The sequence below is a fragment of the Melopsittacus undulatus genome, chromosome 7 (assembly GCF_012275295.1).
Source record: "Melopsittacus undulatus isolate bMelUnd1 chromosome 7, bMelUnd1.mat.Z, whole genome shotgun sequence".
Lineage (NCBI taxonomy): Eukaryota > Metazoa > Chordata > Aves > Psittaciformes > Psittaculidae > Melopsittacus > Melopsittacus undulatus.
Window position 1 is genome coordinate 71,228,325 of NC_047533.1, and position 72,089 is coordinate 71,300,413.

General features: G+C 40.0%; 2 protein-coding genes across 3 annotated transcripts; one reads left to right on the forward strand and one right to left on the reverse strand.

Moving 5' to 3' along the window:
- Window positions 1-673: 673 nt before the first annotated feature.
- PRSS12 (serine protease 12) lies at window positions 674-36,476 on the reverse strand. Its single transcript, XM_034064694.1, is given in 15 exon segments — window positions 674-3,948; window positions 7,001-7,281; window positions 10,935-11,057; window positions 14,204-14,282; window positions 14,922-15,127; window positions 16,504-16,645; window positions 19,343-19,539; window positions 20,416-20,557; window positions 21,195-21,373; window positions 25,031-25,181; window positions 26,896-26,932; window positions 26,934-27,011; window positions 27,013-27,076; window positions 29,318-29,456; window positions 35,981-36,476. Coding segments are annotated over 15 exon segments (2,286 nt in total). The 5' UTR covers window positions 36,141-36,476; the 3' UTR covers window positions 674-3,640.
- Window positions 36,477-46,653: 10,177 nt separating this feature from the next.
- On the forward strand, window positions 46,654-67,756 carry METTL14 (methyltransferase 14, N6-adenosine-methyltransferase non-catalytic subunit). Of its 2 annotated transcripts, XM_031047958.2 has the most exons (12): window positions 46,654-46,786; window positions 47,110-47,198; window positions 47,907-47,994; window positions 51,454-51,534; window positions 52,875-52,962; window positions 56,077-56,167; window positions 57,731-57,872; window positions 59,973-60,065; window positions 61,526-61,642; window positions 63,776-63,986; window positions 65,564-65,812; window positions 67,555-67,756. In XM_031047958.2, exons 1-12 carry the CDS (start codon window positions 46,721-46,723, stop codon window positions 67,590-67,592), a joined length of 1,353 nt encoding a protein of 450 aa, XP_030903818.1. In that variant the 5' UTR covers window positions 46,654-46,720; the 3' UTR covers window positions 67,593-67,756. The 2 variants fall into 2 exon arrangements, with proteins under 2 accessions (XP_030903818.1, XP_005147996.1); XM_005147939.4 differs by lacking the exon at window positions 67,555-67,756 and having other exon boundaries at window positions 65,564-67,105.
- Window positions 67,757-72,089: the final 4,333 nt, after the last annotated feature.

The window sequence follows — 72,089 nt, forward strand, 5'->3', positions numbered from 1 at the left end:
CAGTTACATCCAGTGTCCCTCACCTCTCACAAGTTTTCACCGAGTGCAGTCTTTTACATTGCTACAAATGTAATTACTTCTTTCCAGACCCTAAGCCAACTTTTCCCTGTTTGTGGTTGCTTGATGTTGCATTTGCAGGAAGCTGCATGATCAGTTTCTGTATTCTGTGCTAAATCAATGGAATAGGAACTATGTCATGTGAGCAGGTGTCTAATGTGTATGAGGTAGGTCTGGTCTCCACTAGCTCGGCTAACTCAAACTACCCAGCACCCTGGACCACAAACAAAAGCCTTTTTTCTCATGCGACAGATGTTTTCTGGGAAGATCTACTGGGATCTACTGCTTGAATCTGATTGTTTCAGCTTTGTATGTGCTCTGCAACTACCGCTCTAAAACTGAACATGAAAATCTTACTGAGTATAAATATTCTAGCACTTGGAAGTGTGAAGTAGTTGCAGTAACATTAGAAATTGTGGAGAACATTGATTCGGGGTTGACCTTTTGTTGAGTATAAGCTATTATACTGCTGTGATTTTTTTGTTTTCTGGAAATCAGACAGCTGAGGTAGATATTCTGCATATACTGATCATAAAATGGGGTCTTGGTTCTGTGGCTTACAGGTCAGGTGCATCTTTGGGAAGTTGTTCATGGTAGAAGTGAATGCATTTGTGTGTCAGCTGCAGTAATGCTTCTTTATTTAATCTGTTTCTCTGGAAGATGGAACTGGGAAGTTCAGGGGGACTGCATCTAACTAAATCCTGACAGTGGTGGAGAACCTGGATAGATAACACATTTGTGTTTAAGATGGCAATAGAAGTGCTGAATCTTTTCTTAGTTTATGCAGCCGTTAACACTGTGGCCCACCTGTTTAATACAGAACTCTCAGTATTTGGGCAGGTTTTTCTACAACCTTATGTGTATTGAATATGTTGGCTAAAGGGGAGATCAGCAGAGGTAAAAAGCCATTTTAAGAGTATAGAATAATGTTACTTATGACAACCTAACTGGTCTCAGTTAAAGCCCACAAAGCAGTTGGAATTCCATCATACAGAATAAACTTCCATCTCTGAAGAAAAAACAAAAAAGCCCCAAGTGTAGATGCATTAAAGAAAGTATTTTCAAGAGCACCTTCTTTCAGTTAAGAGAGTTCACACATGAAGCTTACCTAGGTGATGTTCCTGGAGCATCTGCATGTTCATTATCCACCAGGTGAATGTATAGAAGCTGTAGTCAGTGTGGCAGTTTTTATGGTATGCATTTATGTCATCAGTCTCAGAATGGCATAATGCAGACAATTTCATTTTATGCTGGAAACCAAAAAGGCATGTTCTCTGCATGAAAATGGTAGTGCAACATTTAAAAATCTACTAAAGTATTCTGTTAAAGACCAAAACTAATAAACCACCATACTAAATCTTACCACACTTAGTTTGCAGGCTTGTCCCTGTTCCCCACCCCTTTGCTGTGGTTCAGCTTCTAAAAAACACTATTTTCCCTGGACACAACACATGTATTGCACTATACAGCCTACTTGACCATATATAGCCTACTTCACCACATCTCACAATAACGACTCTCGTATAGCAAAGCTGTGATGGTACAAATAGATATGTTTTGACAGATTTACTTCCCCTTTAATAAAAAGGGCTATAAGTAAAATGGTTTTGAGGTTCACAAGCACAGTGTTTCACACATTTCTGTTACGTGTCTGACATAGATGGTCACAGTACTATGATCTCTGGCATGTTTTTAAATGAAATACTTCATGCAATTTTGATTCATGTGGAATTACAGGAAAGTTAAATATATTAAAGCACCTTGAGTACTAGGTTAGCACCAGTTCCAACAAGATATTTAAACTATTCATGACCCTTGAAAACTAAATTTGGGGTGAGAGCCCAGCAAAATTAAAGGCCATGTTTTCAACCACTTCTGCTTCTGCAATACCATCATCGCTTTTGTATGTTAAATGAGGTGATTCAGGTATTTGTTACAACACCAGAGAGCAGAAATGGGTGATTGCCCACTTATAACATGAATGCAAACGTCCCACTTTGTTCATGAAAGGTAGAGTTTGGAGATAAAAAACACAGAGAAACAGCCGCTGGTAGTCACAGTTTGCACAGTCACTGTGTGGTGTTGCATGTCTGGCACACTTGTCACACCATAGCATTTCATGGGCCACAGAGGTTTTGTTTCATCTTTTTAGGAAGCCTGTTCATGTAATGCGCAGAGCATGCTTACATATAGAATGGTCTTTGACAGGGGTTGTAGAAGTAGCACTGAACTTTCCTGTCTCCTTCACTAGTTAAGTCACAGGTATTTTCAAGACTAAAACCCATTAGTGTTGCACTAAGATGGAGGTTACATCTAGTGGTCTGTGTGCAAAGTTCAGCCAGGTGGCCCTTTTTAAAAGGATAGCAAGTTCATTTATATTTGTCTTGTACATCAAGAGTAACTCTTTATCCCTGCAATGTTATAATAACCAATTACAGTCTTCATAGCGTGAGGAACAGTATTTGTAAAAGGAATTAAATGGAAGCAAGGTATGTCAATACTTCAGAAGTCACTATCTAGCTCTGACCTTTCCTGTAAGATCAGGCTGAACGAGTGTTATAGCTAAGCCAGAGAGAGTTGTCTAAGTGTTATCTTGTAGAATATAGTAGTTTAAGACTTTATAGACCTTTTCAGACGGGTTTTGGCTTGACTTCTCTGGTATTTGTATTGCACATACTTACAACTTGTAGGATTGACAGAGGTCCTTAGTGTTACTTGAGTGAAGCCTCTCCAAAACCAGTGATGAGAGGATTGGGATGTCTGTCTGTTAGTCTGATACTGTACTGACAGCTCATGGTAAATAGGAAAATCTGAAAAGCTGTATGTACTAAAAATGACAGATTTCAGAAAGAAGACAAATGACATTTATCTAGAGGAAAGAAAATAAGAGGTCATTTGTCAAATCTAGATTTTCCAGCAGTGCAGAATGTTTGTGGGGAAACTAACTTCCTATGTGTACTACGTGTTTTATATGGGCATGTACCTTATGTGCAGCAAGATGTGAGAGCATTTATCAGAATGGCTGGGGATCTGGTTATCAACCATTATTTTCCTTCTAACCTCTAATATATACGCAGAATTGCTTACCAAGAATCAACCTGCTAATGGTCTCATTAGTTAATGAAACATGATTCAAAATTAGAGGGCTGATTATAGGAATAATAAGAGAACAACCAGGAACTGATTAAATAGATGGACAATTGATTTTGAGATCTGTAATTAGTTCTAGGCTTGAACCATAAATAGCTTGGAGCTACTGCAGTCTTCCTGCAGGCAGTGAATCTCATAGTGAACTCTAGCTGTCCTGCTCCAATTTCCTGTTACTTTAAGCTGGCTCACTTTTCCCTTTATCTTAGATATATGGCAACTTATTCGTGCAATATGTGAACTACCTTAACACAGGGATTTTGTTTGGGTAGTAATCCCTAACTGGAAAGGTGGCGTGTATACAGTTTGGATTTAACAAAAGCACACAAATGAGGACAATTTCCACTCACTCTGGACCCCAGCTGTGCATGTACCACCTGTGCTGTTCAAGTTCTGCCTCAGACTGTTAACAAAGCTTGGTTTTCATTATGGACATTCATAGTTTGATCACACTTTTTATCCAGGGTACAAAATATGATACTTTTGTGTAGACACCTGGAGAATCTCTCACTCCACAGCCGTAGCCCCAGGAGGTCACACCATACACAACCCAGCTTCCCCCTGGACGTTCACACATCAGTGGACCCCCACTGTCTCCTTGACAGCTATCAACACGTTTCTGTTCCTGGATGCTTCCAGCACAGAGCATTCTTCCTGTGAATCTTCTTTTGTAACGTTCTTCACATACCCTCTTGGGGAGCAAGGGGATGGGAGCCTGTTGTAATGTTCTTGAATAAGAACTTCCTGGAAAGAGAATTGGAATTACTCTCTTGTGATGGTTGCTCTTGGAAACATGAATGTGGTTCAATCCAATTTTTGCTGTCAGTCCTTCACACTGTTTTGTTATTAAGTAAAATGACTGTAAACAAGAACAAATACTGGAAAATATCTACTATGCATTGAATATAATACCAAAATACTATATAAATAGTGTAAATATGGCATATAGATGATTTAAAAAGAAGGGATAAAATTTAAAGGTAGTTTTACTCCTTGTGTCCACTGGATCTTTCTAAGGCTGGGGTCTTTTTTGTTCCAAACACGCTTTTGTCTTCTATAGAAATACATGCCTTAATACCTAAATGGAGAATTTACTTTGGGGAAACTTGAGCAGTAGAGATGAGGCTGTAGAAATACTTCATTTTTAGGTCACCAATTCAAGTCTAATCTAGCGCAGTTTGGCAGGTGCTGCATCCTCTGTTGGCTTCCAAGTACAGCATCCAGGTAAGCATCATGCTTACGCCCTGTAAGTACACACAGTTTTGCTTGTCACCTCAACTGAGGAGCTAACATAGAATCAACTCTTTGCATGCAGCCATCCAGCCAGTTCTTTATCCACCGAGTGCTCCACCTATCAAATTGATGTCTCTCCAATTTAGAGACAAGGATGTCATGTGGGACAGTGTCAAACACTTTGCACAAGTCCAGGTAGATGACGTCAACTGCTCTACCCCTGTCCATCAGTTCCATAGCCCCATCATAGAAGGCCATCAGATTGGTCAGGCAGGATTTCCCCTTAGTGAAGCCATGCTGGCTGTCACCAAGCACCTTGTTGTTTTTCATGTGCCCTAGCATGCCTTCCAGGAGAATCTGCTCCCAGATTTTGCCAGGCACAGAGGTGACACTGACTGGTCTGTAATTCCCTGGGTCATCCATTTTCCCCTTCTTGACAATGGGGGTTATATTTCCCTTTTTCCAGTCGTCAGGAACTTCACCTGACTGCCATGATTTTTCAGATATGATGGCCAGTGGCTTAGCAACTTCATTTGCCAGCTACTTCAGGACCTGTGGATGGATTTCATCAGGTCCCATGGACTTGTGTACATTCAGGTTCTTAAGATGGTCTCAAACCAGATCCTCTCCTACAGTGGGCCCAAGGTCTTCATGCTCACAGTCCCTGCATCTGCCTTCCAAGGCTTGGGTGCTGCGGTCAGAGCCTTTGCCAGTGAAGACCGAGGCAAAGAAGTCATTAAAAACCTCATCCTTCTCCAAATCCTGTGTGGCCCATTCTCCCGATAGCTTCCAGAGGGGGGCCTACATTGTCCCTAATCTGTCTTTTATTTGCAATGTACCTATAGAATCCCTTCCTGTTATCTTTCACATCCCTAGCCAAGCTTAATTCTAACTGGGACTTAGTTTTCCTAACCTGGTCCATAGCTTCCTGGACAACATCCCTGTATTCATCCCAGGCCACCTGTCCTTGCTTCCACCTTGTAATAGCCTCTTTTTTCCCTTGAAGTTTCCTCACCAGCTCCTTATCCATCCAAGGAGGTCTCTGCACTTCCTTCTAGTTGAGACAGAACACTCCTGAGCTTGCAGTAGGTGATCCTTGAATACCAACCAACAGTCTTATTTGGCTCTTATTGAGCCAAAGTGTGCTCTGATAGAAATCTGTAGTATTAGTTGAATCTTTTACAATCCGAGTAACTTATAAGTACTTCTAAGTACCAGAGTACTAATGGGACTCCTGACCAAAAGGAGTCTTCAGTTTGTGGGGGTGACCAGAACCTGTCCTTTTGTTTTCTTTATCTGTAGTGATTTCTGCATTTTACAAGCAGTGCTTTGCTTATAATAGGTCAAGATTTACATAATTTGGCTTTTTTTCTATAACTCGTGCCTCTTTTTCAGTTGGAAACATGGGAAATTGAAGTCAGTGTTGGTTTTTTTCAATTTCCAAGTAAAATCTTAATAATTGTAATTATGATTCATATAGTAAGTGCGAAATTTCAGCTGAGGTGCTGTGATGATGTAATTTCTTACCAAATTCTTGTAGTGATTAATGTTTCCTTAAATAGATGTCCTAAGTTAAAAGTATTGCAGAGCTTTCAGTGAGTTGTGTACAAAGCTAGGCAGAGCCAGGCAATGAATTAGCAATTGTTGTTAGCAAAAACACCCACCGTACAAGTCATATCTTCCATAGCATAGAGCAGTGCCCCAGACATCTGTGCCCACAGAGTAATGCGTGTAAAGAGGGAGAACTGATACTTGGCCTTGCTGCCTTGTCTCCTTGCCAGTTTGAATGAGCCTGTGGAACAAAGGCTCAAGCGTGGCTCCTGCTTTGTGCTGTATTCAGCACCATAAAAACATGAAAATAAACCAGGGTTATTAATTTGTAAAACAATTAATGGACAAAGACCTTCCAAGAGGAAGAATCTTGTACTGACCTACAGAGTGCCTGGTTTATTCCAGAAGCCTGGATTGCAGAGCGCATTGTGGCTCTCATAAATGTCAGCAAGATGTTCTCTTCATTTCAATCAAAACTGCTGATTGAAAATGTCAGTGGTAACAAGGGAGACTAAAAATGTGATTTGAACTTCTATGATTTAAATGTTTTCTATCCATTTTCTATTGAAGTATGGTAATTTAAATAACCTTTCTAAAGTATTCATTGTACTTAACCTTAAAACTCTTAACTATATTAGAGCTGTTATTTCCTGAGGCAGGGGGTGATAGGCTGCAGTGCGTGGTGTGCTTGGCAACAAATCAGCTTTTCATTGCTCTTTGTCAGTCTTAATGAGGCTATTTTACTGACTGGTTCTGTGCTTTAGAGTGACATGGTTAACTGCTACTTTTCAAACACAAACTGAATTCAGTAAATGAAGTGCTGTCATTTCTGGTTAAGGATGAGGAGAAAAAATATCCCCTATATAAAGAGGATAAAATTGTTCCATTTGGAGCATTTTCTTATTTTAAGTATTTGAGTTTGAGGTTTTGTTTGTTTACATTTTCTTTAGTTTTAAATAAGCAGCCTCAGGTAATACGGTTGGTGCATAGAAATAATGAAAACCTTTTTTACCTGTGTCACCCCATCCAGTGATATAACAGTTGGGAGCAGTTTTCTGGGGTCTCTCTCTTCTTAATGGCAAACAAGCAGGTAAGACATGGGTACTGAATCTGGCACACCGCTCCTCTGGCCCCTGTAGCCTCACCAATGCAATGTCATAGTCACTGCTGTCAGGCCTGTACTCTTTATGCATCACAATCTGTTGGACTCCAGTTTCTTCCTCGTACTCTTCTGGTACCAGTGTGTGATAGTCTCCAACTCGCACAGCATAGTTCTGAGTGATGTTGCCATACCTATGATTGAGGTGAAAACAAATAAGGCTGGCCTATGCAAAGCTAGACCCAAAGCATGCAAACAGGTTTGATCAGAGTCTTTACTGCTCATATAAATAATGATACAAAAAGGGGGTTTTAAAGAGTGGAAATGCTTTCTCGGGTGTTTAGATTGACATTCATAATATGTCAATGTAAGTATATAAATAATATAAAATAACCCTTTTCCTAAAGTTTATTCCTAAAGTATATTCCTTTGTGTGTATTTTCACAGGTGAGGTTTCTTATGGCTGCCTGCCATGACTGGCATTTATTTCAAAGGTACAAGCAAGGTGTTCATTATAAATGTACTTAGCAAGGGTAACGTAAACTGCCAGTAACTATAATGAAAGCGTGAGTACTAACATCATTGTGACGCTCTAAATAATTACTGAAATGAAAACCGTGTTCAGGCTTGCTTTGCTTTACATTTACTGAAGTAAGGAATTGGTTGTAGACTACATCTGTGGCATTTAAGGAACACTAAGGAGTTGCAGACATCATTTGTTGAGGAAAACAAAGCCTATGTGCATCACAAGCACCAACTGTCAAAGTGACAGAACACCTGTAAATCTTATGGTTTATTCTGCACCTAATATGACTCCAGTTTCTTTCACATCATAGACTAAATGGTAAATACCTTAGAGATTATTACTGTGGCTGAAATAGTTTTCTGTGTGTGGCTTTGGAGATTTCTGGAGCCTTTCTCAGGAAAATACAAACAAGACGGTACTGTTTGTCTTAGATAAACTTATCATGTTTATCATAGATAGACTTGAAAGCAGATTTTCCTGGCCACGTGCAAAGTCTTCCAGTAATGCTTTAGCAAAACCATAGCATTTAGAGTTAGAAACATGTTTTTATATAAATATGCAAAGCAAGGGGTGAAAGTATTTTTTGTTCCTCTAGTTATGGAAAATTTCAGTAGAGAAATTAATCTGATTCCTTAGTTTATTCTTGTGTTCTGCAGAACTGCATCTGCAGTTCAGTATTTATATGTATTAAATGGTCATTTGTCTCTTCACATGGAGGCTATGTAACCTCATAGATGGTGTATTTACCAGAACTAGGACATAAAGGTTTCTGAATTGGTTGCAGCAAGAGAAACTGACAAATGAGCTCTGTGTTTTATAGGTCTTACTCATAACATCAGCATCAAGGATTTACCATATTGTGTATCCATTATCTTTAATGCAGTTCGAAGGGGAGAAGGGACTGGGGGAGTCGCAGGGGGAAGGGTTGGGGTTTTGTTGTTGTTATGGGGTTTTGTTTTCTCTTTTTAAACCATGGAAGTCAAGAGTACAACAGAGTCACAAAACTGTTAAGTGTTTGCAGTTTAGATGAGAAATGAACATGCTTCCTTCCTAAACTAATGTAAGAATCACAGGAAATAGACTTGTATTTGTTATTTTGATTCGTAGCCCTAAGCATGAAGAAGTTGTTTCTGGCTATTGATAATGAGGGCTCTCTTGTCAGCCATATATCAAGCAGTCTAGTAGAAGACTTGCTGCTTCTATTTAATATTGCATCCTTAATTTTACCAAAAGGAATAGTGTTCCATTTAATAGGTACCTGCTGGTTTTCTGTGTTATGGATGATGGTCATTTAGAGCAGAATAATAAAGAAAGGAGATTGAGGAAAGCTTATCTTAACTAAACATACTGATTTAAAACATTTAATGGAATGAGAAGTGCTGCTTCTCATGCAGATGGATAAAACTTTAACAGCTACAAGGCTTCTTGTGAGCGGTCCTTGCACAGATTCGCCATATTTCTGTGCACATTCATACACATCAGGCTTTCTTAAACTGATTTTTTCATCTGTAGATAATTGTATTTCTTCCCCTGTAGTAGCTGGTGTTAGCCAAATGCAGAAGTACTCTATTAGAGCATCAGTACAAAGGCAGAGTGTCTCAGGGCTCTCCAGTCTTTCTTACATAGAAGTCACCTTCGAAATGGCAGAGAACCATCACACACACATCACATTTGAAGAGTGGAAGCAGAGGAAGAGTCTGGCAGTGCTTCGTGGATGGAAAATGATACAGCTTTCAGGGTATTACCCCTTTGTTGGATGGCTGGGCATGCCTTGAAGCTCTAGTACAGCCTGGCAATGTTGACCTTAGCACCTCCTAGAAGGTTTATTTCCCAGCCAACTGGAAGGTGGATTAGTAATCATCCACCATGCTAATATCATCCTGCTGTCCGTCAAGAAATGTACTGCTACTGAAGGCACATCTGAATGCATCTCACCATTCATGCTAAATTTGAGTAAACTGAACTTTAATTCTGGTATCTACTTTGGTTTCTGGTGTGTTACTAGGAATTTGTTTCCTCTGTGCCTCAGGGTCCCTAATTCTCAATTACCAGGACCATGTTGAAGTATACATGAGCATTCAGGAATGTATAAAGAAGCACTTAAATAAGAGTTACATTATTAGAACAGTACGATATTCATGTAACACTGTATTTCCTCAATGGATATCATGGTCATTATTATTACAGTAATGCTTCTATACTACTGGCAAGCAATTCTAATTATCATGCATAAAATTGTATTTAATTTTTATCCATGGTGCAGATAAGCTCACTTTTGTTATTTAAGCAGTTTTGCAGTTTCCAGGATATGAGAAATGGTATACTGTCCTTCGTCTGTCTCTAACAAATACGTGAAGAAAGTGCCTGATCTATAGATAGCCCTTGGAAACCTAGCCCCTTTAAAATCACCCTGGCATCATTAGGAAGCTCAGCCCAGTCTGTCCAATGTCAGCTTCAGCAGCACAGTAGATACTAAGTTGTTTCACCAAACTTTGCAAACTGCAGAGTTGCATAAGTAAGATCTTGATTTGCACATGGAAAACATAACTGGCTTCCTGTGACCTCCTTTTCCTGAGGAGGATCTTTGAGTTAAAATCAGAAACGACTGCCTTGTTTTCAGGCCTTATTCAAAGGCTTTCTCAAGAGCTTAAGGTGTATCCTTTGATGCAGTCATCCACTATGGAGATGATGAGCAGGGCAACAGGGCACTGTCTATACATTTCATTGGTAACAATGGAAGTGCTTTCGTAGTTCTACAGAAACAACAGGAAAATCATCTGAAGTAGGCAGAAATTTTACCAACTTTGACCATTTTCGCTTGAAATATGACCAAGAAAAGCCCTTTGTGATTGTCATGAAACAGAAAATGAAAAGATGTACATCTGGCTGTGAGCAAAGATAACACTATCCATTCAAACAAAAGTACATCTGACTTTCTTTTCAGTTATTAGTGTGGAAAAGGAAAGTCTCAAAGTTAAAACATTTGCATCCCACTTAAGCAAATTTTAGCCAATATCCTCAAAACTGCAGTGCCATTCTATGCTTTTATTCGAGCCTGCACTGCAGCCTTTTGTAAGGGTTCAAATGAAGTAATTGCTGTTGAAAGCTTAAAATACTAGATGACACCCAAAAGAATTCCACTGTATTAGGGCCCTATTTGTTTATATTTGGAGGGAAAAGAGATTGCTTGGTACTTCTTGTTTACACCAAGGGCCAGCTCTATGGAACAGTTTCCAGTGGGCTTGAACTGGAATGGGTTTGCCTATACCCAGAACAATGAAAGAGGTTGAAAATACACTTCAATATTGAAGAGAAAGCTACCTTTTAAAGCAATGTGCAGCAGTGAGGACCCAGCAGCTGCTGATAAGAGTAGCACCACACAGGAGTCTTCCATCACCATGAGAAGATTTCAGTCGGAGTGCAACCTGCCACGGCCATCCACCCCTGCAGAGGACATAAGACATTGCATTCAGGGTACAGCAATGGAAAAAGGTAAGGTAGCTTGTCAGTCACCTTGAATGTAAATCCTATTTAGTTTCTTTGACCACAACAACTTGCAGACTGTGTTGCTTACGGAGTAACAGTTGAGAATACTTCTATATTCCTGCAGTATTTAGCATTCCAGTCAACAATGGGCATGATTACAGATTCTTTGGGTATCCAGCACTCTGAGTGCTTCATCCCACTGTCAAATACTTTATTTTTCCCTTCTCAGATTGCATTCTTCATGCCAAAAATACATGCTGTGCATTCATCACCAAATACCATCCAAGTCAACACACCAGAAATTTCCTGTCAGCTCTTAAGAAGGAAATTTCTTGACAAGCATCCTTCCCTGTTTGTGTTAGTATCTTTGTTGCTTCTGAGCTGTTTGAAAAGTGAAGCTGGCAAACAGAAGGTCTAAAGCAACTGTAGAAACCACAAGTGGTAGAGTAGCACGTCTTTTCAGCCTGGTTTCAGGTTTGTATAGTAAATCTGGGATACATATTTGGAGGCCTGTGAAGATAGGATGTATTATTTTTCACCATTTTAATTGATTAGCAAAATATAGAATTGGAGAGAAGAGAGAAGGAGAAAGATGCACCTGTAAGCAACAGCAACAACCAAAAATAAGGTAGGCTTAGGTGTTTCTTGACTACTGTCAACCTGAATAGGTATACTGGAGGGCAAGAACTGCTCCTGTCCAACGTCCTGTCCAAGGTTGCCAGTGCCATATGTTTTAAAGGAAGTGAAGGAACTTACTTTCCATAAAGCATATCACAATTTAGACACCTTTAGTTTTGGAAGTTAGGGTGTAATATGTCTTTCCAAAATGGGACAATTCAGGCAGTTTTGGATTTCCTGGTAAGTATCCTGTTCTTTGTCTTAAAGACTTCTTGCGAAGCATGTCCTTTTCTGATAGCTGTATGTTCCTTTTTCTAATCATGAAGCATTTCTAAGTGCACTGTTGGAGTTCTCTCACCTTTTTGCTTCATCTGACGTCCCTGTGCTTATTTATTATGAGATCAAGTTTCTGCTCCAACTTAATTGTGCAATCCGTTCTTTCGTCACCATTTCGTTTCATCCAGGATTCTTTGTACACATATTCTGAGACAGTAATTCTCAGTCTTCTTTTTCAGTGTAATCTAGTGTTTATTATTCTCATTTGTCTCTTTCTAAGCTAAGTAATCCTACTTTAGTCTGTCTGATTGCATTGAAGGTTTTTCTGGTCTCCCTCTTGTTCCTGTTCACTTAGAGACAAGTTCACTCTGGCAGTGTCTTGAACTGAATTGATAGATGCTGTGAATGTATTTTGACATAGGTTGCCCAATGGCATGTAATGAAAACTGTATTTTTTACAAATCCTTTTGTAAGATTCTGTGAATATATATTTTCCTGTGGTTCCTCACAGCTGTTAAAACTTATACTTCCTATCATAGCATTTAATAGTAGTAGCTGTAGGATTCAGTTAATATGTTTGTATCAACTATATGTAAATATATTATTAAAAGCTAAGAACAAAGTGTTAACAAAAAGCTTGGATTATAGCCATGTCATCATTGAGGCTTATTTTGTGAAGGAAACTAGGTCTTGGGCAGTGAATTATACCCAAGTGTTGTGGTAAAATCAGCTCTTAAACTCCATCTAGGAAGCTGCTCACTGAAGACTGGAGCACCAACTTTCCTGGGAGGATCATCCTTAATCATAGTTTTCCTCTTCAATTCATGCACCCATTCCTGTAGAACTGAGGTAGGTTTCATTCCCACTTTCTCATGTCTTCTCCATGATCCTGCAGATAAAACCATAGGGTGTCCCATGGTGTTTATCTCCTGTATCTTCTCTCTCAGGCAGTAGAGTACCTTCTGTTAACAGCTGAGAGATAGGTTGGCATACACTGGGAGCTGGATAGATCATCTCTCAGTTGTCTGAACTCCTGGGTCAGCAGTTTTGTGCAGCTGAAATGATGGAAGGGTTGAGATTGTCTTTGAACTTTCAGGGTTGCCAACTTACTTCATCCACTGTTGGTGATGCTGCCTCACTCCAGGTCATTGATGCCAGTGAGTGGGCATATGATGATGGTGCACTCCATGTAAGTTTCCGCCACATGGGTCATAGAATCATAGAATAGTTAGGGTTGGAAAGGACCTTAAGATCATGTAGTTCCAACCCTCCTGCCAAGGGCAGGGACACCTCCCACTAAACCATATCACCCAAGGCTTCAGTCCAACCTGGCCTTGAACACTGCCAGGGATGGAGCATTCACAACATCCCTGGGCAACCCATTCCAGTACCTCAGCACCCTAACAGTAAAGAATTTGCTTCCTTATATCCAATCTAAACCTTCTGCCTGTTAAAGTTTAACCCATACCCTTGTCCTGTCACTACAGTCCCTAATGAAGATCCATCCACAGCATCCTTATAGGCCCCTTCAGATACTGGAAGGCTGCTATGAGGTCTCCACGCAGCCTTCTCTACTCCAGGCTGAAACAGCCCCAACTTTCTCAGCCTGTCTTCATACAGGAGGTGCTCCAGTCCCTGATCATCCTCGTGGCCTCCTCTGGACTTGTTCCAACAGTTCCATGTCCTTTTTATATTGAGGACACCAGAACTGCACACAATACTCCAAATGAGGTCTCATGAGAGCAGAGTAGAGGGGCAGGATCACCTCCTTCGACCTGCTGGTCATGCTCCTTTTGATGCAGCCCAGGATACAGTTGCTTTCTGGGCTGTGACGCACACACTGCTCCCTCATGTTCATTTTCTCATCAACCAATACCCCCAGGTCCTTCTCTGACATTTCTGTGACATTCGCAGCTCTCTTGGTTCACACCCTGATATCAAGATGTCCTTTGAAGGAAAGTAAACTGGCTTTTTCGAAAGTAAGACATTCAACCCAATCAAGGACTAAACCCATGAGCACTTAAAGGTCTTAACCAAACACTGCAAGTATTTATCACTGAATATTTTTTCATTTTCTACCAAATTTGCTCTGAAGAGGAAAACAAAACCACAAACCTACAATAAAAGCATAAATGAGGCAAGCTGCTTATGGCAAATACCTGCTTTAGAAGCTTTATATGCAAAATTAGTTGGTTTTACACATTATTTACCGTAAAGAATTTTTCCCACCAATTATTCGCTTTTGTCGACGATGTAGTAACCTCAATCCACAAACAGAAGCAAGAGAATCTAAACCAGAAAGTGAGACATAGACAGCATTAAACTCCAAAGGAAAAGTAGTCAGTCTTTAATGAGAGTTAACTAAAAAGCAACCACGAAGGCTGAAGTTATTCTGTGTTTCACAGGAGTTTTTAAGAAACAAATTTCACTTGAGGAATATAAACCCAATTCTCTGAGAATTTCTCTTAGAAATTCATTGTAACTGAGTTTGTTTGGGTTGTTTTTTTACTGTGATCACAGAGCAATTTACACACTTGTGCTCTGCTTCTCAAGTGTAGGATTTTTATAGTGTACTTCATATCATACCACATATGTCTCAGTCCTCAGCTGAAGATACCATGCAAAGTTTAACTGCCTAGGGTTTTGCATGTTCATGTCGCATATACAGTTTAAGAAGCATGGCTGCTGTAAGCTATGGCAGAGAAGTACCTCATATCATTTGAATGGTCTTTATGATTCCTTTATTCACCTGGCACAGGGATAAGATCATAGAGTGTAAGCAGAGAGGATTTCCCAGCACTTTTGTTTCTGTAATGCTTTTCATATAATTGTGTGTTCCACGATGTGGGATTGTTTATGTCTGTCCCTTCCTACCATGACCATTCTCCATCCTAACCTGTTGGTCTTCCACTCACAATGGGGCTTCACCTTTATTGCTGTTCCCTGGGGCCTTCTTGCTTAGATGGTCACAGATCACTCCTGCATCCTCACTGTGGCGGCAGTTGTGAGTCCCAATGTTTTCTTTAATGCAGTCTGCCAAGGATCTCTCATTTCCTGTACATTTCACATTATCCACATGGATTGGGCCTTTGCCTTCCCCAAAATACGCCATTGTCCTTGCTCTAGCTGGACCTCTGGAAATATATATATTTTTATTAAACATTTTGAGGTGTTACACTACATTTTACTCAACCAAAACATTTCAGTGAGTAGTGAAAGACATGGAGATTCCATTCCAAGTCCCGTCACTGATTCACTTGATGATAACTTCGTTCTCATTGTCTCCATTACTCTGGTATGTAGACGAAAAATAAGTGCAACAAAATTGCTGCAGTTCATTAATGGTTAAAAAGTGCTTTTATGTATCCAGTTAGAAGGCACGAGGCAAAGTATTTACATTGCAACAGCATTACAAATATTTATAAACCAAAATATGTGAAAGCTGCTTTTCCATAATCTTTGTAATCTGGATATAAAATCAGCATCTGTGAATGCTAAAAATAACTTCTTCTTTTCTAATTCCATCATGAACTTCAAGGCCCAGAAGCAATTCCAGTTCATAAGTGCACGTAACTGCAAAGTCGGGCTTGTGCGATGCAACTGTCTAGACATAGGGTCACCAAGATGCAGTGTTTCCAATAAGCCCTCCCAATTTCTGGTACCTGATTTTAGATGTCTAAAATGTTGTCTATCCCTAGTTATTCAGGGAACATGTGCTCTGTTGTAGCCTATAATCTTCATCCCCCATTCTGAGAATCATTGAGAATCCCAGCACTGTCCTTGCAGTGATTTAAAAACACGAAGTGTTTGCATGTAGTCATCTGAGGGAGGCACGTAAAGAGCCGAAGAGGCTGAGGATGAAGCAGACTAAATGAATGATGTAGTGGAACATGTACGGTCAAATGTTGTAATCTTGAAGCCATAGTCTACTATGACTTATAAATATGCTTTACTAAACAAATACCAGGCAATTTAGAAAAGGCATATATTATGTGTTCACTCATAATTTGAGGCTATTTGCTTGCACAAACTTTACTTTGTGAGATACAGCAAAGAGATAACATGATTTGTATTTCTTAAGCTCAGATTTCTTGACAGACTCAAGACATTTCACTGCTTTCCTCTTGTATCCACTAGCACTCTGGATATCTTTCATCTCATATTAGTTTTGCTATTTATACATGTGCCCTATAGTTGTTGTATCTTTACTGGTCTTAGTTAGCCAGAATATTTACCTTCTAAAAGAATATGTAATAACTATCATTAACTTGCACTTCAGTTGCCAGACTGTGATGTGCCTTTGGATATTAAATTCTTTTTCCCAATTACACTTCTTTTGCAGACATATCCTTACAACTTCTTATCTGACTGGTATAAATACACTTTCCTAAAACAATGCCAAACAGGCAAGTTTTGAAAGGTGTATGTTGGTGATACTTGGTTGCATAAATTACCATTTTTAGATACAGCAAATGGATAGCTTGAGAAACAGCTTAATGAGTTTTCTTACTTGTAGCCAAGCTGTCGACAGACCACAGCTGCATCCTTATCAGACCATCCATCATCACAAATCGTGCCCCATTGTCCATTGATAAAAATCTCTACACGTCCTTCCTTCTTATTCTCACCATCCATCAACCTGATGGGGGGACCTGGAAAAATTACTGCTGTCAACTTAGAACAGCAAAAGCAAGAACTAGTACTTTAAGTCATCTTCATCATGTTCAGTGTATAGGATCAAATGATGTTTATGTTTGACAAGCCTAATACCAGCTGTTACAGTAGACATATTTTTTCTGGCTGGCAAAAGCAATCAGTTTGTATGAATTGCAAGACAAATACAAAATAGTGCTCTATGTTGTACTTCATAGCTCATCTGCTTCCTCCATTTTGTGCAGATAGGTGACATGGCTCGGAATTTGATCGCCACGGGCACAGAGCAATTCTACCTCTAAAGGCAGCAAACACCCATCATATCTTTAATATGCCTATACAAGCTGGAGAGGCTTTCCTTGCAGGAACTTTATGTGGATGAATTTAACTGTATCTCGATTCAGAAACACATTCTCAAACTGGTTGCTACCACTTATCTTAACCTCTGTCTCAGTAAGAAAGGGCAGGATTGTGTTGAAGTTATTACTTACTGTCACACATGCTGTTCTATAGCATCTTTTGTGTGACAGCATCACGTTCTACAGCATGTTATTCTAGCCTAATATGTGATTATTTTCTAATCACTTGAAATTGTTTGTTTATTCAGGTATGTTCATGATACAAAATCCCACTAATGTGCATTAGTCAGACATTCACTCAGTGCTTGGCTTATAGTTAAATTTTGAATCATTGGGCAAAGTACTAACTGGTTTCTTTCTTATTTTAAAACGCCTTTGTAGCAGGCGAGCAATGCAAGTGGCCTTAAAACAGTTACGAATTCCTTTGAGGCCTTTTTATAATGTTTAAGTGAGAATCACCTTCTAAATCTTCTAATATACTTTACAATCCTTAGTACAGTAATGAGAGTTTCTTTTCAGAGTAGTTGGAAAGCCTGTTCCTCATTCTTCTGACCTGTTTCTAATCTTTTCTAAATCAGTTAGGGTAAGAAGTTACTTAACTATGCGCTTAAATAAGGCAGTATTTTGAGACATTTGTATTTGCTGTTTAATTCAGATTCATTTAGGGTATGAGTAACTTCTGTATACCAAACCTTATTTAATTAAAAAATGAAAGATTTGAAAACAAGATTAAAGTCTCTCTGCTTTAAATGTTATTTAAAGCATGTTGTTTATACTGGAGTTCCTACTGTCAGGACATCTACATGAATTAACTTCAACAACTTTCTATTTAGCTACATTATCATAATCTTACATAGTAAACAAGTGTTGTAGTTATTCACTTTTCCTTAATGTTTCTTAATGTCCATATCTCCTCAGGTCATCCCTAGAGGGCTTTTTCCAATACTAGAAAGTAAATGGTAGCAACAGTCTTTGTCCACTTCCCAATCAGAAGTCTTGTAGGAAATGTCAGATTCACCATCTTCATTTTGTTGTTGCCATTATGTGCTATTCTGGAACAAGATGATGACCCAGCTAGAAGCATATAAATCTATGATCATGAAATGAATCAAACTTTCTCATAATGATGAATGTGTGTGAGAATGTCACCATGTGGATGCATTTCACTGAACCAGAGCTCCTTCAGATAAGATTATCTTGTTCAGGGATTTCAGCAAAGCAGCACAGATGGTTCACGTTTGTAAAGACAACAGTCATTTCAATTGCTGTTATATTTGGTCTGAGAAAATTCTGTCTACCAAATATGATTTGACATCATCCTACACAGAATGGAACTGTACTGCAACATAAAGGCATTCATGGATTGTGAGGGGTCTAAAGGTTATAGAGAAAAAGACTATAAAGAGGGGAAGACCAGAAAAGTACAAGTAGAAGTGCTGGTTGTTGTTACAACAGTTGGCAATGTCTCGCAGTGAATCCATGCCTTAGTTTGCAGCATAGACCTTCATTCAGTCTGCAGTTTCCAGACACTTTCAGGCACCCAGGCAGTGCAAATCCATTGCATTTCAGTAGAAGCTGTGGCTCTAACTTTTATCATTCTAAATTCAGAATCGACTAAAATATACTTGGGTAAACTGAAGACAATCAGCAATGGGTTTGTAAAAGGCTACCTGCTGACAAGCTACAAACTCTGTAGGTAGGAAGTTTTACAAATGAAACTTCTTAGAATCACTGAGCAACCCCTTGTTCTCCTGTACTTTGTACTGTGCATATCCTATGGCCAGAATCCGTGTTGAATTATTACACGTGGACTTGGGAATCTTTGGCATTCATTTGCATGTATTTTATTCGATAATGCCAGTATATAATTAGCCCACTCACCCAAGCACAATGTAAATGATAGGTTCCTTATTGCTATCTTTGAACTTACCCCTTTCTCCATACCTCTTTTTTCAGATTATTTGAATGTAAAGCAGATATATTACTGGTTTATATTCCTCAGTGCTAGTGTACGTCTCCAACTTTTGATAGTATGAGAGAGTTACTTACAACTTGGAGAGTGCTGAGTGAAATGAGGTATACCATTAGGAAGTGCTGAATAGGTCTAAAATCTAATGAATACTGAAATCTCTGGAATCTGACTTTGTTAGCTTACAAATTTGTGTTCATCTTTAATATTCTGGCTATGTTCCTCTAAACAAAGCTTGATTCGGGAGAAAAGTGAGCCTTTTTGACCTTCCCTTCTTTACACACATCTGCCAAATATTAACTTTGAGCATCTCAAATCTGCACCCACCACAATACTTATGCTGTGACTTTAACAAAGAGGTGCCTTACCGAGTGTGAGCTTATGGTTGTCATTGTCTGGATGGCAAATAAGTCTGACATCCTCGTGGTGGCTGCAGTCATGTTTTCCCCACTCTCTCCATGAGCATTGCAGGAGGTTTGTCTCCTTCCCTGAGCAGCTGACATCATCTAACCAGATGGGCCCAGAGCTTCCTTCTGAGTAGCTTTCTGGGGCACGTTTTCCATACCTGCATAACATATAGGTAACGTTTTGGTCCACAGTGATCAGATGAGAAGTCATCCTTAAGCACCAGAAAGAAAATACATTATCTCTGAGGAAATAAAGGTTTCTCGAGTAGTACCAGTAAATAGTTTAAACTGTGACAGAATAGGTTCACTCAGCATTACATTCAATGGGAGCACCGTGTTGCTTCCTTGGTGATGCCTTCTTTAAGAAACTACCATTACATTAATACAAACTTGTGAGTGTAACACCTCTGATTAAGGCCTCCCTCCAACCAAGCATATGGCTGAATCACTGACTTTTCAGACTTAAAGCATGTTCTTAGTATTATATACACACTTAAATGCCACAGTCTGAGCAAAATGAGACAAACTTTTCTTTTGAATGTGAGTTATTATAATCTGAAGGCAAGACGACAGTCATCTAGCAAGAGTGTGTCTGTAGCCACAGACAGTGAAGAGTGAATGCGTGAAACTCTAATGAGATCTCTTTAATTACTGTTCATCAAGGAAAGATTTTGGAGAATCAAGTTTTTACAGGCGAAATAGAACAGATCAGTTTTTCTCTATAACATATGCATATCGCTATAACATATGCATATACATGTAACATCTCAACTAAAAGGACGATTGGAAGGATATCAGTGAATCAAGACTGCTGAATCACAACCTCAGTTGAAGCTTTTTCTTCTACCTAAACTAAGGCCATAATACCTCTTTGAGGCTGAGGGAAGTAGGCTTTAAGGGATTTTAACTCAGTAGTTTCTATGAAGCACTCAGCTAATGTTAAAGAAACACTCTTGTATAATGCAGGGTTCATCTAAGTGTTTGTCATCATCACCAAGTCAAAGAGTCATACATCTAATATCAAGTAATCTTACTTAAATCCCAGCTGCCGGCAAACCACTTGTGTATTCAGCTCTGTCCACCCATCATCGCAGATTGTGCCCCACTGCCCAGTATAATAGACCTCCAGACGTCCCTCATGACTGCCTTTCCCACTTGCTAGTCTTAATGCACCATCTGTGTCATTAACAATTAAGGAAAAACAAAAACAAGAATCAGTTTTTCTTGGGTCCATTTATTGTTCTAAGCCAACATTAATAACATTGCATTTACTGCATGTGATCAGAATATTATACTGCATCTAGTGCTGACCACTAGGTGTCATTTAATGACAGGCTGAGACATGCCATAAAGCCAGTCAGCTGTGAAGTATTGCATAATGCAGTTGCTCAATTGCAAGAGAACTAACACAAGATACTGATCTCCTAAGCCCTTATTACATGCCAGGTCCACAGGAGTGGGCTCTGATTATGTGATTTTGCTTTGTAAACACCTTATATTTTTCTCTATATATTCTGTATTTCTCGTTGCTTTTATGCTGAAGTAACTGCCATTGGTAGATGTGATACACATTTAAGGCATGCCTCACATAGGAAGTGGTGGTTAGTGTATTACTGAGGAACCAAGGCTTTGTGCTGAATAATGAGGGGTTTGGTACTGTAAAATATCTATACCCCAGAATTCCCATAGTTGGCTCGTTCTGATACTGCCAGAACACGTTATCACTGTGGGATCAGCATCTTTCTAAATTCCCTTTCCAGAGCTCTGAACTCTGCATTTGTCACTGTTTTCCTGAGTGATTATTGGTAATTACCTGTGAGAGGTGTGCAGGAAACACCAGCATCTTCTTTGTGGTCACAGTTGTGTTCTCGCCAGGAGCTTTTTGGACACTGCTCTATGGACAGTTCATTTCCTGTGCACCGCACTTCATCCAGTAGCACGGGGCCTGAGCCTTCTCCAAAGTAAGCCTGGCTCCATGCCTTGGCAACACCCCTGTCAACATGTAAGGAACCCTCAAGAACAAGAAAGCTGACGAGACAGGATTCAGCAGGAAGAGCTGAATGTTACAAATCCAACCTCTAAAACAGCAAGGAAACTGCCTGAATACCTGTGTCAATGCAGGCTGCATTGTGGGATGCAGTGTTCCGTGGTTCCACAGTCACTTCAGTCTCAGCTGGGGCTACAGAGTGCACCTAAAGATACTGTTTCCAAACTTCCATGATTTCAACATGTTTAGAATATTAATTTCTGTTGTTTTGTATCTATGAGATTTTCCTTTTCTGTCCTTTTTGACTTTTTAAGCATAACTTTCATAAAAAGATTACTGATGTACATCTGGGGTACGAGGATTCTAATTTTAATTTTCATTTAATGTTTATATGTAGTAAAATAATCCAATATATTTTTTACAGTGACTTTCATCTGTTGTCCTTAAAGCACTCTAATCATATCTCAGATACCCAGCTGAGGCAGAGAGAAGTGATTGTTCCCAATCCAGTCATGGAAGAATCACAGCAGGGAGATCTCAAGTAACTTGACTGTCATAACTTGACAGTGAGTGGTAGCAACAAGAGCAGAAAGCAGACCAGTGGCCAGTCTTGTGTGTTACACTTGTTATGTCAGCATAGAGGATTTTGCACACAAAAATCTGTGTAAAATGCTCTACTGTTTCAGCATTACAGAAATTACAGTTTTTAAGACTTGATGATCTATCAGGATATTTCTAGTGCTATTTAAGATACCATGTCTTTCATATGTAAATGGTTTTTCACATGGTTTGTTTTCTTTCCAGTTTCTCTGTTCACATATCCAGCCAAGTTTTTACAGAAGTATTCTCAGTATCTGTTGTCTTTTACAACTTTTAAGATTAAAATATCTACCTAACTTTTTTTTACTATAATGAATTACCTATCTGAAGGGTTAGCTTAAAGTCATTAACGTACAGTTTGGATACAGGGTTCTGTACTACTTACTCATTTGCTTTAAAGAGTTCTCCACTACCAGCTGTATCTTATCACATAATGCCTAACAGGAATTGTATGTTCAGCTTATATTGGAAAGCATGACAGGTATTGACTATTTGTTTGAGATGTGATCATTCAGACTCTTAATAGGGCCTTTGCAACTGTGTGTCAGAGTAGTACAGCTGCTGTGAACTTATTTTGTTTTAAATGTAAGTTGGAGGTGTCCCACATTTTTAAGGCACTGACTCATTAATCCATGTATGGGTTTACATAGATGTGGATTTCATTTCTAGTGCTTTGTGTAAATATGTAACAATCCCTGTTCCCTTTTTTCTTCTTTTTAAGGAAAAGAATACTAAATTTACAATTGGCAATCATGCAAATTATTGATAAAGAGTAAATGGGTATGGTAAAAAAAACAGCAGAAATAAGAACCTTATGAAAGTTAAATTAGGATCAGGAAAAAGTTCTATAAAAAGGAAGGATGTGGAAATTCATGGTAGAGACTGTATAGATGATAGTGCTCAGTAAATAAAAGCACACAAGAAGGGTAGGTGAAATAACCTGTGTTTTATATTTTCCTTTTTTTTAAATCAATTTGGTTTTAATATTTCCAAGCTAATACTCTTAATCTTGAAAAGATACTGTTATTTTTCCAACTCTTCCTTTGATAACCAGATGCCTTCTTCAAATGATGGAGAACTTGGAAAATACCAGAAAGCAAGTCACCTTACCCAGTGGAGAGTTACAGTCTCCAATTGCTTCAAAGAAGCAGGTAAGCAAACCAACAATGTCCTCCAGCACTCAGCAGGAAACGTTTTAGCTAAACATGGTAGCTTCAGTCTCAAGTTAGTACCTTATTCTTGAGAGAGGTTTTTAGGTATTACCTTTTCTTCCGCATGATTTTCCTAATCCCAAGTAACACACTGACATGTCTGGCACTGATATTTTTTCTTTCATCAATGTCAAGAAGAATTTGAAACAAAAAATTGGAATTTACTAAAAAAGGAAAAGTTCAAAGGGTGTGGGAAGCTACTTCCTGAGATGCTTACTTTTAGTTGGAAGCACATTCCAGACTGATTAACAGTATGTAAGTTTCAATTACTATTATTGCTTCATAAGTGGTCTGCAGCCACTGTTGGTAACAGTTCTGTTTCACATAGTGAGCATATTTGTCAAGACATGTCTGTTACTTGACAAATTTCTATACAGTATTTCAAAAACCTTAGCACCATCTCAATACTATTTATTTACTCAGAAAAACAAATCAAACTAGAAACTTCTCAGAACAGCAGTTCATGAACATGAAATATAAGGAATCAGGTATTTTATAAGCAAGGAGGCACGTTAAGAACATGATGTTTGTCATTAGTATACAGAAATGTAAAGCATAGCTTAGTAAATCACCAAACTTATTAATAGTGGCCCAACTCAGAAGTAGAAAAAGGCAATAAGATGATTAGACTTCCTCTTTGGTATTCCCAATTGAAAATGTACAGGAATATAGAATTATAGTATAAAATAAACCAGGGGATATAGAAATATAGTATAAAATAAAGCAGAGGAAAATGAAAATCTGGTGTCAGAGGAGCATGTAGATTCCCACATAGCTCACCAGGAGATGTAGGAACTTTGGAGTACTGCACTGTACTCGTCCTTTTGAGCTAATCTGGATGGCATCAGCAGTCCAAGGCCTCACTGGGCACGTTACAAAATAAATACACTCTAAGGGCCACCATCTAATACCACTAAACTTCCTACCTTCAGTGCCACTTCTTTTAATTCATCATAATCCCAGCAGCAACAGAAGAGTTCTGTTCCAGTCTCCTTTGCACTTACCTGCTTTGTTCTCCTCCAGTCTGTCTCAGATATAATTCCCTTGTCATCCTTAGGATACATCTTAGTATCTTGCTCCTAGTTCCTTCCCTCTTCAACCCATGTGGCATGTCATCCCAATAGTCACTATCTCATACCTTTCTGATACAGCAGTTCTCCTCTTTGCCTCCCACTTCTAAAGCATCTTTCCTCAAATACTGAATACTTATCTTCTGTGTGGTATCAAAATCACCCCTGGAGGGTGACCTTTTTCCTTGCTCCCCAGAGAGGAGCAAGAAAATCCTGCTCAGCTGCTATGACTCTATCATGGACCATGCAAATGCTGATAAGTTCTAACTGTCAAACGTTCAAATTGATCTCTATTCAGTATGTGCAAAGTGACAATCTTCAGAGACTTGTGACTTATGCAAATCTTGAGAGATCCTCACAGGCATGCCAAAAAGCATATCCTTTCTGTCAAAGCAGTGCTCTTACTCCAAAGCAAGGAGTTTAGACTTGAGTAAAATGCATGTAAGGATTTTAATAATCAAAGGAACTTGCTTTTTTTCCCCTACTATATTTACTGAAACTAGTGCGTTTTCACTAAGTTAGCATTTATTCTCAGACACATCTTTTGTCTGATTTACAGACAAATTGCCCCTGATTGATACTAAAAAATGTCTCCTATAAATCAGAGCTCCAGGGAACTGAAAGTAATGGTGCCGTGCCTGAACCTTCTGTATATAAACCTAGTTACTGCTTCAAAGTATTAGTGCAATTCTAAAGGAGCATCTTTTGACAACTCCAAGCTGAGTATTTGACTAACTCTCCTGCGTTGCTGCTGGAGGAGAAAATGTGTAATAAAACAAACCCAAGGCCAAGCTGCCGACAGACGACTTCAGCATCTGCATCATCCCACTGATCATCACAGACAGTCCCCCACTGGCCAGCATGATAGACTTCTACTCTTCCTTCATGAGTGTTGTTCCCACCAGCCAGTCGGATTGGAGTAAAGACAGGGGCTATGATCAAACACAGAATATAGAAAATGGTTATATCTTCCCCAAAATGTTATCCTGATAGTAAAGAAAAAAGAACACTTAATGGTTTCTCTGACATCCCTCAAGAACCACACTTTTTGTGTTAGATGGAAAACCTGAAAAGAAAACAGAGTTTTCCTAGTGCCATTCTTCAGTAGCTGAAGAATATTGCAGTTACAGACAAGTAACCATACTGATCTTGAGTTACTTAAGAGTAAGAATGTTCATAGGTACTTAGGGCTGTAAGGCCAAATACTACAATCAATCAGTTACACCTGCATTTCTACCAGTATGAGCAAAATTGGCTCTGTATAAGCTTGGTCCCAGAGGGTAAAATCTGAAGTTCGAGAGTCCCAAATTCTTTCATTACCACAGAAGTAGAAATTCATCCTCATGTTTTCTCATTTCTGTGGTAATTCCAGTCAGAGCAGTGAAATCTCACTGACTGTGGAGTCTCACTTCAATTTATTCCCTTCCTGTTTCTGAGATACGGTTTTTCTTTTGGTCTTTTCAAACCCTTAGCCCTTTTCTGGTCCAGCAAGAAATTGTCTTGAAAGCATCACTTCTGCATAAAGTTATAATAATGTAACAGCTTAAAACCATATGGAAAATCATTGCTATATTACTTAAAAAGGTCATTTTAAAGTTTCATCATTTCTAACATCTAGCAAAACCTTTAAAACACAAAAGCATCATCTAATCTGCTGTAACTTGGGATCAGTTTAATTCATTTCTGATATCCTGGACTCTACATTACTTGATAAACTTTCTTTCAGCATTAAGGAAACAGACAACAGTCCTTTCATAAATTTACCTAAGCAAAACAAAGTTTTCTGATGAAAATGTCCATAAACGGAAGGAAAACCTTATCATCTAAAAATATAATTCGCAAATGTACAGTTTTCAGTGTCTTTAAGCAAAACTATCCCTCTTGCTTTGGTCCTTCAACTCGTCTGCTACTTTAAAGATTCTCCTGTCCCTCTGCACCATAGTTTTCTCAATGAAGACCATAATGTTTTTTTAGGAGTCATTTATCAAAATATTCCTCATGAACAGTGGAGCTTTAGGACAAAAATGCATCTGCCTTGGGCATTAAGTAAGGAAATATAAATAGGAGAGGAAAGGCAGCACAGAACTGACTGTGGCCATCGATGCTTTAGATACAGGAGAAGAAACTGGCATTACCAGCTCCACAGCACTGCCAGCGTAGCCTTCCTCAGGGGTAGCAGTATCTTAAATCTGATGGCATGATTACCTGCTTAGTTGCTGGTTAACATATTGATTAAAATAATCTGGCCTCACTGTTCAAGAAAAGCTAACAAATGTAGCTTATGTAGCTATCAAAGACACCCTCTGGGTAAATAAATGAATAACTTTTTTAAGTTAAATAAAGAAGATGTGGGGGGGGAAATTCCTACTTTTACAGTAGAAGATTCTTGCTGCTTCACCCTTTCTTCCAGCCAAATCTCAAAGCAACAATTTGCTTGTTGACTATGGGAAGGTAAAAAGCAGTTCAGCTAGTTGAGGCTTGCACAGCATAGAGGGATTTGAAGCAGTTAATGATGCAATGATACAATCTGTTTCATTTCCTGTTCCAAGAAGTCTTAATAGTTTTTTCTAATTTAATAATAAGTAATTACTGCTACTTCTATTTAAATAAAGTAAGGAGGTAACCAAACCATAAGGCTTTTATTACCCAGGGAAGAGCTACATGTGACAGCAGCTGCCATCTTTTTGAGGACATGTTCCATCATGCCAGATGTCTTTCTCACATAACAATATGTTTTCTTCATCACCACGACAACGCACATTCATTCCAGTAAACGGGAGTAAGGCCCAGTCCAGAAAATGGTACATGTTTTGCTGTACCTTTTTCACTGTAAGACAAATAACCAGGATAGGACATTAGAGTGGGAGGAGTGGAAGTGGAACAGTTTCTCATCTATAAATCCTGGAGAAGAAAAAGCTTTCTTTAGCAGTATAAACTCACCATCCTTTCATACAGTTCAACATTGTCTTCTGCACAAAGAAAAGTAACAGATGTGACCCAGTTCTCACTATTTTAGTTGTGGTATATTTGAATACAATGGCCTGTGTTGCTGCAGGTGAATCAGCACAGTTGAATCTATAGTACCACCCCACTGCAGTTGCCAGGAGAGGTAATGCTAACACTTTGACCTATTCCCTTTGACGCTTATCTTCGCATTTGCTCCATTAAAACATACCACTGCTCTGCCCATACACATGTCATATAATACAGTTGTGACCATGGGGCGTTGAAACCACCTCACGCTCCATTACATCAGGATGTAATGTCCATTATTCTCTATTCAGCCATTCCCATCCAGAATAGTTATAAACAGCTTCCTTTTCCTTCCCATACTGAACCTACAGTGATAATCATTCAACCATCTTTTCTTCCATATAATGCCAAATTAAAAAGTTCAATTTCATTAACAAGATGAAATTAAAACTAAAGTCCAAATATTTTAAAAGCAAATGAATAGATGGAAGCACCTGAAAGACACCAATAACACCTAGTGAGTTTAGCCTTGTTTGATATAGATCTGAATTCCTGCGAAGCACTCATGGTAACAGAAACTTCAGCTGATGTGTGCTTGTGGGTTTTTGGCCTTCGATTGAGATTTAAGCCATTTCTATTGGAAAGGACCAAACCATTCACCTTTATCACTGAACTACTTTTGCTAATAGTGGTGGTGTTCAACTGAAATGTTTAGGATATGGAAGGCAAAGAACTTACATAAAAATGAGGAACGAAACACTGCACGTAAGACAGCTGAAGTCCATAAGCAAAATCACAGCTTCCAGATGGCTGGACTTTTATCTCATCTAATCCTCAGTATTTTTATACATTGGCATGGTGTGTCCATACTGAACATTATAAAGCAGTTTAGATTTAGTTCTGGCTAGCAGTCTTAAACAGTAGAATAATCCATTAGGAATCTAACAGTACAAGTATGCTATAAATGCCCCTTACTGCTTGTAGCAGACAAAATGACTCCTTTGGTATGCGACTGAAAGAAACATTAGAAAGGCAATGAAGCCAGTGATATTTTGTGGCTTATTGAGAAAGTGCAAACTGAATGAGGTGTTAAGGGGGGGGATATTCAAATGATTGGTTGCTAACCTGAATTCATTATTTTAGAAGCTGAGATTGAATTTTATTTATTAAAGTGCCTTTTGGCACAGGGTATTTTCTTCCTGACCTCAGTTTTATCTACTACTACAACTGCAGTATCACTATAGGCATTATCTAGAGTTTAATGACTAATTATGTTATAGGGTCCTGTTCCAAGAGCAGTGGGAAGTAGTGGTCAATGAGGACAATGCAGGGACTTTCAACCTGCATTGTACTTTCATTTTGTAATTTGTCCTTTTATATTAACTTTATATGTACAGTATTACTTTAACTCTGTAAAACGCTTGCCACAGAAATGTAAAGCTACAAAACTTGTCTGGTTTTGGGGGGTTTTGTTGTGAGTGTACAACTCTGACAGTAAACCACACAGATTATCTGACTAGATGAAGACGTGCCTAACAAAACATCGTGTATTGTCCAGAAACCTAGGATGAGTCCCAGATGTTTTTTGGCAGGGTGGAATGAATGCCAAGCTCTCATCATAGGAATTTTCCTATGATTAGGAGCCCATATAGAGTCTAATTCTGGACACATTTACATTATTATAGATTCAGTAACCTCACTGGAGCTGTTCTTAATGACACTTCCATAAGTGAGATCAGATCAGACCGCATATTTCTCCCCGTGTGGACATCTCCTGAAGGTCTAATAAAGTAGCTTTTGTTTGCAAAGCTTTTCTGGTCTGTTCACACTTCTCACTTGGAGAATTTCTAGCCTGGTCTGCTCCCCTCCAGATCCCACATGCAGCTTTCAAATGAAACACCAATTCTCCATCTCTTTAAAGTACAATGCAATTGAAGGAAGTGAAGGATTCTGTGCAGAACAACTTCAGCATTCAACAACTTTAAGCAGAAAAAACAATCACCAAACACAAAGAGCCCTCAGGATTTGCAAAATAGATTGTCCTTTATACTGAAACATCATTAAAGTAAATTGACTGATTTTTACTCAAACTTACCCAAGTGCAAGTTGTCGACATACGACTGTTGCATCGTCATTGTCCCAATGGCTCCCACAGACTGTTCCCCAGATTCCATTCAAATAAACCTCCACTGTGCCTTCAAACTCATTCTTGCCACCCCGGAGTCTCACTGTCCCTAGTTAAAAATAACCCATTAAATAAGATCCTGCAACATACTCTGTTGCTCTGTTAATGTATCCCATACAAAAGACTGGAACCTCATTTTCCCTTTGTTCTATGTGTTACCATCTTTGTGCTCTTTAAGCGAGCTGCTTCTGAGAAGCACTCTGGCACATCGAGTATTCCTATACAGTGATATACAAAAGGAGGTAACATTTTTTACATGAGGAAAACATTTTCCTTCTTACACTGAAATTACATCAGATTTCTGATCCTTCTGATGCTACAACTTAAAGATGTAACAAAAAAGTATGTATAGACTACACAGAATCACTTAAATGTGGTTACCTCTACCCAAATGAGCAGTAAGTATATATATATATAGGAGTGCCATACATTCTATCTTCCACATAATTCCATCCAATTTAAGGGAATCAGAAAACAACCACATGGGTTGCATAGCTTTTGGTCTGACCAGTGTAACGTTTATGCATGTCATGAATGTCAGCAGTTTATTTTAGCTAAAGAATGCATTTGTCCATACGTGTTCTCAGACAGAAAAACACTGCATGTGGTTTCACTAATTCATGAGAGATCTTACCAAATTCAGGTTAGCTTCTTGAGAGCTACAGAATTCCAAGAAAATGAGCAGATTTTGCATTTGTTACTACAGTAGTTTTACTTCAGATGCCAGACGGATCTGCTGATGGAGCTAGCCAAGTACCACTGGTAAAGGTATAAAAGAGCTGGTCATAGGTAGAACTGTACAGAAGCAGAACAGAGTCATAACAGCAGGAAATTCTACAATAATACCTTTCATTAATGTATCAAACATTGCCTAATTGCATGCTTTAGTATTGCCAGAAATCTCAGTTAATCCATCTGCCTCTGTTCTGTGATCTACTTAAGATCAGAAGCTACACCATCATCATTCAGGTTGCAGGGATTTTAGCAATGGGAGAAGACAACTAATTTTGTGCCTGCATTTCATTGTATAGGTGTACACATACGTGTAAAGAATGATGATGATGATGATGATGATGATGATGATGATGATAGGTAGATTCACTTTTTCTTCTCTGCTTTCACTCAGATTGTGTCCTGGTTTTAATTTAGTTCAGTATGTTTTATAAAATCAGAAAGCCAAATGATTGCCAAATAACTCAAATTCATTAACCTCAAACTTAGTTTCAGGTTCCTTTTTGCCTCCTATTTACTTTCTCAGCAGTAACACACTGTGCAGTAAATGATGAACAACATTTATTCAACTCATATGACAGAGTGACCTGTCATTCTGGATACAGGATTATCACTAGTGTAGACATGTTATGCATTGTTTATCTGCCTTTATCATTTTTATCTGTGTTTTTGCTGTCACAGACAGTCTGGAATTCTGTTTATTTCTGCTCTTCAGCTGACTTTTGTATAGACTATTATTTTCACTTGAAACATCAGCTGCAGTCATAGTAAAGAGATTCCTGATATACCAAAAAGCAATTTTAAAGATGTCATCTCCAAAAATAAGTTGATTTTTGTACCCAATGCTTTACAGTCCTCTATGACACCTACTGAAATCAATACACTGTATTTCCTGAATACACATTACACAATATTTCTATTCAAATTATTGAATAAGGGAGTCCTTGAAGAATAAAATCCTCTTATCTAATATCTCAACAAAATATTTGTTTGCTTTTTTCCTGTAGATTTCCAGCTGTGCATAGGAGCACACATGCTTTATGAAGGGCAGTAGCATTCATAACCAACCGTTGTTCATCTCACAAGAAAACAGGATCAAGAACCAGCTTCTGTCATATAGAAAACACGTTACTGCTAAAGGATCAAGAACCAGCTTCTGTCATATAGAAAACACGTTACTGCTAAAGGATCAAGAACCAGCTTCTGTCATATAGAAAACACGTTACTGCTAAAGAAAAGCAGTAAGTAAAACCATGGCTGAATTGCAAATAGAATGGAATTCCCTTCCACTTCTGCTCTACATGTAAGTGATGCAGCAGTGGAGTTCACAGTGTTGGCTAAATGTCTGCCAGTAGTTTCTTCATAAACACCTGTTTCCAAAGGTTTGTGATTTGGCTAAGTGTAGATTTGGAAAAGGGGGATCAGACGTAGAAGCTCTATGTGCTTTCACCCCTGAAATTGCAGATTTAAGGCAAAGCACAATAAATACTTTAAATTTTGGAAATCTGTAAAAACAACAAATATTTTAATTTCTGCTTCTGTTTCCAAGGTGTTTCAATGTCGGATAGTGCCACAGAAAGGCCCTGGGCTGATTGTTCATCTCTGTTGCCCTGGAGTCAATTAGGTAAGTCCAAAGTGACATAAAGTGCTTTGGTCTCCTACTGACACATGCTGTATATATACATCCTGTAACCACACTTGTAACTCACAGTATTTCAGAATGCTGTTGGATGATTCATAATACATGTAAAAGAGTCTATCCCATGTTTCAGAATGAAACTAATTCATCAGTTTGCATGAGGTACTTGTAAAAAGCTATCTGTAGTACAAGTCAAATCTAGCACCAGTTTAAATCAATGGCAATTCTTCTTTCCTTCCAGGATCAAGCCTGGCTAAAGTCAAAGATATTTGTCTTGTTGATGAAAAACTATGCAAATCAGCAAAACTATGGATGATGCTCACTGTGATAAGTGAATGCTGTTGTCCATCATTTTGCTGAGCACTACTCTTAGTCTAAAACTATATTTTCTCCTGGTATTCTAACCTTGAAAAAAAGGATGTGTCCATCAGAACTACTGTTTAAAGAACTATCTTGAGAACTTCAGCAGAGCGCTGTATTGCATACTCAAGGATCCTTACATTAGAAGTTTCATAAATATTCTATATATTGAGAGTGCTGAATTGGCTCCTCTGCAGAGTGAAGATTCATAATGCCAACGATCAGTGGTTTAAGTCTCTGAAAAAATAAATGGAAGTGTAATGGAAGTGTAGCAGGCTCTAAAGATCTGCCATTGTCTTATGCTGGTACAAAGCTGTAGCAAATGAGGGGTCTTATGCTGTGCAGCTGTAATAAGGAATGGTTTCAGGAGGACTGCCTTCTTTGAAGGGAAATATAGACATTCCTGTCCATTTTTTTCATCTTCTTTTTATCTTTAACCCTATGCTCTTAAAAAAACAAAGCCCCAAAAAGACCTTCCATTCAACTGCCCTGGACTACAGTGTAACACAGAGGAAAATCTAGCGGTTTAGACTATAAGCCTGAGGCTTGATTCTTCACTCACAGTTTAGTAAAGCACCATTTGATAAGTATTAGTGGAATTACCCTGTGATAAAAGCAATTTAAATGGAAAGACTACACTCTGGCCGTTCTGGAGATGTGGATGTTATCTCTGGTTCTGATTATTAGGGTGACCTCTGTCAGAGACATGTACCCTTTCTTCTGTTGTTTCGCCTTTGTAAAATACAAAAGAAATAGTTAACCCCCTTGACTCAAAGAAGTTTAAGTTGGATATGTAACAACATAGCATAAACAGCATAGCATGCAGAATACTGTAGTTACATGCTACATAAACATTATGGGGAGTGTTTGCTTCTAGGTATTGAGGTAGGCCTCTTTTTTGAAGCATGAGTACATTACAGGTAAGTTGTTAATAGCAGTAACTAAAATACTACACTTTGCTGGACTTCTGTTGGCTTTGTGTACAGAATACTTTCAGACTCATTTATTTTCCTCTATGATTTCCTTGGCTAATCGATGATATTTTTATATGTATGTTGGTACTTGGTTTACTTGCTTCCAAGGCATGAATAAATTATATTACCCAGATGTCCTCTCATTTGAGAAGGAAGGAAAAGAAACACCAAAATCAATTATTTAAACTATAAAACAGATTTTAGACTGGTACCACACAGTATAATTATAAAGGTGCTTGTATTATTATCATTATCATCATCATCATTTGCCAGTAATATTTAAATATAAAGCAGTTTAATAAATACACATGCACTAAGTTTAGCCAGTCAACTTTGCAGGTAAGTCATTAATATGTAAGCTAGAAATCCAGATTTACAGTTAAGGCTTTGAACGTGGTATTGTATTTAGTCATTGCAGGTGCTGAATAACTGAGCATGGGTTCCTTAGGACATGTACTAAAGCAGTAGATGCAGTGAGTTTATCTCTGAATAGTCTGTCCTTCTCCAGCTATAAACTGCATCACAGCATTGCCTTACTTGCATTTCTTTGCTTCTTGTAACGAAGGAACACATACTTCCATGACGAATACTACAATAATGTTCACTATTTCTGGGCAGATGGCTTAATTTATTCTCCATGTTCCACCTCAAGCCATCTCACACACTAATACTTTCATATTACCTCCATGAAGGCTTTAGGACAGATGTTTGCTCTGTTGATGTCACTGAGAATTTACCACTGAGTCCAGTAGGACCAGACAACCTTTCAAAAAGGAAGTATTCTCTACTGTTCAGTAGCAACATCCTACCCTTAACAGGGGCTAACCTGGATTTCCTTTTTCTGGGGGAAAAAAGCATCATTCTGAAAAGACTAAAGAACATGGCTATAACCCAAACCATGTAGTACTTGTTGGTGGTTCTTTTACTTAAACCACATTTGTGCTGAAGTCACAGGGGATTCTGGAATTTAGTAAGTGCAGTCCTGGGTTCTTAGCAATAAAATGCTGTGTTCTTCTTCACTGTAACATGTTAGACCAAGTCCTCACGAAGTATTTTTAGGAACCAGACTGAAGAATTCTGAAAACAAAAGCTATATATATATGATGGGCTGAAATCCAAGAAGCAACTGTGGGATCCCTTTCCCAAACTGAGATGAGTTAAAGGGTGTGAAGGCTTCTAGATTTGTTTTTCATCTGTCTCCAGTTATCCATTTTCTCCTGCCTGGCATCAGCTGCCTGGTAGTCCTCCCAGGAAAACATCTGTAATGCTTCTATCTTCTTGAATGAATACAACATTTGACTTGGAAGCATAAATGATCAATATGGAGGCACCTTAATGCTTCCCTATGCTCTTTATGTGGTATTTTTATACCATTATGTATTATTATCACCTTGGTCAAATTATCAGCTTTTTTTCACACACCTTCTAGGACTGCTGTTGGAATAGAAAGATAACAACCCTCTTCAGATATCTGAAAGTAAATTAGTTAAAAAAACAACCCTGAAAACTTCCACAAGAACAAAATGATGGATATCAATGATCAACTTCCTTGCTGACCTTACAAGAGATGTAAAAGGAAGGGCAACAAAGAAGAGAATTTGCAAAAATTCTTCCTTATTTTTAGTAAAGCTAGAGATAAGACATAATTCTTACGTAGGTAGGAGATAATACCAGAACAATGCAGGGAGAAAATCACAGAATAGAATCATAGAATAGTTTGGATTGGAAGGAACTCCCTGGCAATGAGCAGGGACATCTTCAACTAGATCAGGTTGCCCAGACCCACATCCAGCCTGGCCTTCAAGTGTCTTCAGGGATGGTGCTTCCACCATCTCTCTGTGTGACCTGGGCCACTATTTTACCCCCCTCGTTGTAAAGAATTCTTTCCTCACACCCAGCCTGAGTCTCCCCACTTCTAGTTTAAAACCACCACCCCCTTGTCCTGTTGCAACAGGCCCTGACAAAGTCTTTCCCCATAAGAACTGAAGACCTCAGTAAGGTCTCCCTGGAATCTTCTCCAAGCTGAACAATGCCAGTTCTCAGGCGTTTCTCATAGGAGAGGTGTTTCATCCTTCTGATCATTTCTGTGGCCCCCTTCCCTGTACCAAGGACTCCATAGCCGGATGCAGTACTCTTAAGTGGGGTACCAGATTCAAATGTGAAGTCATTCCAAACCAGACTGTACAGAAACATAGTCTATATTTAACACCAACGGTGGTAGCTAAAGGGCTGAATATTGAAATTGCTGTCCAGACCTTAAGCACTGAAAATTTCCACTGAAGTCACCGGCAGTTTAGCTGGGGGCAGGGGGAGGCAGGTCTCTTGACAGGGTCACAGATGTCCTTAGGCACCAGCGCTAACTTGCAATCCCCACTATCCCAAGATGGGGAAAGGGGGATAGGGGGAGAAAGAAAGAGATGCAATGGGAAGCAGTTTGCCTTTAGAGCACAAGCATCCTTTTGCTTTCCCTTCTGCCACTGGGCTTCTGGAGACCCAAGTGCTTCCTGCAGAAGTGTGTCCGATTACAAAACGGGGAATGACAGCCTTTGCTAACTGCGCCTAATGAATACTTTAAGCACAGCTTAACTCGATTTACCTAGTATTAAAATAGCGTCAGACTAACCCAGGTCGGACCTTCGTCCCTCGGCTGCGTTTACTGATGTAAAAGTTCAAACGCTCCTCTCAGAACAGCGTTTGCTGTCACTGTGGCAAGAGGTGTCTGTTCTGTTACCTGTTCCAACGACGGGGAACCGGCACTGTGAGCACACCACCGCCCTGCTAACGCTCTCCTTCCCCAGCAGCCGGGCGTCCGCTCCGCTACCACCCCACACCCGACGGCAGCGCTCCCTTACCCCCCCTCCGGCTCACCTTGCTCGCAGTCAGCGCGGCCGAGCTCCGCCGGGCCTTGGCCCCCCCCGGGGGGCTGCGGGTTGCGGATGGCCGGGGGGCTGGCGGAGCCCTGCCCCAGCTCGAGGGCTCCGGGGACCGTCCCTATCACCAGCGCCGCCACAAAGCCGACGAACATCATGGTGCCAGCCCCGCCGGCTCGGGTCCATCTCCCCCTCTCATCACGCCCGGGATACGGGGGGGGGAAGGCGGGGCCTCGGCGTCCCGTTGATCACACACTCCGCACACCCCTGTGGCCCTCCCCTCGGCAGAGCTGTGTGCGGGGGCAGGGCGAGCGGCCCCAGCAGCCCCAGTAGCCCCAGCAGCAGCAGCAGTAGCGGCGGTGTCTGCGCTATCAGCCGCAGCTCTTCAGGGCAGCATCCACTCCGGCAGCCCCAGCAGGGCGTGGGAAGGGACCGCGGATGGACCGCACCATCCGCGCTCCGGCAGTCCGGCCTCCGCCGCTCTCTGCTTCCTGCCAGTCCCGGGCGCCTCTGCCCCCGTCAACCTCCCTGCGTCTTCCTCGGCCACCCATTGGGTTCATCGCTGCCCAGGCTCCTCCCCACCCCGCTTCTGTCGCGCACTCGGGGCTCCCCTACCAGCCGCCTGTTCTCTGCCCTCGATTCTCCCCCAGGCTGTGCACCCCCAACCCCTCCGACAGCCGCACAAAAGAGAAGGAGCTCGGGCAGGCAAAGCCTTGGCCAGGGGCAGGGATGCGCAGCCCCGGGGAAAGGGGGACAGAACTGAGGGCCGCGGCGGCTGGGGAGGCAGGGGATGGAGAGAGAGCACCAGTCTGCAGGAAACAAAGAGACTGGAAACAGATGCTGCGAAGAGAAATGTCTTCGAGTTTAGCTTTATAGCCAGCCCCGTGTGCTCTGAATAGTCATCTGCTTATTCCCAACGCTGAGGGTTGTGACTAAGGGACCTGAGCATCTCCGGTTTTCTCTTTCTACCAGCATGGCTGTCAGTCAGTTTTGCTTCTTTGTCTCATATTATTCAGTTGTTAGCTTGGGTCAGTTGTTATTTTATACTTTACCACTTTTTTTAATCTCTGTTTTTCATATTTGTAAAGTTTCACCTTGTCTTACAGAGTGCACAACCTTTATTGGGCAGTTTGTTTGTAGTGTGCACCTGTAAATTCACCTCTATAGGATCCTTTGTTGTGTTTGTTTGGGGTTTTTTTTCCCTCTTATATTTTTCGGCTGAGAAGTGTTAATCTGGTTGCTGGGTGAGCACATCAGTATTCCCATAACCTTGTAGAGTCTAAGAGAAAGAGTGAATGTGCTTTCTGCTTTCCTGCAGGATCCCATGTATCTCCAGTAAATGGTGGCCTTGCTTTAACAGCCTCCAAGCTGTTCAAAAGGTGCAAAACTCAACTTCAAATTTAAGCTTTTGTTTCTAGGAACAAAAGAACTACGGGGCTAAGGAAAAGGAGGTCCTACAGTGTTTGGTATTACCTATATTCATTTCAGCTCTGCTCATCTGTGATTAATACTTTATTGCAACATTGCAGTTGTTAGTTTAATCACAAGGTTACAGAATATTCTGCCGAGGTTTCTACAGCAAGGTGGTAACTGCTGTCACTGGTGTATGTTGCACTGTTTTGTTGTTCTTTCTGAGGTTCCTTCTAGGGATATGTATATGCATTAGTTTAGAAGCTGTCAGGACTGGCAAGAGTCTAACTTCTCTTCAAAATACTTGTATATATACAAGATATTAACCTGCAGGTGACTCATTATGGCCATTTTTAAATTGTCTGAAGATCTGTTGCTGTCAGGACAAGCTGGTTGGTTTTATCCCTTGAAGGGACCAGTTAAAAGCATGCTAAGCCTGGGCAGTTAAGGCAGATGAAAAGAACAGATGAATATGATGAGTTTCACAAGATGCTTCAGGCAAAGCTTGAGCCTGGTACTCAACATACATTCAGATTTCATGTGCCTCCCCTAGGTGTGTGAGCCATATATACAGTGAACTTTCTTTGCCCATGTAGGGTAGAGGTGTTTGCATTGCGGTTGCAAAGGGGTACTAAGCAGGAGGATGTGAGGAAAACAAGTGGGGTTACAGAGGGAAAAAGGTTTGGAAGTAACTAGATTTATTAAAGAAGCATCAAGAACAGAAAAGCAATTGTCTAATGATTCCCTCCCAAGATGAGGGTTTAGGTTTAGTTGAATGATCCACATATCCAGATTCACTCTTGAACATTTTATTATGATTGTTATTTATCATGTAAGGAGAATGAACTTTAGTTTGTTTTAATAACTGTAAGCTAGCTTTCACTGTGATGTTAGGTCTGTTACTGCTATGTGAAATCATGCTTATGTTTGAATTTACAAATTAGGGACTTGTCCAGCTTCCATTAAAACATTGATAATAGTTTCAGTTTTCACACAGCCCTTTTCTAAGAAATACTGAAACTGATGCAGTTTTCTTTTCCAGGATGCAGGCTTTGCACTTTGGTTGCAGCTTCTGTCTTGGCTAAAGCATTTATGAGAGTCTCTCCCATATGGTTTCTCTTGTGTTTGAGCTGTATATGAATATGTGAGCTCATATTGCAGCTTGTCCTTTGGCTGGGGCACTTACAAGTGCCACATTTAAAGTCAATCTCATCTGCTTGACTACTTTTATTACACTTGCAGGAAACTCATTATCTGTGTGACCCTTGGTCTCAGAGGATCTGGGCTTGTCTTGTTTTTTTCTAGACTAGTAGAGACAATAATACTGGACTAATAAGATAATAAGATGACATTACAGTGGGTGAACTGACTCCAGCTGATGTACATAGCAATTCTCCCTTTTGCAAAATAGTTTCAATACTTAATCTTAGTATTTAGTTTGTATCTCTTACCTATTAATAGCAGTCCCATGTTCATTGTTCCAAGCTCATGGAACAATGCTCATGACCAAGGTTAGCAATCTGTGCTGTGTACCTTGACAGCTTCTGCAAGAGCAGTTGTAGAAAATCATCTGCTAGAATAGGTCTTAACTCGTGTACAGTTCCACAGGGTTAGCTGCTTCTCTCCTGATATTTGACAGACCCAATACCAAAGAATCTTAAATACTTCATACGTATGAACTGATCTGACCACTCCAACACACACCCTGCCCCCCAGACATACACTGTATTTCTATGCATAGATTCATCAGGTTACCAAAGAAATGGAAGCTATCAGGAGAACTGGCTACCCTGGATTTGGAGAAGGCTGAAGTTCTCAATGACTTCTTTGCTTCAGTCTTCACCAGCAGGTGCTTTGACCACACCACCCAAGTCTTGGAAAGCAGACTGTGAGAATGAAGACCTTAGGCCCACTATAGAAGAGAATCGAGTTTGAGATCATCTTAAGAACCTCAGTATGCACAAGTCCATGGGATCTGGTGAAATCCATCCATGGGTCCTGAAGGAGCTGGCGAGTGAAGTTGCTAAGCCACTGGCCATCATATTTGAAAAACCATGGCAGACAGGTGAAGTTCCTCTAAATTGGAGAGACATCAATTTGATAGGTGGATAAAGAACTGGCTGGATGGCTGCATGCAAAGAGTTGTGGTCAATGGCTCAATGTCCGGCTGGAGACCAGTAACAAGTGGTGTCCCATACGGATCAGTGTTGGGACCGGTCTTGTTTAACATCTTTGTCAGTGACATGGACAGTGGGATTGAGTGTGCCCTCAGCAAGTTTGCCGATGACACCAAGCTGTGTGGTTCTGTTGATACGCTGGAGGGAAGGAATGTCATCCAGAGGGAGCCTGACACACTTGTGAGGTGGGCTGATGCCAACCTCATGAAGTTTAACCATGTCAAGTGCAAGGTCCTACACTTGGGTCGGAGCAATCCCAGGCACAGCTACAGGTTGGGCAGAGAAGAGATTCAGAGCAGCCCAAAGAGAAGGACTTGGGGGTGTTGATCAATGAGAAAATGAACATGAGCCAGCTTCAGTGTGTGCTTACAGCCCAGAAAGCAACCGTATCCTGGGCTGCATCAAAAGGAGCGTGACCAGCAGGTCAAAGGAGGTGATCCTGCCCCTCTACTCTGCTCTTGTGAGACCTCACTTGGAGTATTGTGTGCAGTTCTGGTGCCCTCAACATAAAAAGGACATGGAACTGTTAGAACAAGTCCAGAGTAGGTCCAAGAGGATGATCAGGGGCTGGAGCACCTCCTGTATGAAGACAGGATGAGAAAGTTGGAGAAGAGAAGGCTGTGTGGAGACCTCATAGCAGCCTTCCAGTATCTGAAGGGGGCCTATAGGGGTGCTGTGGAGGGACTCTTCATTAGGGACTGTAGTGATAGGACAAGGGGTAATGGGTTAAAACTTAAACAGGGAAAGTTTAGATTAGATATAAGGAGGAAGTTCTTTATTGTAAGGGTGGTGAGGCACTGGAATGGATTGCCCAGGGAGGTTGTGAATACTCCATCCCTGGTGGTGTTCAAGGCCAGGCTGGAAGGAGCAAAATGTGAGGTGTCCTTGCCCATGGCAGGGGGGTTGGAACTAGACAATCTTGATGTCCTTTCCAACCCAAAACTATTCTATGATACCGCAGCAGTATGGGATATTCATGTATTCAAAGCTTAAAAGGAAACTTACATAAAAGCTTCTTTTATCCTAATAGTTTTCTAAAAGCACAGTTCTCTCCTGTTGCTGACTCTGCTTTTGCATGAGTTGTGTGAGGGTACAGGTTATCAGAGGTCTAATTTTCAATAAATAGCTCCTGTGAGTAGGTGAAGGTATCTGATGTGCGAGTTATACATGTAAAAATAGTAGTCCTGCATTTCATAAACATTTCATACTAAGCATCTAAAAAGCAGCTGGAGAATCAGTCTAATTTCTGCTTTAAATCAGTAGCAAAATTCACTGATTAGCCTCTTCCTGTGCTCAGTAAAGCTGCTTACCTTTATTTTTGAGTAGCTCATGCAGTATGCAGAGGTTTTAGGAAAGCTGAGCACTTCCAGCTGTTGGTGGAATGCAGTTAAAATACTATGGACAAGTAAAGGCCTGAGTCAGTCCCATCTCACTGCCACTGATAGTCCTTTCTCTGCTCTCCTGCATTCCCTCCTGACCAGGTCAGAGCCAAACAGCAATGTAGATGTGACAGATCAGAGCAAGGGTTGACTTCAGGCAATGCAATAGATGAGGAATTCTCCCAAGAACGTAACCAAACAGCCAGGCACAATACATTGTAAGGAAATTGTTTTCAGACTGTCCATCTAATGATTTCTTACTATTACTTCTTCACAGAATCAAGTATGTTGGGGCCAGTAGATCAACCGCTGCAATCAGTGGAAAAACTTATGCACATTGACCCAGCGAGACCAGTAAGATCTAAGAGCACCAGACACAAGCTGAAACCAGGACTAGAAGGATGCAAGACTTCACAAAAAGGGTATTTCCATGTGGAAAATGGGCCAAAGAATGGGTGCTGTAACGAGTCAATGTATTTAGGATGTAAGTCAGCGCTCTGATAAAATATTCATTAATCTCATTCTTCTTAACAAACATGGACAGCAGAGATTTGAAATTCTGCCAAGTATGGCTCAAAATTAATTTGGCTTTGTGCTTATATGGAAGAGAATAGGCCTTTTGTCTGCAATTATATATGCTCCATAGGGTGACCCTGCATTACGCAGGACGTAACTGAACAGCCTGTAATCGATGAATTTTCCATTACCGCATACCACAGCGGGTACAGTAATGAGATCATACAAAAACCTTTCTTAAAGTGTTATGTACTTTCTTGTACAACAAGCTGAGTTTATATTATAAGGCAATCAGAAACCCGATTTCCTGGAACAACACAATAAGAGACTTGATTTCCTGGAACAATTCAATACATCAGTACACATGTGCCTAACAATGGATTATGCAGACATGATGAAATAACTGCACTTAAAATTGAAAGGTAAACTGAATCCTGCAAAACTGGTGATCACTAGTTTAATGTAGTGAGTGGAAAAAAGTGCTGTTTCAACTGAGACAGGTTTGACATATCCAGAGTAAGTATTTATGGTTTTAAAACTATCACAGTTTTGAACAGAAAAAAAGAAGAAAAAAGGAGAAAAAAAGGATTTTTGAATAACAATGAAATGTGGAAATACTGGTTTGAAGAACTTAGAAAACAAGAAAAATAGCACTGCATTTGGTAAAGGCTTTAATTCTGCAAATACGTATCCTCATTTTTAGTATGTACACATGTATATACTGTGATGTCTCCATGTATAAAGACAGTTACATGAGTACCGTGTGTAAAACTTTGGAGGGCTGGAGACATGATGTGTTCATGCTGTTGCTACTATTTCAGCAACACCCAGGAACACACAATCAGTACAACACAGGGCCTTGTTCCAGTAGTTACAACATAGAATCACAGAACCATAGAATAGTTAGGGTTGGAAAGGACCTTAAGATCATCTAGTTCCAACCCCCCTGCCATGGGCAGGGACACCTCCCACTAAAACTGATTGTATTTGAGGCTGTTTTATGTTGTTTCCAGGAGTAACTTCCAAGCACTTCACGTTTTTCTCCCAGAAGGACCACTGAGCACATCTCAAGTGTGTGATGGCATGTGGCTGAGTGGGGAGTGAGACTGAAGTGTGAGAGTAGGAGTGCCCCAGCATGTGTAAATACAGCAGAGATGTTGTTTTATTTCCTGATACTTAGAATAGGAAGCAAATGTGGCATCATGTATATTGCAGTCTGCTAACTAGGTGAAAGGGGAGTTTGTATAGCTGTTCTATAAATAAGTGTATTTAAAGAGGCAAGAATACGCCAGAGAGGATATTTTGACTTAATGGAATGAAAAATGGTATTTGTTAGCATACAGTCTTAACCAAGTTTTGCTAAGAAACACTCAGAACTTCATTTGAAAACCTGACTGCCTTGGGAATGTGTGAGTTTTGGTACTTGATTCATTGAGTTCCTTTAAGGGAACTGAATAAGTGATTCATTCTGTGCTCATGCTGGAGAAACAACCCAAAAAAATACCCAAACAATGGGCAGGCTACACCTATGTGAAAACATTAAACATTTATGGGAATATTTAATATTTTGGTTTAGGTCTAAGAGAGAAAAGGTGGAAAAAAAGTCACGTCATCTTCATCGTGAAATACACATTTTGGACCCTTCTTCTTGTAGAAAGCAGCCTTGACAAATCAGTCAACATTAGGTATGTCTGCCACAAGTAAGTAGTCCTCTTCCAGTTATTTATGACTGGAATGGTAGCAGGGGTCTTCTCTTTGTTCAGAGTTAATCTTCTGAAAGCATTTCTTACTAGTACCTGCTCCAGAATTTTGCATTTCATTATTGTGAAGTGTAAGTGCAGTGAAAATCACAAGCCACAGAACGATAAGCAAGGTTGCTTTGTGCTTTCATCTTCCATCTAACCCAAGCATCATCTACCCACTAGCAGCTATTAACAAGGCATTTCTGATATTTCCTGCAGGAAATTCTCAATGTCCTGCACCAAATCCAACAGCAATGTACATACAATGCGTAAGAAAGACTTTTTCTTTCTAGAATTTCAGAGGGATATAGGGAATACAGATACAGTTAGGGTTGGAAAGGACCTTAAGATCATCTAGTTTCAACCCCCCTGGCCATGGGCAGGGACACCTCACACTAAACCACGTCACCCAAGGCTCTGTCCAACCAGGCCTTGAACACTGCCAGGGATGGAGCATTCACAACTGCCTTGGGCAACCCATTCTAGTGCCTCAGCATCAATAAAAAAACTTATTCCTTATATCCAATCTAAACTTCCCATTTAAGTTTTAACCCATTACCCCATTACCATGTCCTTTCTGCTAAGTGTTGCATACTGTTGACTCGCCACTGAAATAGGTGTTTGGTCAATATTACCCAAATTTAGTCCTGTTTGAGCCTTCAAAAAAAAACCCCAAAAAACCCAACTTGATTTTGCTGGATAATACAAGTAAAATTTGAAATGCCTTTTTTTTTCTTAAATGAGAGAAATAATGAAAGCTGCATTCTCTTATGATTAGTAATAGTTTTGGAGCTTCAGAGGAACATGTTCTTACATTTAAAGAAGCACAAGCTAAAAAATGGGTGTGAAATTTTACCCTTTTTTGTTTTATAAATATTGTAGACTGCTATAAATAAAGTGGCCTAGAATATCTGCTTATTACATTCAGAGACAACTGCTTGAAGTTGGAAGTAGATACAAGTATGCTGGAGGACATGACTGGAATTCAAAATTATCCCAACAATAGAAATAATGAAAAAGATTGAATGCAAGTTAATAAAGAGAAGTGAAAGGTAATGTACTTGGGAATAATTGGTTAAATAGAAACAGGATGAGAACACAATTGGCTTCATAAATCTGAAGGAAAATATCTGGTAATGGATCAGAGTTGAAGGCTGTTCAACAAAGTCATTAGCTGCAAAAGAAAGGAAAGCTGCACTGAGATCCCTGAAGAGGTTGGTAGCTTTACAGCACACACTGCATCACTTTATATTTCACACAGCACTGGTAAAGGCTTCATTTGCAGCTGAATGCCTTTAGCCGTTCAGAGAAGGAGTTGACTTGTAAGATGAGATTCCAAGAGGCAGAAGGATCAGAAGTGCAAAACAGCAAAGTGAAAGAAAGGCAACAGCAGCCTTCCCAAACAGTAGGGACTGTTGCAGAGGAGAAGCAAATCAACTCCTGCAGGCTCATGGCAAACAGTATGAAATGCATTTCTCTCGCTGTCTATATGGATTAGTGGCTGTAAGTTCCAGCAACAAATATTCATACTGGAGACTAGGAAAAGAAAATCTCAATGCAAGTGCCATGAAGCTCCGGTATGGATTGCCCAAGGGGGCTGATACATTTCCAGTAGTAAGTACTTGTACGTTTGACACCACATCAGAGATGACCTTAGAATGTGAGGCTGGATTAGAGGATTCTATTTTCTGACGATTCCATGGTAAGATAAAAGCCACAGAAAACTGTGGGGTAATCAAAACAGTGATCAAGTATCAGTGATCAAACCCAAACCAAAATAGTTTGGATTATGGAACAGTATATGTGCATGTGTAACTCTTGACTCCAGCCTGCCAGAATTTGGCCAGATACTTATCTCAACAGAAAAGACTTGACTACGGACTGCATACGAGGCTCAGAGAGCCAAACCCAGAGCATAAAGAAAGGAAGAAAGGCAAAGTGCATTCTGCAAAAATACAAGCTTTTTATTGGCAAACAGTGTGTGTTTATAGTGTAACATCTTTCATAGCCATCAGTGTTTGTAAAGATTAGCTCATCTAAGCAACTGGTTCTAAAAACAGAGTGCAGGCTCACATAAACTTGATCATATTGCATCCAGGAGGAAGTGATTTTGTTACTGTGCAGAGATTTCTGCTGTATTCATTACAGCCAACAATATGAAAGAAGCATGCAGTAGTATGAGATAGCATTTCTTGTTCCACAGCATTTCCATAGATAGCACAGTGTGATCCATTCCCAAAAGAGATTAAAACAAATAAATAAATCACCTCTTGGTATTTTTGGTTTTTAACATTTAAAAGCTTTATCATTTTTCTAGTAGACTCTGAGAAATGGGAGTAGCTGGAAACAGTTTTTCTGCCTCTAATGTCTTTTTCTCCATGGGTCTTCCTCAGTTTTACGTTTGATCTGCATAATGTCATTGACATATATACCATATATTAAAAAACCCAAGAGTAACAGCTGGTATCATGGAAGTGTGATGGTACCTGGCACTAAGGATACCACCAGAGGCACACCATACTCCATTCACAGAGCACTGAATGTCACCTTTCAGCTCTTGTCCACACCTTTGGGCCTGACAACTACAGGAAATGACAATTATCAGTCTATTTCAGGAGCACAAACATTAATTGTAACTGTTGAGATAATTTATCATGTTTCTTTATTCTTTTGTTAAGTTTCCTTTTGTGAGACGCTAGGAACTGAAGTTTCTTGCACAACTTTTGAACCTAGAGTGCAGGCCTTTCCTCCACAATCATCATTCTTGTATGAATAGCTGCCAGGATAAAAATCAGCATGCAATATAAATTATGTACATTCAAAGACATAAGAGGGGAGAAAGGAGGAAGTGGGACTGAAACCAAAACTCAGATGAAAAATCCTTTGAAGATTTTGCTAAACTCCCTCAAGTGGGAACATGAACCAACTAGACAGATGGAGACAACATAGAGGTTAACCTCCAAATAACTACACTGGATATTGAAACTGGATATAAAGAATGTACTGTGCAAGAGACATGTAGAAGAAGCAGGATTCTGCCCTCAGGAGAGGATGACAAAGAAAAGCCAGCTACATGTAAAACTAATACATGGCCCCCAGCATGCAACAAACTGCAGTGACTGTCACAGCTGTGAAATGCCCTGGAGACTAAACTGCTGCAAAGAGCCCCCTGAAGATGTTTTAGAGCTGTTTGCCTGGAGTGAGTGCTAAGACTTAAACTGCAATGGTCGAGTGAAAATAAATGTCACATTTTACACTTGAAAACCATTTAAATTGTGTTAAAACAGGCAAGCAGTCTGCTCAGCCACCCTGAAGAGGCTGGAAACGGGACTCCCACCAGTCTGGAAGCTGCTTTACCATCGCTTTGTCTATAGGGCAGCTTTACCATCGCTTTTGTCTATAGGCTCTGTGCCGGTTTGAGCCCCACCACACACCACACGCTGGTCTCGCGTCGAGCCGGAAGTGACGCAGGACGGAAGACGGTTGACGCTGTGGCGGAGGCCGCGGCGCGGGGATGAACAGCCGGCTGCAGGAGATCCGGGAGCGGCAGAAGCTCCGGCGGCAGCTCCTGGCGCAGCAGGTACCGACGGCCCCGTCCTCCGCAGGGCTGGTGCTCCAGCATGAGGGGGATGCTGCCGCATGCAGCCTCGGGTGCGGCGGTTGTGCTGCTGACGGCGGCGGGTGGGCCTCTGTGGAGGCTGCCGGTCGGTACGTGAGGGAGCGGCCTCGGTGTGGAGCCGGAGCTGAGGCTGGAGAGGTGGTCACTGCTGGCGCCTCCAGCCGGCCTGGGTGATGGGAGGGTCAGGCAGGCTTAAAGAGAGGACTTTTCGGCTTCGATGGTTACTGCCTGGGGTGTTTTATCAGTGCGAGCTGTGGGTTGAATTTGCCTTGCCCCTTGTTCAGTTAGGAGCTGAAAGTGCGGACAGTATCGGTGCCGTGCTGAACAGTAAAGATGACCAGCGGGAGATCGCTGAAACAAGAGAGACGTGCAGGTCAGTACCAGTACAGTTTCTGCTTGAAATGAGTGGGGTTTAATGGTAACACAAGCCTTTGAAGTACGTAGAGGTTGTGCTCCAAAAATTGAACTCATACTGTCATGTTACTGAATAACATACAATCCAGTGAAAGAAAATGCTTTATTTAGATATGACCCTTGAATAAGGTGAGTATGGTTTAGACATTCACATTTAATAGCAGTTTGGAAATTAGGGTTAACTTTTGCTTCCTATGTTAAAAAGCTGCCATGGAGCAAAACTGAGGTGTGAATTAAGTGTATGCTTGCTGCGTTGTCTTAGAGCCTTTGTGCTTTTGCTAAGAGCAGGTATAACCCAATTTAAAAGTTCTTACAGAACAGTAGGCATGTCTAAGAGTACCTACTTCCTATTAATTCTCACATTTAATAGTAATTCTCTTGCGTAGTCAGGCTTAACTTTGTAGATGCTCTGCTTTGGTAAAAGCTGTACCTTTTAGAGCAGAGAAGTGAGGAGTTGAGAGACCTGTTTTCAAGAGTCCTGTCCTGAAAAAGCTGTGCTAGTCTCAAATATACTGAGAAAGGAGCGACTTCTCATACACAAAGTTTCAAAACAAATTCAAACTTGTAACAGAAATATGTAGTCAAGGCTGATGGTCAGAGAGCTCTCAAAAGTTCCCTTTGGAGAGAGAAATGATTTTATGTGAGGAACTTTTTTGGGTGTATACAGGGCTGCTTATGATACTTCTGCACCAAATGCGAAACGCAAATACCCGGATGAGGGAGAAGCTGATGAAGAAGAGATTGAAGAATATAAGGTAAGAAAAAAAATAGTTTTCTCTGGTGTTTATGGGTCTCTGGGGGATTTATAAAATACATATATGTGTGTATGAATAAAAATAAAAACGCTGTCTACAGACACTTCAAAATACATGTCCTTCAGTGGTATCTCTCTTGATGTTTCCCACTGCAGAGATCCAAGGAGGCACAGACACTTAAGCGTTTCTCTTTAGATGGGGCTTCAGTGCATTGCAGTGTACCTGTGTCAGAACCCAGTGTTTGGGGGCTTAATTTAGTGCTGCTTCTAGGTGAGCTTAGGTGATAGTGGGAATGACTGTCTTGTGTGGAAAGAAGTGGTAAAATGTGGGTACACACACACAAAAAAATCTTGATCAGAATTCTTTGTGTCAGAAGAGGCACAGGCCACTGGATGAAATACAGGGAGACCAAGGGTGTCTTCCTACCTGCCTGTTAGGTGCAAAGGGGTGCAGTTCTAGGTGAATGGAAGAAATGAGGTATTCTAAGGAAATGTAAGTACGATGCTCGGCTTAGGGTATACTTTAAATATCCAAAATATCCAGGAAAAGTCCAGTTTAAAAGAAAGGCAAAACAAGACGTTTCCATTATCATTGAAGAATAAGTGGTTGTGAAACTGTCATCCCCTCCATCTTTTCAAATGCTTATCCAAGAGCTACAGACAGCCTTCTTTTCTTCATATCTAATGTGTTGTCTTAGCTGAGTGGTACAGAAATGAGGTTAAGCAAAGGCATGATTATGATACAGCTGTGTTTCTCATTTGCTTTGTGATCTTGTTGCAGTATATGTCCTCCCCTCCCTTTTTAACTTGTCCTAACACCCTTGCTTTTTTGATTAAATAGAATCAAGGTCAATGCATTTATGAAATTATTATTTCACATATTATTTCGGTGTCTGCTGTTCTCTTGGATGCTTAAAAATAGTAATTTTTGAAATATGTCATTATTCTGGAGGCTGGAAAATCTTCCTTGATTGATTGTGATGATTGCTGAATGTGTCTCTAGTCACTTGAAAAAACTATATGCTTGAATATTGTGGGTAGTTTTTGTTTCAACTCCGCAACAGTATACGTGATCTAGAAAACAAGGATGGTTAATGTACAAGAACCTAGTATAGAATCATACTATGTTTGATTGTATCTTGTATTACAGTTATTTTTATTCTGTCTCTTGTTTGGCTGTGTCCTTTTTCACTTTGAAAGCTGATGAATTTGGTGGTGCTGTGAATTTTGTTTGTGGTTACAAGGCACTTTTTTTTTAATAGCTTACTAAGGCATAAAGAAAACTTGAATGACTCAGAAGTAGGCATCTAACAAGTGCTTATCATCGGAAGACTAACATTTAGAGGAAGATGGAATAGAGACACATATGTAAGCTTATGATGGCTTAAGCAGTTTTTAGTGAAACTCAAGCTTTCAGTTGTTTTGGGGTTTCATTGGGTTTTTTTGAGTCTGGTTAAACAAGCTAAAAAAACCCAAATCAAACCAACCAACCAACCAAACAAAAAAAAGCCAAAAAAACCCAACCCAAAACCAAAACACCAAAACCTATACCTCTGGAAGTTCTTCATCTGTGACCTATTAATCACAGCAGGCATTCCAGAAGTTTGTTCAAAGCTCTAAGTTGGAAAGCAAACAGAGCTTATTTTAAGATTTCCATAGCTAGGGGGATCAGACTAGGGAGAACACTTGTTTTTTCATTCTTCATACAGAAAGCTTATGTAGCACAGGGTAAATGCAGCAGTAATAATAGCCTCTTTTCTGCATCTTTTCATAGAATCATAGAATCCCCGGTTGGAAGGAATCTTGAGGATCATCTGATCCAACCTTTCTTGGCAAAAGCATGGTCTAAACAAGATGGCCCAGCAACCCTGTCCAGCCAAATCTTAAAAATGTCCAATGTTGAGGAATCCACCACTTCCTTGGAGAGATTATTCCAAAGTCTGATTTTCTCAACGAAGTTTTGAACTTCATAAGGTTCTTGTTAGCCCACTCTTTCAGCCTATCCAGGTCTTTGTGAAGGGTGGCTCTCCTTTCTGAAGTGTCCCCTTTTCACTCTCAATTTGGTATTGAAACTTGGTCAGGGTATACTTGATCCCATCATCCAGACAATTTATGAAGATATTAAACAATGGTGGACCCAATATTGATCCCAGGGGGACGCCACTAGTGACAGGTCACCATCTGGAAAAGGAGTTGTTTACCACTACCATCTGGGTGCAGCCTGTCAGGCAGTTCCTCACCCACTGCACAGATCACTTACACAGACTAATGCATCAGTTTCTCTAGGAGGATGCTCTGGGAAATTGTGTTAAAATTCTTGGGAAAAATCAAGGTAAATCATGTCAACTGCTTGCCTCACATCAGCCACGTGTGTTACATTGTCAAGCAGAAGGCTGTTGGGTTTGTCAAGCAAGAAGACTTCAACTTAAGATATATGTCAGTGGGGAGAAGTCAAGTTCCTTTCTGTGAAAAATCTGGTTCTTCATCATTCCTTTTATTTCAGTGTGTTAAAATGCCCTTAAAAAAAACCAGCTTCATCCTTGAGACTGCTTTTCTCCTCCTCTGAAGCACTGTATTATCTGATTAAGCTTTTGTGTTGTAATCAGTAATGTATGAAGGAGTGTAAGCATTCTCCTAAAATATGATAGATGATATTACTTAGTGGTTCTTCAGTTTTATTCCTATACAATATATATTCTAGGTTGTTTCAAGATCAATAGGAAAACAAGAAAGTGACATGAAGAAGTGACTCTCTTCTTTTGTTTCTGTTCCAAGTTCAATGTTGGGTGTTCAGAGTGTGTCAGTGTGACAGATCTCTGAACTCCAGAAATCAAATGAACAGTCGGTGACACACTACCTGGGGGAAAAGAATGCGTTATAATTCCTGGTTTCTGTAAATTTTAAGACTATAAAATAACATTTTTTTAAAGTTGCTTTTAAGAACAGTCCCGATGAAATACTGGCTTGTACCATGTGCTTTTTCTGCAAAGTGTGACTTGAACAGATTTATATAGAGGAGGTGGTTTCAGCTGATAAGGTTGTAACAGATGAGATGAGTGAATGAATATGAATGTGCAAAGGTTGTACTACGGAAGAACTTCAACAAAATAAATTGCTTTAGTCCAAGGAGTGATATTTTGGAGAGACAAAGATTAAACTTTCCACGCCTTGTAAAGCACTGCCTACACCATCAGGGTCTGGAAATTAAGGATTTCTTATTTTATTCTTCTTTCAGACACCTTTCCCAATAACACTCTCTTGGTTATGAAGAGAGAAGCAGACCTCTGGGAATAAGTAATTTGTTTTTCTCCTCCAAAACTGGAGTTGGAATCATTAATGATCTGCTGTTGTAGGAGACTTCCCTTAGTAGACAGCCCACATCCTTCCTTAAGCAGCAGAATTGTAATGAGGAGTGAAACAGCATGATCTTGCATAATTGTCATCCCTATTTTTTTCCCAGGATGAAGTAGAGCTGCAGCAAGATGAAGAGAACCTGCCCTATGAAGAAGAGATTTACAAAGATTCCAGTACATTTCTTAAGGTGAGCTGCTTTTGCAATTAGAAGTGTGGTGACAGCTGATGTGGTTGTGTTAAAATGTTTCTGCAACTGATAGTATTTGAAATTGTCTCTGAAGGCTGAAGTAATGAGCTTGAATTCACAAGTATGGAAGTTTCCTATGAAAGATACGACTCTAGTGCTGATATTAACCTGACTAAAGATCTGGGTCAACTTGCAATGCACTATAGTAATGGTGGGTCTGATTTGAACTAAAACCACAATGATGGTCTTGTTCAACATCTTTGTTGGTGACATGGACAGTGGGATTGAGTGCACCCTCAGCAAGTTTGCTGATGACACCAAGCTGTGTGGTTTGGTTGATAGGCTGGAGGGAAGGAATGCCATCCAGAGGGACCCTGACACACTTGTGAGGTGGGCTGATGCCAACCTCATGAAGTTTAACCATGCCAAGTGCAAGGTCCTACACCTGGGTTGGAGCAATCCCAGGCACAGCTACAGGTTGGGCAGAGAAGAGATTCAGAGCAGCCCAAGGAGAAGTACTTGGGGATGTTGATCGACGAGAAAATGAACATGAGCAGGCGTCAGTGTGCACTCACAGCCCAGAAAGCAACCATATCCTGGGCTGCAGCAAAAGAAGTGTGACCAGCAGGTCAAAGGAGGTGATCCTGTCCCTCTACTCTGCTCTTGTGAGACCTCACTTGGAGTATTGTGTGCAGTTCTGGTGTCCTTAACATAAAAAGGACATGGAACTGTTAGAACAAGTCCAGAGGAGGCCACGAGGATGATCAGGGGACTGGAGCACCTCCTGTATGAAGACAGGCTGAGAAAGTTGGGGCTGTTCAGCCTGGAGAAGAGAAGGCTGCATGGAGACCTCATAGCAGCCCTCCAGTATCTGAAGGGGACCTATAGGGATGCTGGGGAGGGACTCTTCATTAGGGATTGTAGTGATAGGACATGGGGTAATGGGTTAAAACTTAAACAGGGGAAGTTCAGATTAGATATAAGGAAGAAGTTCTTTATTGTAAGGGTGGTGAGGCACTGGAATGGGTTGCCCAGGGAGGTAGTGAATGCTCCATCCCTGGCGGTGTTCAAGGCCAGGTTGGACAGAGCCTTGAGTGATGTGGTTTAGTGTGAGGTGTCCCTGCCCATGGCAAGGGGGATGGAACTGGATGATCTTGACGTCCTTTCCAACCCTGACTATTCTATGATTCTACAGTTTTGACTTGCATAGTTTATAAAGGCATGTTGAAAAATAACTCCAACCTGTTACCTTCTCATTTATCAGACTAACACATGGTATTTGTGTGCATATGTCCACTTACCTCCCTGTTGCACTCACTGAACTCCCTTTTGTTCTCCAGGGTACTCAGAGTTTAAACCCACACAATGATTACTGCCAGCACTTTGTGGATACAGGACACAGACCCCAGAACTTCATCAGAGATGTTGGTATGTCGTAGTAGCTGTTTGAATATAAACTGGTTCTATTCAATAGCACTTCTTCCTCTTTTTAATTCCTTACAGTTACTGGGAAATGCATATAGATAAATACTTTGTTGTTTTGTCTCTCTGTAAGCATACTTATCAATATATGCATTTATATGAACAATTTTATTTTCAATCATTTAGGAGGTGATTATTACCAGGCTGCTCTTACTCTTGCTTTCACTTCAAGGTATTTAACCAGGAGGGTTTTTTCAAAACTAAGCTCTTTTTAATTCCACGAAGTAGATGAGTCTGAGCAGATCGTGGAACCTTTGGAAGTTTCAATAACTGACTTAGAGCTCAGCTGCCTCCTGTACTGTATTGCCTCCAAGAATGCATGTAGCATGTAAAGTATGGAAAATACTTATATTAAGTCGGCAAGCAATATGGATAATATTTACCAGCTAAATTATGTAGCTGCTGACAACTCATCAGAAGGCCCAGCACATTACTGAATTTAGAGAATTTTTCTAAGTTTATGTTTATCCTGCCATTACTGAACTTGTTATTGAGGTCTTATTTTATTAGGTCTGAATTTAATCTCTCTAAAAGTAAGGTACAGTTTAGTCTTGTGTCCCAGAACGGGTGCCTGGGAGTTATTTAGTAAAAAAGCAGGACACCTCCCTCTACAGCTTTTTGCAACAGTTCTCTCTATTTTATCAAGTTTAAGACTGTCAGGGGCAAGTGTGTTGTTTATAGATGCCAATCCAAACAGGTTTTGTTTGCTTATTGAAGGAGTCAGTTTTTATTCTTCTCTTTTTGTGAATGCTTCTGTGAAACACACCTGGGTGTTTAATAGAAAAATTGGGTGTTTTGACTCAGTTGTGTCTTTATCTGAAAAGCCCCTGGGCTTCACAGCTGTGTACTTGAAATATTTATACTCTCTTCTTTGAAATGAGATGATTACGAAGATAGAGCAGCCCACGTTCTCTGTCACAGAAGTAATTGAGAAGAGACAGGACAGATTGTTATAAGAGTGTCAATATGGAAATGAACATGTCAGCAGCAGTTAGTCTAGACCCTTGATTAGACACGAGTTATGTCAAGTTGCATATTGGTTAGCACACATTTTCTACATGACAATCAAACCTCTGCTTAGGTGCTTATGTGACCCTACAAAAAGCTGGTGGGAAGGAGTGGTTTCAGAACACCCAGTTGTATCTTTCTGATGTTGCTGTTGGTAGAGTGGGAGAGACCTGTGGGTTTTGTTTTGTTGGTTGATTGGGTTTCATTTTGGTGGTTTGTGTTTATTTGTTTGTTTTTACCAACTGCATTCATCTTGATTAAAACTTTGTTTACATCTGTTGCTTAGCTGGGGATAGTTGACTTCTGTTTCTGCTGGTCAGGAGTATCTGACTTGCACTGGAAATCAGGAGAACTATTTCTAATCAGAAATAGTTTTTAAGTTACATATTAGATAAGGAAAGAATGAAGGTACCTTTCGGGTGTTTTATGCACACGGAATGATAGTGAGGTTCAATACTAACAACTTGGCTTTTACCAGTGTAATGCTGTTGTTGCTTGCTGTTCTCCTTGGTTATATTGGCTCCAGGATCTGCTGGTTCTTTTATTTCTTTCACTCTTAAGCGAAAGGGACCAGAAGTGAGTCTTTGCTTCATGGCCTAGTTAGTGCCTAGTCTGCTGAGAAGTGCCCCCCAACCCAAGCTATACTTGTAACACAGCTGCTTGTTATGGGGAGAGGCTTTTTAGCACAGCTTCTTGCAACAGAATGAGGGGTTATGGTTTTAAACTAAAAGAGGAGCGATTCAAGCTGTATGTGAGGCAGAAATTCCTTTACAATAAGGGTGGTAAAATACTGGCCCAGGTCGCACAGAGAGGTAGTGGATGCACCATCCCTGAAGACATTGAAGGCCAGGCTGGATGTGGTTCTGGGCAACCTGATCTAGTTGAAGATGTCCCTGTTCATTGCAGGGGGGTTGGACTAGATGACCTCTGAAGACCCCTTCCAACCCAGGACTATTCTATGATTCTGTCCTAGAGTTGGGAGTTCAAAAACTGGAATTAAAATAAGGAGAGGAATGAAGCCTTGTGGGTTTGGGTGGTGGTGTGTCCTGTGTTCTTCCCTCCCACTCCTCCCATGGAATAGTACCACTTAAAGTGGTAAATTTGAATGAATGTGAAACTTTGGACATAACTCTACTAGTTGAACTGATACTGATCAGGAGGTGGGAGTGGTACCTTTTTTGGTTTGTGCTGATTCTCCTGCTAGCAATAACCAAACCATACTCTTTCTACGAAGGGGAAATGTAATATACTGAATCAGGTCTTGGAACAGGCTGCCTAGGAAATGGCAGAATTGCCATTCCTGGAAGTGTTAAAAACCTTGTGGATGAGGCCCTCAGTGATACGGTTTAGTGGTGGTCTTAGCAGTGCTGGGGTGGTGGTGATTGGACTTAATGATCTTAAAGGTCTTTTCCCACCTGGTTGATTCTGTGAAAAGTTTGATGGTTTGGGTTTGTTTCTTTTTTAAGAAAGCTTGCTGAAGAAAACCTGATTAGGATTCTCCCTTTTGCATTATGTACATACCAACTATTTGAAAAGTAACATCATAAAGCCAAGTCTAGGAACCCAGTAAATACGTGTGTTCAAATCTTGATGACTGATGCCAGAGTACCAAATCTCAATGTAAAAGTTTCCAAAGGAAACCAGCAATACCCCAGCTGCTGCTTTAGAAATAGTCTTCAAAGGTCAAAAAAGAGTATTTTGTAAATGAATGTTAAGCAGATCTTAATATGAACTTATGGTTATAGGGGATAGCCAAATAACTTATCATTCTGGCACTTTGAGTTTAAACGAAAGGTTTTCTTCTGATAGAAGGGGTTGTGAACTCCGAGCACAGACACTACATTCAGTAACAGCCATAATTAACTGGGTGAAGGCAGAAGTCTTTTATGAAGTACTAAATAAAAAGCTGCTTTGAAAGGTTTGGTTTGTTCTAACAAAAATTAAAGAGGCTAAGTATTAACATTGTGACCTATTCAGAATACTGGACAATGCTTAATTGATACAGATTTACTCTCTTAAGTAGTTGTTAACTTCATGTTTTCTTCTTCTTAGGCTTAGCAGATAGGTTTGAAGAATACCCAAAACTTAGAGAGCTCATCAGATTGAAGGATGAGCTGATATCTAAATCTAACACTCCTCCCATGTAAGTGTTCTTGTGGAAAATACCTTTCTTCTCCAGACCTGTTTGAAGTTAGCTGTCTGCTTTGCAAATCTCAGTCTTTTAGCATCTGCTCAGAATTTACATTTTCTATGTCTGTTTGTATATGCAAGTTAATCAATTGAAACTTCAGAAGAATAAAATCAGTTTGATTTTGCTAGTTCAATCTAGATGTTTCGTATGGTATATAAACTGGTTTGTTTTTCCAGTTGTGATTATTCCTAGTATCTAAAGCTTTGGTTTTTTAAGATGGAGCCGTCAGTTGATTGGACAGCAGGTTTTGAGAACTAAAAGAACACAGTATGATAGTGGATCTCATGATATCACACAGTTTACAGTAACAAGAAAAGCTTTAAAAAACTGGCCTCTTGATGTAACATAAGTTGTTCTCCTAACAACTCTTTTTTTGTATAATGTTCAGCCTTTATCATAGTATCCATTAATCAGATTTTACTGTCTAGTTTAAGACAAAAAATCTACAGGCTGGCTGGAAGTGATTTGTCATATTCACTTTGAATTACCTCTTGAGTTTGCTGAACGTTAGGCACAGTATAAGCTTGCTGTGTGTTACCCCCAGGAATCTGAACCTGCCTGAATGTTGAAACTAATGTTTTTGTTACACTGTAGTCCTAATCTGCACAGAGTGAAATAGCATTACTTCATGATAGTCACATGAAAACCTCTGAAATAGTTGTTTGAACAACTGAGACACAAACTGCAAAACTCAGCTTGCCATTTTGAAGTTAGATACATTTTGGTGTTTTTAGTCCTAAAGCCAACAGGGGAAAATAGTAACCAAATGCTTCCTTCTGATAATACCAAATATGCTTACAGAATAATACTCTCTTCATGTTTTTTTGGAAGGGGGAGGTAGTGCTCTGCTAATTGCCTTCTTCAAGATTAAAGGTATTGTGGGGAGGGCAGTGTAACTTTTTTTCCTAGTGATGCAGCAGCGAGTGGTGGGCAGGTGTAGAGGCCAGTTGTAAGAGTACATTTGAGAGTGTCCATATGTGCAATCAGTGCATATGGGGACTAGGCTTTTGTTTTAGGGACAGAGAAATACATTTCTACTATGTGAAAAGTAACCACATTTCCAGTGTTCAGAATCTTATGACCATAATATATAGTAAATATCAATTCTAAGAATAGGCCACCTGGAAGCAAACCAAAAGTCTGTTAGCCAGGCAGTGAGAGTTTGAGGCTTAAATGTTGATGTTTTCCCCTATATAGTCCATGGATGTACACGAAGTTCAGTAATTCTCTATGTATTATACTGTCTATGCAGGCATCTGTTTCCTGCTTGCTAAATTAAAACCCTAAAAGCTGTTTATTTAGAGAAAGCCTACTTCTTAAAAACTAATGCAACAGCATCCAGCTTAGGTTAAGTGAGAATGTCATGCATCTCTGCTGGACTTGGTACATATGAGTTATATAGACTACACAGGAGACCCTGCTCTTAACTGGCTACACAGAGGTGCTTTGTGGAGTATAATTTTCAAACCAGTGTTACAGCTTGTCCAAGCAATTGATCATCTTTTGTTTGAACAGGTACTTACAAGCAGATTTGGAAGCTTTTGATATTAGGGAACTGAAGTCCAAATTTGATGTGATTCTCCTGGAACCACCACTGGAAGAATACTACCGAGAGACTGGCATTACTGCTAATGAAAAATGCTGGACCTGGGATGATGTAAGTATTTTCCTTGCTGTGAAGATTTCATACATGTATTTAAGCAAAGACATCAAGTTTTTTTCTTTTTTTTTTTAAGAAAAAATTAAGTATATTCTTTTGTTCTGGTTTTGAAGAAAAGTCTAGATTCTTACAAAAGGTAAGTTTTATATTGTATGCATGCCTACACTATTTGTGCTCAAAAGATGGGAGACAGGTTTTGTTTTTTGAGGAGTTTAACGAATTAAATCTACCTTTTTATTCTCCCTAAGCCTGGTTGAAAATTACAATCTAATAGTGGGGTTTTCCCCTGCTGTGTGTGAGTTTCTGTTTGTTTTTTGCTATTGAAACTCCGAGTATCCATTATAAATATTCCCTTGTTGCCTGAGATTCTCAAAAAGGTTTTTATTGTGCTCTAGTAAATATTTAGAGAATTGAGTCAGAGAAAAGGTTTTCCTTCTGTAGTAGTACATGTGCATGCTTGTAAAGAAGTAAACATTATATAGATGTATTAATATAACTGCGTTCCATAGCTTTGCCCTTTCAATGAAGTGAGCCCTGGAAAAGCAAGGTGAAGGCTGGAGGCTATGAAGTGCTGGATGTCATCAAGTATAACAATCTGATGACATAAAGCTTGCTGCTAAGTTGCCCTGTCCGTCAAGATTGAACTGGAGAATTGAATAAAGAACTTGTAATGTGAAAAATAGTGGTAAATTTGCTCTGCCCTATATATCTACACTACTCATTATGGGGGTGGGCGGGAAGGAAACTGAAAAAGCAGAAAACCAACCAACCAACCAGCAAACAACCCCACCCTCACAGCAGTACAGGCAATCTAGAGTGGAGAGGAACAGGAGATAAAACAATGTTTGTGTAACTGTGTCAGGATTTCTTAGGTTCAGGCATGAATGGGAATATGCAACTAATAAACACATGTTTAGAGACTACTTGAAAGGTATGCAGGACTATGTCTGCATTAGCAGCATGTTTGTCATAATACAAGTGAATCAGTAGATGGAGGCAGTTGTTACTGGGATTTTCTTACTTGTGTTCCGTGCAATTCAGGGGAGAGTGATGGTGTTACTTTAAACTAGGTTTAGTTCGTCCTTAGGCTGAAACCCACACATGTGTAACTTCAGAAGTGAATCAGTCTAACTGAAGGATCATGGAAACAAAATTCAATCTACCTTTTAAGGAATGAATTTGGAAACAAAGGTGTTTATGCCTGTGACAAGGGACTAGGTAACTTTACCTGTACAGTTAAGGAATAAGTAGCTTCTGTATTAGCCATTCTATTACATCAGGTGAAACAGGTACCTGGGCAACATTGCCCCAGGGAAAAACATTCTGTCCTAAAAGGAAAAGCTGGAAGTGTTTGGAGCAGGAGTCATCCTCTTAGCTGGGAGTTAACAACCTCTTAGAATGGCTTCTACTGCATTATTTTTCTTCACAATGGCACAAAATGAAGCTTGAGTTGATGTTACAGCAAGTTACAGATGCATCTTCTCATAATGAGTAACAGATGCTTTCAATCTGAAGTTATTTCATCCTGAATGTTACTCATTTGTCATTGTTGACCACTGTCATGACAAATTCCTGCTTCTTTTTTCCTGAAAGGGAAAATTGAAAGAATCTCTTCCTATATAATAATAGGAGTTGAGGTGAGGTTTTTTTAATAATGTGTCTTCACCAGCTTCATGTAAGTAACCCCAGGGCTGAAAAGAAGCAGAACACTATTGCTGTGTTACTAAATCTTTTTGCTACCTATACAATGATAGAATGAAGCAGAGGTTTGGGTGAGGGGGAATCGTGTGGTGGGTTGTATTAGTCTTTTAAGTCTGGCGTTTTCTATGCAGATATAATTTCTGTTAAAAAAGAATTAATTCAGCTGGTCATCAGCTATGTTGGAAATATGGGTACTGATAAACTAACTGTTAAAACATACTTTCTGGAAAAACAATTTAAGAGGATGACTGTGAATAGTATACAGACTAAACTTCTTAGTAAAAGTTCTCCCTGATGGTTTCTGCTGTAATGCTTCAACACATAGTTAATATTCTTCCTGATATAATAGGAGATTTATATTTAATTCATAAACACTTCTGTTACTGTTATTATTAGATAATGAAATTGGAAATTGAAGAAATCGCAGCCCCGAGGTCATTTGTGTTTCTGTGGTGCGGTTCAGGCGAGGGTCTGGATCTCGGTCGAGTGGTAAGATGATGTTTTAATTCAATTAATCAGGGACAAGCTTAGGAGTTTATTTTTATCCTTGACTTTTTCTTTATAGAAATCTCAACTGTATCTGCTAAGAGATGTTTTGTTACTGTGGTAGAGGATACAGAATTTTAAATGTATTAGATACATTTAAGTATATCTGGTATTAACTTTTCAGCTACTGTTCTGTTCCAGATGAGTTACTGTGACCATGTGAGGAAGTATAATTCTATACAGTCTAGGAAGCCGTACTGCTCTCTTGTTTTGATGTATGCATGTTGCCATGTTGAGTGCATTTACCATACTATTTTTTTCTTAACAGAACCCTTAATAGTTTTCTGCCAGAAATACTCATGCTAGTAGAAATAAGCTATTGTTTCATAAAGTGAGATAAGATTGTGTGCTTAGCACTGTCTGTTTTCAGATTGAGTTTATTCTTAGTGAGTTTCATGAAGTTTTTACTCCTCTGTAAGTTCTTGGAATTTTAGGGTAATCTTTTTGTATGCCAGTGTAGCACTGCTTGTGCTCATGATGGTGGAGTAAGAATTTCCAGTTGGCTCTTGCTGTGCTGAAACGTTCTTTGCTTAGTTTGAGCAGTGGTTTCTATTCAAACAACATAGCATTTGTGTAAGGACAACAGGCAGTTACTAATCTGATTTCTTTATCTGCTTTTCATTGTGAGGTTGGTTAAAGTAGCTGTTTCGGATATATTGATTTTGGTCTTAGACACATCTGTAGTAGCTGGAGAGTTCTTTTAACACAGCAGTAGCCAAATGAGTAAATGAGTTTGAATCCTTAATGCCCAATTTCCTCCCTTTCAAAGACTACACTTACAGGAGTTAAGGATTAAGAAGTCATATAAGTTGGTTTTGGTAGGAGGTTTGTGTTTTGGTGTTGTTAGGCTTTGGGGGGGTGGGGGGGTGGCTTTGGTTTGTTTTGGTGGGGTTTTTTCCCAAATACAAAACCCACAGAATAGTAGCAAATGCTTTTGGCTATTTATCTTCCCATTTATAGGAGTTTACACTGATGAGAAAAATCCTCAGAATGCAGGAGTTACTAGAGACAGGACCAAGGCAGCTGATCACTGTTGCTCAGACTGATTTTGGTTAAGTTTAGGTGTCACTGGGTCAAAATGCATGCTGAGTTCTGTAAGGCGATCTGTGAAGTGGTTAGGTATTTAAGAAAATGGGGTGGGGGGGAGGAGGGAAGCCACACATAGACAAGTCTATGCACATAAACCTTTTTTTTTGGGGGGGGGGTTCTATTTTTATTTATTTTATCTTATTCTGGTGGGGGGTGCAGCTTGACAAACCATGGTACAGTTCTGCCAGTAAACTCTTTATCTGTGACAAATTGCTCTTCCAGCTGTGCTTCAAGAAAAATGCAGTACCTATATGAGTGTTCAGTTTAGGTTATTTGGTTTAGTGTGAACTGTTTTATCTGTCTGTAATATTTAGTGTCTACGCAAATGGGGCTACAGGAGATGTGAGGACATTTGCTGGATTAAAACGAATAAGAACAATCCTGGAAAGACCAAGACTCTAGACCCTAAGGCTGTTTTCCAAAGAACCAAGGTAAAGGTTTGGCTCAATTTCTCCTCCATCCCCACCCTGTACCTTTATGCTCATAAAATGCCCAGTGCTCCACAGCAGCTGGTGACATGCTTTCAGGAAAGCAGGCATGAGGACTTCAGAGTTCTGTTCTGTAATGTGCATTATATGGAAATAAACATATTCATAGGATGAATCATGACATTCTGTCCCCATTTGACTTTAGTCAGTGTGAAGTGTAGAGGCTTCATCTATGTTTAATACTGCTTGGTAGATTTTTTGTTAAGAGTCCACTAAGTGTGGTACTCATTTGAGCGTTGCTGAAATGCAGGTAGCTGAGGAGGATTCATAGATTGATGGAAGAAGAATGAAATCCCAAGAGAGAAGATGGAAACTGAATAGAAAATGTTACTGTTGCAGTGTGTTTGACTTCTAGGTCATTTTGGCTATGTCTAAATGGTAAATTAGCAGTCTGTCAGCAATACCTTGTGTGTAAAATACAAGCTCCTTTCCAAATTAGGCAAAACTTGCTGGAGGAGGAACACCTTTTGAATGGAACTAAAATCAGCAGTAGAATTTTACTAAATTTAACATCAAAAGAAGTCTTTAAAACTGTAGGTTATAAATGGATGTTTTCTTAAAAATAACTCTGGAAGACTGACTAGTTTTCCTAAATACGTGCTTTAAAGTATGTGCCCAGTGCTTACGTCAGATATAGGACTGGTAGGGACCATAGCTAAGTCTCATTGCCTGTCTTCCTAGAGATGACAGAATTGGTCAGCTTGCTTTAATTAACAATAAACAGTTTCTTAGGGGACTTTTGTGAGGACATGTATTGAAGAAGGTGCAGAGAAGAGGAAAAAGGTGTTCTGATTTAAGAGACTCAACTGTTATGTTATTAAGAAACTTAGAAAAATGTAGGTAGGATTAATAAAGAATTGGGTATATGTGGGTGTAACTGTGGTAGTTGTACTGAATACAGAGGGTTGGCTGATGAGGAGTAATTAAAAGTGTCATTTAACCTCAGGACTCATTCTACATCCACTGCTTTATGCTGTGCCACCTGTTACAGAATCTAAGGTATTGATGAATGACTCCATGTGTTAGGAAAGAAAATGTTTGGGCTAGTTTTTCCAAAGGCTAGATTCACGAGGCTTTGCTGGACAGGTAATTTGCTGAGCAGTATTCTGCCTTTTGATTTAGTTAAATGTAAGGTTCAGAACCCTGTTGCTTGGGTGCATTTGACCAGCATCACAGATTTGATAGAGCACCTTCGTATAGCCTTTCATGTTTATTTGCTGTTAAAAGCCTTCCTAAAAATGCAGAAATGATTACATAGTCTTGTCTGAAGCCTTTTTTAGAGCCATCTGGTGGCACTTAGTGAATCAGTGTTTTTATGATACCGGGGGAAAATGCCTCTTCTGTGTTTAATAATCCCAGACACAGAACTCTGACATAAATATGTAGAACTCTTTTTCCATCCTGTACCAATTACGGTGATTCCTCATTCATAGATGCTACGCCCTAGTCACTTAAATTGATCTACAGTGTTTTAGAGGAAAGAAATGCTTATCACAGCTAAAGAACAATTTTAATGCTGATGGAGTGAGAGTACATTGACAGTTTGATAGTGGTTTTAATTTTTTGATGCAGTGATACCTTCTAGAAAGGAATCTAAGGGTGAAAACTGCTTCTGTTAATGGAATTACAGTATGAAAAAAGTACATCTTATTTTCCCTGACTGGCTGTTCTGTGGCTGAGAACTTTGAAAATTACTTACATGAATAAAGTTAGGATCACAATACTGATACAAGTATTAATCATAATTATTAACTATTCCCTTACTCTTGCCGTCACCTTGTAATCTTTCTCCATGTGGTCATTTATCAGGCTTTCCAAACTTAAGGCTCTAACTTTGCTGTAATTGAAGAACTAGGGTTGAAGAACTAGCCTCCGCTTTGTTTTCAAAAGGCTGGTTTAGTAGCTTCAGCTTATTCTGTTCTTCTAATTTATGCTTCAGACTTTTCTCTCTAGGCAGAGTACATTCTACTGCTACACAATTTGCTTTTCTCTCCACTGTGCTAAAACCACAGGCATATGTTCTGCAGCAGTATTTGCAGCACGTGACAGGTACTATTATGTATTCTATGTGTGCAGGAGCACTGCCTCATGGGCATTAAGGGAACCGTGCGTCGCAGTACAGACGGTGACTTCATCCATGCTAATGTTGATATTGACCTCATCATCACAGAAGAGCCTGAAATTGGCAATATAGAAAAACCCGTAGAGATTTTTCACATCATTGAGCATTTCTGCCTTGGACGGCGACGTCTTCATCTTTTTGGAAGGGACAGTACGATTAGACCAGGTAAGTGTTACGTTTATTTTGTCAAATGCTTAAATTCTCATTTACTTTAATAACCCCCTTCCAATTTAATAATCCTCTTCCATCATCTGAAACCACTTGATGGGTTCTCATGGAAGCTGAGACAAGACCTAGTCACAGATCCAGTTTTAACACTGCTTACTGTTAAGTTTTGGCTTATAAGTACTCATTTTTGGAAGTAAATACTTGCTCACACACTAAGTTCTTTACTCTTTTGTTTGTTCCACGTTATCTCTAACTGAAGATAAATGCTGAAATTAATATTTATTCTACTGGAATAGGGAAATGCATAATTTCTGTATTTTAACTTTAAATTCTGAATATTCCTTTCTACTAAACTTTTCTTTTTGGACTTAATAGTGAAGGTTTATATGAAGATCTGTCAGTCACCAAACTGCTGTTTGGAAAGTGTATGGCAAGTATCAATTCTACCAATTTTTTCAGAAGAGAGTTTTTTTTTCACCAGTATTTTTTGCTTGTTCATGTGTTTAACTCATCAGCAAGTAATAGCAGTATTCTGCTATTACATCTATTTATGCTTCTGAGAAGTGGGATTTCTTTCTCTAAACTGATTTTTAAATCCCCGTGAGCTTAGTGCTGGTCCTGTTGCCAGTCTCAGTGTGTTACACTGGGTGCTGCATCTGGCGTGATAAAAAATGTGTAGAAATGTGTAGATTGAAGGTAATTGTATTTTATTTGTTGACTGATGATGTCAGTCTTAATTCTGTTTGCTATTGTATGTGTGTGGAGGGGGGGCTGTTTTGTTTGGTAGAAATATATTGGTCAGGTGTTACTGCAGTCCTATTGTGTGTAAATTCTTATATGTTAATTTCTTATGGGGTCATGTTAGTCCAATTCAGCTTTTGTGTTTTCTAAATTTGGTGGTTACCCTGGAATTGCATTGCACACTTTAAATCATATATTAACCACAGATCCTCTGCTACTTTAGCTTATAATCTGAAGAAATGGGAAAGTTCTTGCTGTAAATGGCTGCCTGCCTTGCTTCACCTGGTGAAGTTAAAGTGCCCACTAAGTGTGCATTAACAGGTTAATTTAACTCTTTAAACTCTGTTTCCATATTGTGAGCTTCAGCAGGATTGTCCCTGGGTTGTCAGATATGTGCTTCCAGCATGCTATGGCTGCACTGTCACAACCGCTTCCTGGAGGCAGAATTACCTAATTCAAATTGAAATGCTTTTTAAAAGGGAAGGAGGAGGACATTATTTTTAAACTAGATGAATTTCCTGATCTGGTTTAGTGTGGTCCTAAAGGGGCTGGAAACTGTTGTGGTAGTGTAATAGGAAAGAACAAGTAGGAAGGACTCTGGTGAAACCTCAGCATGAATGTTCACATAGCCATGTGTAATAATCAAACTGAAATCCTCACTTCCCAACAACCCTGGCTTTCCTGGAGGTCACCTTTTCAATTCTGTTCAACACTGGTGCCATGTAGGTGTTTGTCCCTGTCACTTGAGAGTTCATTGACTAAGACAAAGACAAGAATGGCCTTGAAGCCTGAATTTTGTTCTTGCTTTTGTTGAGTGTGGTTTTCTTCCCTAGGTTGGCTGACTGTAGGACCCACCCTCACAAACAGCAATTTCAATGCAGAAACGTATTCTTCATACTTCACCGCTCCAAATTCCCACCTGACGGGCTGTACTGAAGAGATTGAGAGGCTTCGTCCCAAGTCACCACCACCCAAGTCCAAGTCTGACCGGGGAGGTGGTGCTCCAAGGGGAGGAGGAAGAGGAGGGACTTCAGCAGGCCGAGGAGAAAGGGGTAGAGAGAGGAACAGAACTAACTTCAGGGGTGAGAGGGGTGGCTTCAGAGGGGGACGGGGAGGTACCCACAGAGGAGGCTTTCCTGCCCGCTGATCACTGTTAGGTAATTGCTTCTTCCCCCAGTCCTGTGCCTCATCTCTGAACCTTTTTCTTGATCATGTTTTTGCTAAAGTGAATTATTCTGGTGACTCTTAGAATTGGTTTTGGTGCAAGCAGTTACAGTTAGTCTGCCTTCCAGTGACCGGCCTGGTGCGTCACCTCACCTACCTCCTGCATCCTGTAGCAAGAGTGCTACACTCAGCCTCCTGGCAGCTTCTAGTGTCAGAGCAAAGCACACCATGTCTTCAAATCACAGCTAGGACTGCGGTGAAGATACTTGCTTTTTCCTTCTGAAATGTGCAAAGTGTAGGCTGTTTTAACTGGTGTTTTCTCCAAAACATGGATTCCTTTTCCTTCTCTGAGAGTGCAGGTTTGGACTGACTTGAATGAATATGGTGGAGAGGGCATGAAATGCGGTTCTGAATTGCATGGCCATACCAGACTTGCTCTCTTACTCATGGAAGAAAAAGTGCTGTGTCTATACTGACACTTGTTTTAACTTCTTTGAAACCAAGGAGCAAATGAAATAAATAGAATTCTATTTTTTCCTGCTTGGTTTAAATATCCCAGATTATTGCTGGGAATAGGGAACATGTTTATTTTTCATTTGTGGTGTATATGCACTCAGTTCTCACATCTGTCATGGGGAGAGTGGTAATTCTATGCAGTCATGTGTTGTGCTTCATGAAAAACAGGAAGCTGTGCATTTATGTGTAGTCCAGAACTACACATCGGTCTGGGTTGCTGCTCAAGCAGGGATCTTCACCAAGCATCTGTTCATCATAGCCTTGTCCTTTGGTAGTCTATTGCCAAGCAATTGCAATGCAAGTAGTAGAAAGACCTGGCTGGAGGTGTATTGGAAATGTGAGGCTGTGCTGCAAGAGCGAGCACTTCCGAAGACAGATCCCCTGGGTAAGGAGAGCACAATAATCCAGCTGAGTGTTGTGCTTTGCCTGTGGACCCTCCATGCACTGAAGTAGACTGTTGGTGATCAGCTCCAGAGTACAGTGCAAAAAGAAAGGGATTCACTTGGGTATGTACAATGAACTTGTCAGTACTTCACAGACTGAACAAACCTGGCTGCTGAAGTCTCAAATGTTTAGGTGTGGATGTTTGAAAACTGTCTTTTAAGTCTCAATGATGTTTCTCTGTTGAAGCCTAGCAGCTTTTAAATAACTGTCCTGTAAAGCAGTAGGTTATTAAACTTGTTTATCAAAACTAATGTTGAAATACTTCTCCTAGTATTTTGTGGGTTTGTTCTCCTTGAGGTTTTGGAATTGCTAAGTTTTGCTGTGGTTTCTCTCCTGCTGTCACCTCTTTATTGCTAAAGTGAAACAGTACAGTGAAACTCACCTGATGTTTACATTTTGTGTTTTCCTGTGTTATATTTGCACATCTGAAGAGGGACTGGATTTAGGGTAGGGGGTATTTGACAGGTAGAGCTCATTGAATTGTCAGTGATATCTGCCAAAGACTACCTGGAACAGCATCTGATGGAAGTTATGTGCCACAGTAAGCAAACCTTGTGATTTTGCCCTAATCATGTTCTTCAAAAAGCAAATAATAGAGACACTTAGGAAGTTTGCTTTTGTGCGAGTGACAAATCTTTTTCTTTCTCATTTGGTGGAAAATGTTAATTCCTATTTCCCCCTTTTAATTGCCTGTCCATAGGAGCTGATGGTTCAGGGTGTATGCTACTCTTAACATAGAAGATTAGGCTACACTGAAGAGGAGACTCAAAAGTAACTGGTTGAGATGTATATCTGTGTCACTTTGCAGAAGCTGGGATGCTGCTCAAGACTTCGGTGACAAGAAATCGATTGCACATGACCTTGTTTAAAATAAAATTATATATATATATAAAGCAAACAAAAACCCAATAAAACCAACAAACATAAATCCCTTTTGAGTGTGCAGAAGTAGGTTTCTGATCTTTTATCTCAAAGCTGAAATAGCTCAAGTAGTATAAGGAAAAGAAGGCCAGTGTTCCAGAGGTGTTAGATGAGATCTATCTGGCTGGGCCAACTTCACCAGGGAAGCACAATGTATGTACTGTTAACAAGCAACTGTCTGTACTTCTTTTAATTGAACTTAATGGGCAAAGAAATAGAACTTTGTATATATCCTCTATGAAGGAAGGTATCTGGTGGGTGTAATCCGAATGTGGTGGTGCAACAGTGATAGATTGCCTGTACAGGTAAGATAGTGGCGCACAGGCTTGTTGCACCAAAAGCTTGATGTTGAGTAGTTGTGGTTGTGGACGTGTGATGCTGCATCCCCCCACCTCCATCCTCTGGGCTGCTATATGGTCTCAGGAATTCCTGTCAGGCCTTAGGCTTTGTGTAATGAGTTGGATGCTGAAGTGTTCCTTGGTAGTACCGGGAACTCTTACATGGCTAAGGGGGAGGCATAGGTCATACCAGGGACTCTTGTTCCCTGGTTACAGTGGGAAGTGAGAGGGAGGGATAATCAGTCATTCCATGAGAGCCCTAGAACACTCCTTCCCTTCATTGTAACCTGAGTGGAACAGTACTACTGTTATTGGAGTTCTGAAAAAATTATACTAATTACCGACTCAGGTTTTGCTAGGATGGAGATTTACTATGGACTAAAGCAAATCATTTTGTGACCCTATAAATAGAGACGATAAGTGAGGCCATTGAGCTGTTCTGGTGGCGACCAGCATCTTCCTCTGAGTAGAACACCTCTCGGAGCTTGCAAACTCTCAGGTTTGTGATAATCGAAGAAACATCACCAAAAGATTGAGTGTGGGCTGAAGTCCTCCACTACTTGAGACTCAGCTCTCACCTGCTGAGAAACTAAGCCATTAGACATGAATATTTCAGTGATTCACGGGAAATTTTTAACAGGTATACTTTTATATGTCCTTATGTACACATGTATAGATTGTTACAGCAATGTAGAAAACTGTTGACTCACTTGACCCACCTTAAAAATGCAAACTGCTGCTAAATGACACCTGTAATCCTTTCAATGTAAACCGTTCACCAAGTCTGAGACTAACACTAGATTCAGTTGCACCTGGGCTCCAGAAGGAGTTTGGAAAGCAAGGGGATCTGGTCTGAACTTGTGACTCAACAGGAATGTTTCCTTACTTCCTTTATTTCTTCCACTAGACATGAACCATTGTCCAAGTCTGAGATCAAGACTGGCTTCAGCTCCACCTAGGCTTCATCAGGAGTTCAGAAAGCAAGGGGGTCTGATTTGAACCTTATGACTCAACAGGAAGGCCTATCTTGCCCGTTTCCTCTTACTCTCTATACAGATCTTTTTCACTCGATTCTACTTCCATTTTCCTTTGTATGCTTCCCCCATATAGTAAGTAACAGAGTGAACCTTGCCATTAAATTCTGTTAGGTTGTGCCATTGTAACTCATACTAAAACTGCTCTTGCTAATACCTTCAGTTGTTGTTCTTAAGAGTGACCCTAAACCACTTGTTTTGTGACAACATGACACTTGGAAAATACTGTAGTGAGACACTAGTCCCCCTTGCCCCATAATACATTTTTTTCTTACTCCCTCTTGATTTGAACAGTATCTAAAGTGGTATTTAAAGACAAAAAGCTTTTAATTTCATTGCCAGTTATCAGTTAATTTCCCAGTTGTAACACTGGAATAAAAGGAGTGTAACACTCACAGTCAGTGTACTGGTGAATATTTCATTTACCACAAATAAATGAAGACTCAATCTGAGCATGCTATCCTTGGAGATAAAAAGCCTTACCTAACCTAGCACGTTTCTTTCTTCCTAATGTTAAATGGATTAATGCCTCCCATCTGATTTGGGATGCCTGTCTAGATCTTGTCATGTATTTCTGTTCTGGAAGAATCTTATAGTACTTGGAATATCTTACACCCTGTCAATAGTTGCACTGACAAGGTACTCAGGATAGCTTAGCATTTAGCATCAAAGGGATTTTAAGACACCAGTCAGCTGTAAATCATTGTGTATAAATCAGCCATCAGCTTGAGCATTCTTTTCACTTTCTGCCACTGCTGGCTGTAGGAAGTTGGCTGGTATGCTGGATGTGCTGTGTAGTTCACATTCCTCTTGGGGCTGTTGAGTGGCATGAACAGAGGTTCACTCTGTGTATGTTCACAGATACAGAATTCCCTTTCCCCTTTTAATTTTATATTCCCTTGTTATTTCCCTTACCATTATTGGTGGTAGCAGCAGTGGTTTGTGTTATACCTCAGTTACTGGACTGTTCTTATCTCAACCAGTGGGAGTTACATTCTTCCAATTCTCCCCATCCTTCTGGGAGTGGGGGTAGGAAGAAGGTGGGGGGGGTTGTGAGTGAGCAGTTCAAGTCTATAATGTGTCAGAAGTCTTTGCCTGCTTATGTATATGGGAAGGAAGCACATTGCAAGAGAAGTACAAAATACAAGTTTTTGTTTAAAACAAAAAGCTTTACCTGCTTTGTACATAGAAGACATATAATTACTTGTGAAGATAGCCTAGTGTCACAGTGTGTAGGACCAATATCCCTGTGGTCTTCATGGAAGTACAATAGACATGACTATGACAATAATATGACTGATTCAAAGGCTTGTTACTCTAATTGCTACATTCTGATGGTATCATCTGAAAACAGGAGTCCACTGATTGTAGATTTGTAAATCATACTTGCATTCCACAAGTATATCTCTGTTGTGGTTTAAGCCCAGCTGATAGCTCAGAACCACGCAGCTCACTCCTCCCTGCTGCTTCCACCCTGCTCAAAGAGGGATGGGGAAGAGAATCGAGAGAGTGTAACTCCCACAGGTTGTGATAAGAACAGTCCAATAACTAAGGTATAACACAAACCACTGCTGCTACCACCAATAATAATATGGGAAATAACAATGGAAGAGAACATGAAACTGAAAGGGAAAAGGGGAAAAAACAATAAACACAAGTGATGCACAACACAATTGCTCTCCAGCTGCCAGCCCTGCCTGACACAAGCAGTGATCTGGGCCTTCTGGGTGACTCCCCCGAGTTTATATATGGGGCATGATGTGCTGTGATATGGAAGACCCCTTGGGTTAGTGTGGGTCAGGTGTCCTGTATTTACAGGGGCATGCTATAAGCCAAGCATTACAAAATGTTCAGATTAAGTTTAAAACCTTGCAAGCTGTAACATTTTCTGTCATCAAATGAGGAAAAGGTCATGACTAAATACCTAGTATAGAAAATGACAGCTCCCCAAAGGGTGGGATGTGCCCATTCCTAACAAAAGATGTATTGCAGCACATCTTGGGGCTTCTGACACTGTAGTGCTGAGAGTCTGAAGGGAGCAGGGCACTCAGATGACTGTGTGAGCCAGAACTGTGATTGCACAGGTACTTCTGTGTAAGAAGTAATGAATCTTGCCTGGCAAATACACATATTTCATAGTTTACTTGACTATCTTCTAGCAGTAAAAAATGTATCTTCTTGCCAGATTTTGAAGCTGCTCAAATGTCAGATTTTATCCCATAAGGCCTGTTTCCAAAGATAACTCTGTGTGTTTCACAGCAAAAGTTCTTCCTGCTTAGACACAGCTTCATTTAATGCTACTTAACACATCTTTCTTTAGGTGAATTTCATACACTTCCTTTCAGGCTTTCCCTTACCCTGTGTGCATAGCAGAGGTGCTTAAGATAGCCAGTAAAAAGGAGGTGGGTCTTTTTACAGGTACAAGCAGTACCTTTAGCAGCATTTCACACACACGCAACCACAAAGGGTATTAATGAGCATGGAAGGCTGGGCACAGACACAAGGCTGCATGTCACAGCTTCCCCTGACTTCAGATTTCTGCTTGGCTATAGGAAAGGATTGGTTTTATTTGTGTGGAAACTGAGGCAGAAGTTAATGACCAAACCAACCGCAATTAACGCAGCAATGATGAGTGTTTCCCACACCACTTCACACATCCTTGTGCCTTTCTGATCAGAGTATGATAACAGTCATCCTTGTAACATGCTTTTTCAAGGGAACATTTGTATGCAGGGGTGGTACTGAACTATCCCCAGTGTGGGGCAGACGGGAGGAAGTTGGTTTCCACAAGCTTTGGGGTTTTTCTACATTCTCATCCAGTTCTAAATACCGAAAAATGGCCTTTTTATGAAGGTTTGTCTCAGACTGTTATTTTCTGGTTTTGACCGAAGGAAAACCAGTTTGTTTTGGTCCTGCCATAGCAAGGATCACTGGAGAAGGTT

Excerpts from the sequence above, each read along its gene's own strand:
- METTL14 (XM_005147939.4), top strand. The coding sequence starts at position 46,721 with ATGAACAGCCGGCTGCAGGAGATCCGGGAGCGGCAGAAGCTCCGGCGG. Across the intron at positions 51,535-52,874 it reads ATTCCAGTACATTTCTTAAG|GGTACTCAGAGTTTAAACCC; the intron begins GTGAGCTGCTTT and ends TTTGTTCTCCAG. Across the intron at positions 61,643-63,775 it reads CTGTTTTCCAAAGAACCAAG|GAGCACTGCCTCATGGGCAT; the intron begins GTAAAGGTTTGG and ends CTATGTGTGCAG.